The sequence below is a fragment of the Alosa alosa genome, chromosome 1, assembly GCF_017589495.1.
Source record: "Alosa alosa isolate M-15738 ecotype Scorff River chromosome 1, AALO_Geno_1.1, whole genome shotgun sequence".
Taxonomy (NCBI): Eukaryota; Metazoa; Chordata; class Actinopteri; order Clupeiformes; family Clupeidae; genus Alosa; species Alosa alosa.
The window spans coordinates 33,257,144-33,324,166 of NC_063189.1; the positions used below are offsets into that span (position 1 = coordinate 33,257,144).

Here is a 67,023-nt window from a genome sequence, read left to right on the forward strand (position 1 = left end):
GATTAACATGGCAAATGTCAATATTTCCCTCGACCGGCCCAAAAGTGAAGCGGCCCACCGGGAATTCTCCCGATTCTCCCGATTACCCACTCCGGGCCTGGCTATGTCTGAGAGGCAATCCAAGATCCGTGCTGAAACCAAGGGGTCATCAGGTGGAAAGGACATATAGAGCTGTGTGTCGTCTGCATAGTGGTATGAGAAGCCATGCAAACGGATAATCTGTCCGACTCTGACTCTTCTGGTGTTAGCACCAGCAGCAGAGTGGGCTCTCTCTGCTGGAGGACCACTCTGTCGTCACACTGCACCTTGCTATGACATGCCCTCTGGCTTGCAACAACCTAGGCAGGAAGTCCTTTGAGGATGGCAGATAGCCCAAGAGAGTTCCCAGAATGTTGCCAGTGGCTGCTCTCCCTTCTGTTGCAGTTACTGTAAATGATTGAGTGCTTGACGTCAATCAGGCACTGCCATCTTCCTGTTGGGTCTTCTTATCTGCTAGGTAGGTGACATTATTCCACTTCTGATACCAACAGAGGCCGAGCTTAGCTTTGAAGAACATTGCCACATAGTTGGAGGATTGATACAGATGGGGAAAAGGCTCATGGATCCCGAACACAGGCAGGCTACACAACAAGGGTTGACACAAACATTACACACCGAGGACAGTCACACCATGGCATTGAAATTACACACAGACCCACAATCATTAACACAAGATGCATTAACTATACAAATACACTTAAAACCAAATTCACACACAAAATGTAGGCTACTATTCATTCAAACAATACATAGCCTAACATCCACATTTTCTGCCTGACAGTATGCTTGTCTGTAAGCAGGATTAAACACACACTACCTGCCTGATTTCCCTGAGAGTTGGAGGAAATATGTGGCATGAGTCAAAGAAGAACACCTTCAATTACACAGCAGATCCAAATCACAGGGCAGCTGGAACTGTTTAGTTTGCTAAAGTTGCAAATTACGACACATTACGACATGACTACCAAGGTCTTTGCTAAATATTATGTGATTAGCAAAATAAACATACATACTGGTATTACAAGTGTACTGCTAGTGAAACATATAATACATAGACTATTGTTTCTGAGATGGTTTAGATGTTGGATGATGCTTATTCAAAGGATCACTTAGCCAGAGCCATAAATATGCATTGTGACATTTGCGACAAAGCCGCTCATCTTGCTTTGGTGATGAGTTTGTCCTCTCTCCTGTAGCATGTAGCCATACTATCACACCTGCCTCGGCATTATTCAGCTCCCTTTCAGCTCACCTGATGAGGAAGATAACACAAAGCATGTGTTCTTGTTCTTCTCTTCTGTGTCTTGAAGGGAACACTTCCTCCAGAAAAAATGTATGATTAAGGTTGATAATAGAATTCATGTCTTTGTTTTTTTATTCACCAAAAAAAATATTCATGATATTAAAGGTGCTCTAAGCAATGTTATACAGTTTCTAAGCTAAACCATTTTTTGTCACATACAGCAAACATCTCCTCACCATCCGCTAGCTGCCCGTCTCCTAAATACACTGTAAAAAACCATGGTCTCTGTAGACAGCCCAGGCTCCAAAAATGGCAACACAAATAGCCTGGTGCAGCCTGGACCATGAAACATAACAAACTTTTCCAGCCATTCACCGACGAGATGTGCGTTCAGGAAAGTTTCAATTGCACGGGAGGGAGGGTATAGGGAGGGGCAAACTAGAACTCTGTTTTGTTTGAACGTCAACAGAAGTGATGTTACCAAACATCGCTTGGAGCACCTTTAATGTGGGCTACAGAAGTGCAGTCAAAATCACTTCAAAGTGATAAAGTTATAATATTCTGGGATCAAAGATGTTGGCATTTTTGTCCAACGTGCAAATTAAACTGCATGATCAGAACACCTCATCATTTGTGTAAGAATTATTTTAAAATAAGGCTTATCTGTCTATTATAGATGCCCCCTCTCTCTCTCTTTCTTTCTCTTTCTCTGTCAACAGCATTCCTGAGGTGAGCTCTGTATGCCTGCCTTACGCCACCCCCTTCCTATTTATCCATCTATCTATCAATTTCTCTCTCTCTCTCTCTCTTTGTGAGTGTGTGTGTGCGTGTGTGTATGTGTGTGTGTGTATCTCACTAGAATGTCAGCTGGCAAAAACCCAGCAAACTCAAACTTGCCTTTCAGTGCATGCCAATCTCATAAGGGCTCAATATTAGCACTTCAGATACAACAGTCAGACCAAATGCCCACCCCAATAGAGAACCCTGTCTGCTTTATGCCAGGGGTCATGCTTCACCAGGCCTCTGATGACCAAATCATTTGACCTCTTATTAACCCGACCGTCAGTGTGACAGCGGAAAGCTGATGTCACCAAAGGGATCCGTGGTGAGGCTGTGAGTGCAGTGATGACATGCACAAACACTCACGTGATGCTTCCGTTTCCAGCACCACTATATCAAAAACAGGGACGTTGTACTATTGCCCTCACCATGCCTATTTCATTATCGTGCTCACATTTGCTGACTCCATCATATGCCTTTCATTGAACCCCATTCAGATTCTTGAATAAGCCCTTTTCTGCTCTTCATGTTGTAAGTTACAACCAACTTAATGTTTATACATTGATGGGTCAACATGGATGTGAGGCAGCTTTGGTTTGACGTCATACATATTGAAAGGTCCCTGCTTTACATAGACGGCTACAATTTGCTCAGATTTACAATATTGAGGCCAAGCAGGAAGTGCACCTTGAATAGATAGATGGCAGTCATTTGGTCCATTTGAAACACAAGCATCCCATTCAGCTGACACTGTTACATTAAATTATACTTTAAATTCACTTATTTGCTTCATTGTGTATCCATAAAAAACATTCTCAAGAGTAAATTGGCAAACAATTTGACTTATGTCAAAATATCAGGTTCCTCTGTTATGCGCTGCAAGCTAAATTATATATTTAAAATGTCCTTCAATAGGTTTTATTTTTTTGCATTCATTGCAGTTGTTCACAGAGACATACACATTACATGCTGCAATAGGTGATGTAGAAAGGTCACGTTTTGCATGATGGTTGGCACATCTGGAAAATAGTGAACTGTAGACTTGAGCTTCAGTTTTAATATTTTAATGCGTTTCATTACAACAGCATGAGAGCGATAACCTTCTGTGACGTCCAGGCAATTGTCTGCAAATGAATGAGATTACATGACAACCGCTGAATGACAGAACAACCCAGCAGCCAGGCTTCCCGCCACTTATCTGATGGTAACCTAGCAACAGATCCCTGACCTGGCATTGACCTCCACCCGATAAGGTCAACACCTGAAGACTCTCCCATTGGAGGGTTGGCTGGGGGAGGGGAGGAGCTGGTGTAGACAGGGAGAGAAACAAAGGAAGACAGAGCAGGGGCTGAAATCCCATCAAAGCACAGAAACAGGGTTGCACAAAGGTACTGTCGACTTGTGTTACAGGGGACATTCAAATGGTCTGACTCTGACCCCCCGAATTTATTCAGCCATAACTGGGACATTTTAAAAACAGTGTGTGGACAGACTTAAATAAAACTATTCCATCAAACTGACAAGAATCATATTTTTTTTAAACTCATATATGTTTCATGTTTCCCATTCTGTTGAAATTGTAAAAACAATATTTTTGTTCAATTCTCTAGAATGTTTATTTTTTCTCTTACATTCAAGTGGTCCAGCAAAACAGTTGTTATTCATTGTCTGGCCAATTAAATCAACCTGAACTGAAAACATACTCAATTAATATTGGGATACTCAGCTCTATTTCATGAATAAGTAGTATTTTCTCTAAACCCTGTGTTAACAAATACAAACTTGACACATAATTGTACATGTAGAAGCCCATTACATAACTTATCAGAATACATAAGACAGAATACATACAGAATATCGTTCATCAATATGCTCCAATGACTTATGTTATTACCTTGCTCTACCAATTGAGCTACAGGTGATCTGGACTGTGATTTAACATAACAGGTCTAGCTTCCGTACATGGATTAAGCCTAGTTCTAGACTAAAAGATCCTGTTAGTGAAAATCTACATTGCAAAAAAGGCTTTTCCATGCTTAATCCATGTATGGGAGTCTGGCCAATGGTGAATATAATTTTAACTATCAATACAAATTTCCGAGATCCAACCCAACGCTTTACTGTGTAATTAAATGCAACCCAGAAAACACCTAATAATTCTCTGCCTGGAGTTGTTTGAATTCCAGAATTTTCAAGGGCAGACACCATCTTTACAACTAAGGGCCCTAAAAAGTGTAGATAGCCTTTCATTCAGTTCCTGATTCAGCTCCTGAAAGCATATCTAAATTACCAGATTATTATCAATCTTTTTGACTGTGACAATTAGTATTCACAGACTTGTAGGTTTGCCATGTGTTGTAATGTATATAAAGTAGGCCTACGCTTTGTCACCATAAACACACACACACTCTCTCTCTCTCTCACACACACACACACACAAAACACGACAGCAAACACAACTTTGATGGCCAGGAGCAGTCCATTCTCTAGATAAGTAGCTATGACACCACACTCTAATGCCTCTCTAGAACTAAAGGTCAAAGGGCAGTGAAGGGACCACCTGTTTCTGTCAGACTCACAGCAAAGAGAGTGAGAACTCTCTCTCTCTCCCTCTCTCTGTCAGACTCACAGCAAAGAGAGTGCAAACTCTCTCTCTCTCTCTGTGTCTCTCTCCCTCTCTCTGTATGTGTCTGAATGGCGGGTGTGTGTGAATGCATGTTTCAGTGAAAGCACCAGAGAGGTAGAAGTGTTACAGTAAGAAAATATATATAAAACTGTATTGTCAGGGAAATGTTTAACACAAGTGATTCAACCAAGGGTCACTTGCACAAGTCCACATCCTTATTCCCCAAGAAATGTTCTTGCGACTGTAGAAGGTTAAAGGTTGAGGGGTTTGGGGTCTCCAGCTGCTTTCGTTACCCTATTTGGGAGAGAATGTGGAGGATAGGAAAGGCAAAAAGAGTAACTGGGACAGGTGGCATACTGTATGCAACACTGCCACTACTCAGCCACTGGGTACATCACACAGACTTACAGCCAGAGAAGGGACAGATGTTGCACAGCCCGAGTCACTCTAACTCCAAATTACATAGCAAGAGCCAGTGAACACCGGTGTAGTGTGACATGCTGTCATAGAAGGGGTAAGAGGCTCCAAGAATTGACAGTACGTGGCTTTGTTTGGAGAGGTTGTGGATGTAGGACACTGACTTAAGAAGTCTTTGTTTCAGAGTACAGTGACTGTGGTCTAGTGGCTTAGGGAAGAGGAGGTGATTGAGCAAGGTAAGTAAGGCCTACTCAAGGAGCCTGTGGCTCTTGAGGACAGGAGCAAGATGAATATGCTTATCTGCAAGTACATTCTGAATTGATTACTGAGTACTAATACAGAGATCTGTCTTAAGCAGTGTATATTGTTGTGTTAGAGTAATGTTTGAAAATAAACGCTAAATACAGAAACAGATTGCCCATAAACCACAAGCTTCACTTGTAAGTATTTGCCAGCTGATAGAACCCTTCAAAAACTGATGCCTGTATGATGACCTTTAGGTGCCACCAAGTGTGAGGTCATGCTGCTGTTACCATAGCAACTATCAGTAGATTGTCTCTTTGGCTGCATTACCTCAGCAGCCTGGCATCACTGGGGTCACGGAACAGACTGTGACCTCGCCATGGTGACTGAGCTAAACTTGAACAAAAACAAGAATGCTACACACACACACACATACACACATGCTGGTAAAAAATATGTTGGAATTAATGTACATAAACAGGCTATTTCAAAAACATTAGAATTGTATAATATAGAATTGTATTAGACTGTCTACATGTAATTTTCCTTGTTTTTTTTTTCCAGCTGTATAGCAGCCTTCCCAGACACATTGCATAGCAGTCATCCTTTTCCCATCCCTGGACTTTACAGCAAAATCAGCACAGATATTCATTGTGATATAGCATATTGTAATGAGAAAGAAGTACAGTAGGCTAGGTGTCAGTCACCTCTAGGCTACATCAGCCCACCAAGAGAGCTAATCTGGGCTCCCACTAATTGCCACGGTAACACACATGCCAGTGGCTGCTAAGGAAGCATAGCAAGATGACAAGGGATTCCACAGTTGTTTTAACACCAGAAAGAGCTAGAGAGAGATAGGTGGAGATGGTTGTGTGTGTATGTACAAATTGCGCCACAACTATTAGATATTAGAGGGGGGCAGCATGCATGCTCTGCTGATAGCAACCTGTTCAGGGTCCAGCTCTGACACTGCAAAACAAAGGCTTTTGTTGATCACACAAGGATGATGTCCTTTTGACATTGATGGAATAAGGAGATGATAACATTCATGTTCTACTGTGTTGAGACTTGAAGCTTTTGCATCCTGTTTTATTTTGTCAGACGAAGATGGAACAGCAGTTTTAATATCAGCCTATATATTAATTTAGGCTACTAAAGATGATTAAAATGCAGCCTGTAGGTAACCACTATATGTTCACGCACCACACAGGTAAATGTGCATATTGAATTATTCTTCATATTAGCATTTTATATTAGTCTACTAATCAGCCCTATTATAAAAATAAGTGTACATGATTTACATCACGTTTCACAATTTTAACGCATCTTTCTACCTGCAAGTTATAATGCAAAGATAGCCAATGTACAATGGCTCCCTAGGTTTTCATTTAATGTAGCCTAAGCTATGCATTATAAATTGTTTTTCACGGTCATCAAAAATTAAGCACCTGTAGATTTTTGTTTTTATATAAAAGAAGGCTACCAACTTTACAGTATTTATATATATATATATATATATATATATATTTTTTTTTTGCATTTTAATTTCATTTGGTTGGATATAGCCTACCTTAGAACCATATAGGGGCAGCTTGCCCTTCTCTCTGGCGCTAGCTGTAGCTAGCGGGCGAGTTCTAATGTGAGTGTGTATGTGTGAGACAGAGGGAGAGAGAGAGAGCGCGCGAGAGAGGGAGTGTGTGTGTGTGCTCTGCTGTTGCTGCCCTTTGATCCCTGCATTAGTGTTAGTTAGGGGCTCAGAGACACACACTTACACAGAGAGCAGCCATAGTCAAGACACGGCAACAACAACAGCACCTCCTCCACTATTCCCTATTCCCAACAATACTTTGAAACCGAGGACAGCCAGGTGCACGATAAGTCCCTGCCACCACGCTCTCTCGCAAAAATTTCAATGGAAAAATACCTTTTTTCTTCTTACCCCTAAAAAGAAGGAGAATGTGATAAAACGGGGGAAAATGCCAAGGAGGAAGCAGGAGCAACCTAAGCGCCTGCCTTCACGTAAGTCGATTTCTTGATTAGTGCGATTTTGACGGTTCTCCGTGTGTTTTGCGCAGTAGTTTAGGGTTAAAGAGGTGAAGCAGACAAAGGCACGGCGTAGGTTATTTCTCCTTTTTTAGGTCTGTGCTAGGCAGCCATGTTGGCGATGAGAGGCTAGTCAGCGAGTGCAGTAGCGGTGGCTTTAATAGTAGATAATCGATAAAGGTCCTGTTCCGCCAAAAGGTTGCGGTCAGTTTGCTTGTGTACTGGTTGTATACGCCTTTATAGCGGAGCGTTTTCGTGTATCTGTCCGTCTGACGGAGTCTCTCGCCCGCGAAAGAGAAAGGGGAGGTTCTGAGATTCTGGCCGCAATAAAATGAAGGGTCAGGCGGATCAGACAAGGCAGACTCGGGCTTCCATGCCCCTGCCTCGCTAGCTTCAGTGCTATTAGCTTGTCAACTTAATTCTTTATTAAACGCATTCATACAACTTTCTAACGTGTTGTGTTAAAGGACTGCTTGATTTGTTCACGCATTGGTTTCTTAAATATGTCGAGTTATTTTGCGTGTCAAAAGATTTTTTTAAGCTGAGGTATTTTCTTCCACCCCTCCCAGTTCAGTGGGGTTCATGTCTGCAGGCTGCCTGTGTCAAAGCCATGGTCGGTCACCTGAAGTTCATGGTTTTTCCTTCCCTTTGCAGCCATTCATTGCAGACAGACTACGATCAATAACGCGGGCACAGAGGCGAATTGCACTTATCCTCGTTGTGAACGTGAAGTGCGACACACACCTCACGGTTCTCGTCGCTTGAAACTACACCCAGTGGAACCAGAAATCACCATTTGTGTTCAGTTGACCCGGTGTAGCTAGGATGAGGATTGTGCTTTTATCAGCTCAGCAATAAGAAGGCGCAATTGCTAATGTTGGCCACTAGAGGATCCCTGAGGTAGACTCGTCAACTAAGAAATTGACCAGACATAATATGTAATTTTGTCACAAAACAATGTGCAAGTGGCCGTTTCCCTTAGTGTTGAATCTTTTGATTATTGCGTATTTGTCCATGGCTAATTTGACACATTTTGAAGAACTAAGTTCTAACTGACTCACACATTTTGAGAGTCACACCAGGGTTTTGTTTAGTAAACCTTATAAGGTCTAGGCTACTGGAAAACAGTGGTGTTAAGTTTGCTCTAGCCTTGAGGTCTACATACCTAATTATATTGGGGTGAGCGCTTAACCTCTCCAAGTCAATCTGGCGGTAGGTGACCCTGGATTCTGTTCCGAAAGGTGTGGGTTTGTATTTTGTTTCCTCTCTCCATGTGTTAGGTCTCTGGAGGTGGGTTTGTGGAAGTGTGACATCACACCTGTCTTACCAACTGCTTTTCATGCTGTAGGACACCTGTAAGACATGTAGTTGATGGGCAATTTTAGTTGTGGCAATTTTTTTTTTCCGTTCAGAAAGTGTACAGAATGCTAAATTGATAATTGGCTCCCCACTGGTGTTGAATAATTTGTTTGCACATTGTAAAGATATTATGGCCATACATTCACGTATTTTCTGTACATTTTTCATTTGGCTCTAATATATCCTGTCATCTACATAAAACATGTCACATGTCATCTGCAGAAAATAATTTTCTGTTGAAAAAAACAGTCAAAGAATCCTAGCAGCTGTTGACTGAATAGAATCTGAACAGAATCTCCCCTATTTACTTGTTGTTTTATACTCTATAGCCCACTGCAGACTAGGGGTGTAAAGGTACACTTATTCGTACCGAACCGTTTAGGTACAGGATGTTTGGTTCAATACAGATGTCACAAAGACATACAGTCTTTAACAGTAATCAACAGTAGGCTTTTTTGTTTGCGGACCATGTTTCATATTTGAGTTTCCACACAAACAAGTGTAGTGGACCATATGTCAGTTTAGTCAATTAACATCAAAAACATTTGACACCTTTTCAAAATACTATTCCCACCGTGCAACAAAATTATTGTCAGTGAATTTTAGATTAGCAGTACCTACAGGCATACTGTACCGAAAATTAACCGAACTGTGACTTCAAAACCGAGGTACACACCGAACCGTGATTTTTGTGTACCGTTACACCCCTACTGCTGACATACACCCAAAATGATTTGATATACCCATATACCCAAAATGATTTGATAATTTGGTTGTTCGTTTCCAATTGAACTATTAAAAAAAATCCCAGTTCTGTGCTGCAGTAAAAGTTTAGACATTCATCTGGCACAGGTGTTCAGGAAGTGGTTGAATTTGGAAGCTGAACGTCATGGAGGTGTTTGTGTAGGTTTTTCTCTCGTCCTTGAGGTGATTCGAGGTTAGGGTCTTGCCACATTTTTCTCCAGTCCCCTGCCTCACCAATTTCCCACCCATCGCATTCTTTGTTTTTGTGGACAGTCGCCATTTTGAGGAGCCACAGAGTCTTTTATTACAGTGAAGGTTAAGCTCTGACCTTTGCCATCAGCTAAAATGTCCTCCTCTGGGAGAGAAGACATTTTCTTTCAGACGGATGTGAGGTTATCTGCATTTGAAATGGAGGGATGCATTTTCAAACTGTATATGGATACTGCATCTGCCCCCCACACTCCACCTCTAAACACTAGTGGGGCTGAATGGAGAAGCTCTCTCCCTCTCCCCTCTCCCTCCCTCCCTTTCTTTCTCTTCCCGTACCTTACCGTAATGGTAGGTCACTGGCATCCTTCCACTCCACTATGATTATAATGACCTTGGCTGGGCCAGGGCTTGAAAACATTGGATTAAGGGGAAAGGAAAATGAGGGGAGGTTTCCATTTCGCCCTTGGCATCCCGTAGTGTTGGGAATAAGTGCCAAAAAGCAAACCTCTTCCCAACAGGACCCCCTCCATGCCCCAACCGGCCTGATCAGACATGGGGTCTGCTCACTGGAGGTCAAGCGTATAATGATGCTGAATGTCATACTTATGAAGAACACCGTGGAAGCTCAGGTGTTCGACAACTGTCAGATGTCAGAGTTGGGCCTGTTAAGTCAACCACACAGAGTTTCTTCTTTTCAGGTTTCGACTCTTACACATGGTCATAGAACTGAAAGATGTTTAAGTTTTATGTGGTACCAGAGTTGGACCTGTTGTGCAGAGTGGGTGGTCTTGTGATCCCCAGTCTCACGCTGACAGCATGGCTTCACTGTTGGCAGTAATTACAAAACGCTAATCTAACAAAAAGGTTGACCTGTCAAAAGCCAGTAGGCCTACACACTGAAGCTCTTTGCATATATGAGGGTCAAATTAGGTTTTCCTAAGACACACATGTATAACATATTTTCTCTTTAAATGGAATCAACTTTCAATTCTTTGCCATATCTGGGTGACGGTACATTGTATTTGTTTTCTTGGCTTTCTCTCATTAACTAATCAACTAAAACCACAGTATACCTGATTTTTTTTTTTTTATCAGTTTGAAAAGATGCCAGGGAATTACTGATTGCCAGTGGATGCACACCTACAGTCAAGGAAAGGCTAAAAACATCTCCAAAAAGAAATCTAAACACAGCCCTTCAACCAGCCCATCTCAGTCAATGCCCATGTGGAATAGTGCCTGGGCGCAGTAACGATTTTCCGCATGTTGACAAGTCACAACATGGAGATCTACAGCACAGAGAGCAGCCCTTTGGCTACAGCCGAGCCCCTACACTGAGTAATAACCCTCTCGCAGGAGTAGCAGGCATTCTGCTGGCAGCCGTTCACAAGGAACAGCTCGCTGGTTCAGCTGGGGAGACTGGTGGAGTGCAGTAGGATGGGGGAATGGCGGGGGTTAGTAGCAGCTCGAGAGCTTGAGGCGCTTTCTCTGTTGTTGTACCACACAAGTGCATCCAGCCCCTCCAGGACAGGCCTTTCACACGCCCGCGGATGCAATGGCAACGGCGCTCATAGGGGGACTGAGCTGCGGAGTCAGAGGGAGTCGGAGCCATCAGGCTGTGCCAGAGCCAGACGGGCCTCACTAAACACGGGTGTGATTTATTAGCCAGCTCTCTCTCTCTCTCTCTCTCACTCACACACTCTCTCTCTCTCTCACTCACACTCTCTCTCTCTCTCACTCACATTCTGTGTGTGTGTGTGTGTGTGTGTGTGTGCACGCGCTTGCCTCACAGACTTCAAAGGGAAGATGGAAATGACTGAGGAGAGACTTGAAGCAGCCCCACTTACTCCACTGTGAGGATGGAGGCTTGTCTTTGGGGCAGTTGTTCTTGAGTAACAGCGCACTACAGCTCATGCCTATCTGTAGCATGAAATTAAGGGTCTCTTTGAAACTGCTGAGAAAGTGTGTGGAGAAGAAGAGGCATACGATTAAAACCTGTCTTTTGGATTTTCTGTGGACCAGGATGTGCATGAATTTACTGCAGAGTGCCAAATTGGGCACCATTTCTAAGAGCCTGTTATCTTCATGGATATACAGTCATTACTGCTCACATCCTAGCTCGCTCCCTTGTGCAGATCAACAAAGATGCCCTGGATTGCCAGACCATCTAGCGCTTTTGAGCGCTCACTTATCCAAGCTTAACTTAACCCCTGGTCAAGAAAGTACCCACAGTGTTTATGAACATAGAAGGGCAACAAGCAGGGACACTAATGAGGTAACACTAATGACTGGCAGAATATGTTATGTTTATATTAAGACATAAGGCATTCATATAGAGTAGCATTTTATTAAGCTATTGGCAGCTTTCAGGGGAACGGATGTATAACCAGAGGAGGGTTTGGCTGGTCTACAAGGGCCAAGTTGTATTTGTGACATCTTTGTGAAAGCGATTTCTCAGTGGTGCAGTGGGCTGACATACAGGCTTCAAATGTAGGTGAGTGTAGGCAGCTTAGCTACTAGTGTTTGGGGGAGGTGAGGGGCTCTTCACAGGCTCCTCTTCACTGATGGACATTTTCCATGCTTATGGGAACATTGTAGGGATGCATTGAATTCTTTGGGTACATACTGTAGCAGCATCTATCTGGTTGTTTATGTATTCAGTGGTGATTTCAAAGGTTGTGATATGTATTATTGTTTGAATGTTGATGTTCAGCTCAGTGATTGACGTGTCTGTTTTGGTTTGCTCTGGAAGAGACCATTTGTAGAGGGGACCATGTTGGCTCAGGTTGTTGTGTCATTATTTCTGCACGTTCCAGGATTTGGTCAGTGGCAGATGTATTTGCACTTCTTCCATAAGGTTTTTCAGATTAGTGCAAATCCTTTCTGAAAAACCATTTAAAAGCCCCATTTGGCATGCAAACCAGACTAGAGTGTAGTAAGGGTCTGCTGCAGTCAGCCCATCCTCCTCTGGCTGCCTCCCTCGCCCTCGTAAGTCATTTTGACGTGGACTTTTCGGTTCAGTGAGTGGGCTCTGGCCGCCTTAACTCAGAGCTGCTGTGTGAGGGGCAGGCCTTGGTGACCCCTCAAAACCCTAAGATGAGGTCATCACAAAATGTCTGACTGCTCCAAACTGCCCCCTCACCCAGCAAGTCACAGAGATGGTTGTCATAGTAATCATTTCTCTTCCAGTGAACAGTGAAATCTCGCGGGAGTGTCTCTGAATGAGACAAACCTAATTGTGATAAATGAAAATGACTGGCTGGCTGAATGTAAAAAAGAAATATGATGAATGCCACGGAAAAACAACAAGGTTGACCAACATAAGCCCACTGTACCAAATGACAGTCTTTTTTAGGTGTGTGCGTAGATAAGGTCATCATTATCTGGCGGTGTTGTCTCTTCTTTTACTTTTTGAAAGCTGAGATGGGTATCGTGGTGACACAGAGCAGCGTGGCTGAACAATGGCTGGCTGAGCGTGGGCTGCCCTGGCCAGCGTTTAACATGGAGATTGGAAAAGGAATCAGCTCTTGGCCTCTCATGGCCCTGCATGTAAATGAGGGCAGCCTCCCCTGCCGGGCTTACAATTCTCTCTCCCCCACCAACCTTTTTTTTAATGGCTGCAAGCTGCCCCCCCACCCCCACCCCCCTTCTGTTCCTGGGGAAGAAACCGGGACCAATCCTGATTAGTGTCCCTGTCTTGAGTGACAGGCTCGAATCCAAGCAGGCACTGCCGCGGGCTCCGTGGCCAAGCTGCTGTCACACCAATGCTGCTATAAAAAAGCCATCTTTTTTGTCCCTCCTCTCACACTAAGCAACAGCCCCCCCCTCCCCCCTCCACCCCCACCCCATTCTCTCTATCTCCCCCTGTCCCTGCCCGTCTTTCTCTCTCTGGGTGGCTGGGTAGTCAAGCTTGGCTGCATCTTGGGCTGCGCTAGTGGGACGAGTGTGATTTACAGTTGCAGGAGAGAGAGGAGGGGAGCCGAGAGAGAAGAGAGACAGAGTGTGCGAGGCAATGTGAGAAAATCAGAAAGAGTGAGTGAGAGAGAGAGAGAGAGAGAGAGAGAAAAAGCTCCCCTGGTGCCTCAGATTGTGGCACACCATGTACCATGTCTGGCTGAGTGGGCAGCGCTGGTGTGAACGCATGGTGGCATTAGCGTCATAGCACCCACTGTAACCCACCTCAGCATCCCGTCCCTTTGCTCTGCTTGCCTCTAGCTACACTTATATCTACTTCCTGTTGTCTTACTGTGTGCTACTGATTTCATGCCATTACCTCTTAAAACAAGCTTGTCACACAGCAATGATGATTTGTATTGTGTGGCGTTAGTGTCGTCTAATTGGAAGAGAAGGGAAGAGACTAAGGGGAATTTTGCAATGCATACATAGGTGTCGACATGAATATGTTTATGTGGATGATGTTGCTGTTGGTATTGTTGGGATAAGCATTCAGTAGACGGATCTTCACATGGTAGAATATGGAAACCGTGTGTCTCACTCATGCTGTAGTCGCTGTGCTCTTTGATGACACATCTGAGATTATGAGTGTTCTTGGTCCTGCTTTTTTTCTCTCGTTGGTCTAAAAATGGAAGGGGAAAAATAAACGCGAGAGCAGAAAAAGGTCGCTCCATCTGCGGAGAGGAATTTCAGAGGTCTGGGGGCCGAAGCCGTCTCATTCTCTTCCAAGAACACTTCTCCTTCCTGTTTCACCTCTGGCTCGCTGCCCAAAGTGCCCACAGTCTGCCGAGGCCAAGCCCAAAATACACAGATGGTAATATGTAGTACATTTCACCACGACATCTCCCGCCATTATATATAGCAAAGGGCCATGCTGAGAGGGTAGTCTCGCTGTGGGAGAAATATGGCCCATCCAAGGCCTCTGTCTGTGCTGTGAGATGGTGCCAGGGAGTTTAAAAGCTTGGGATTGATGGTCCTGTGGATTGAGATAAATATGACCATTGGGTTTTAAGGAGATTGTGAGGAGAAAAGTAATCGTAAACCCCATGGGAAAAATGGACACATCTCATTTTAGTCAAGACCTCAATGATGTTGGAGTTATAGTACTAAAAAGGTCTTAATGATTTGATATGAGGAACAATATAAAATCCACATCCATCCGTTTCCGTTGCTGTGAGAACCCTGCAGTTCCCACCTTTCCCCCGTTCCTCCACAGCCATCAGCCGGACAGGCTGGGCGATCCTGAGAGTGTCCCAATTAACGGAATTACACCCCCCCCCCCCCCCTCTGGCGCTCCGTTAGTCAACAGTGACGCCAGAGCTCACAGAGCGGCCCGAGCACCGCATCTCACCATATTGCCGTCCGCACCGCTAATAAGGCGCTCAATGACCGGCAGGCTGGCTCATTAGCATCGCCCGCGGCCATGGCAACCCCCGGCAGGGCCCAGCCGGACACTTAATTACCGCCACCGCTCCTTATCTGCCTGCGGTGCTGCGACCGCCTCGCTGACAGCGTCCGTGCAAGCCCCCCAGCGGCCAGTATCCACCTCTCCCTGCTCCGCTCCGCATCGCACTGCCTCACTCAGGAGGCTGGAGCAGGTCCGCTAGGTGCTCATGTGCAGTTATTGTTCCGTATTTTGTAATAATTTAAAAGAGGCATCGGTCGTTATACCCTGGGCTGCCATTTCATCTGTGAATGTGATTTAGTAAGTGTACTGTAATGGTGTACTGGGGAAGTCCTTTTGTATAGCATTGGGGTTGAGGCTGCAGTTGAGCTGCATTTCTGCCCGTTTCTGTGGCTGCTGTCGCTGGAGTGCCTGTCTCTGCTCCATTGGCATCAGGGGAATATTGATGGCCCCGCCCAGGCTTAATCGACTAATGGCCTGGCTGCTCTCTCTAGCACTCTGCTGAAGCAGCCAGCCCGCCAGCCAGCCCGCCCGCCCGCCTCTCTCTCTCTCTCTCTCTCTCCCCCCCTCCCTCCCTTCCTCCCTGCCTGCCTCTCCTCTCCTCTCCTCTCCTCTCCAGTGCCCTCGTCGTGACCCTGGGGTCAGCTGGGCTGATTTTTATGCCTGACTAAGTCGCAGAATAACTGCAGTGTGTTGGTGGGCAACCTCACGCAAGTCATGAGGCTGCTGACCTACCAAAGGAACCCAGCTACTCCTTATCCTCCCCCTCTGGCCATCTTCTGCGTGTCCCCTGATGGACAACTGAGAGCTGAAATTAGTGTGGAAATGCTGGCCCTGTTAGCCAAATAAAGCTGAAATTAGTGCGGATATGCTGGCCCCGTTAGTCAAATAAAGCTGAAATTAGTGTGGTTATGCTGGCACCAAATTACAAGCTATTTAACACATCCAAATCTCAACACACAAGGATCAATGCATAGTAATGTAAACTCTTAAGGCTGTTACATGCTTCTACATCAACTCCACGGCGTAGCTACGCCGTCACTCCTACGGCGTTGTGACCCTTTTATCGTTCTGTGTCGGGTTGCTTTGCATCGCGGTGCATTTCACCGCCATAACGCTAGGGGGTGTGTGGTTTCGAAGTTCGGTGTCGCCTGTGTCTGCGTCGATCACCACAGAAACCATAGACTGTATGACCAAAACAATGCTAAAATATTATTTATAGTTATGTTAGCAAGCGAACTTTAGCACAACTGCCCATAAAGTACTGCTTGCTGGAGAAAGTGCTAATTTCAAAACTGACATAGACACTTTACAAACAGATTTAACAGATATAAGCAATTTAACGCATCCAGATCTCCCAACACACAAGGATCAATGCATAGTAACGTTAGAGAACTCTTAGGAGCAGCACTATTGTTGTATAGGATGGTGTTGTAATGTGTAAGCTTATAGCATATATTTGTATTTTTTGATCAGTCAGTTGGATTTTTCTTCCTAGGCTAATCACGTCTATTCCTCTATTAAGACCATCTTAATTGTAAAACTAAATTAATCTTTATCTCTGATCTCACAGTCAGGGTCAGATGTGATTGGTTGTAGCCTGCGGGGCTACCCTCAGCTGAACACCAGCTCCGCTGTACAGTACCGCACCGCATATCAGTCATACCGTTTGAACAGCCCCTCTGTATCTCTGTAGATCTGTAACTCTGTAGATCTGTAGCTCTGTAGATCTGTAGCTCTGTAGATCTGTAGCGCAGCCTTTGGCACTGGAGGGAATGCCGAACCAGTTCAGTACAACCCTGTTAGTCACACACACACACGTACAGTATAAGCACAGTCCCATCACTTATCATTGCTCATTCAGCAGTGGACTGTTTCTACTGCGTTCCATGTTCCATTAGCCATTGTGAACCAGCTGGAGTTTCAGGTTTGTTTTTGTCATAAAGTCTGTGATTTTCTATTCACATAGAACAATATGAAAGTGAGTTATGAATGTGTCAGCGCCAGCACATTATGTATGTTTTTGTGGTGTCTGAGAAAGGCTAAAGTGTGTGTGTGTGTATGTGTGTGTGTGTGTGTGTGTGTGTGTGATAGAGAGAGAGAGAAGAGAGAGTGTGTCAGGAGCCAGGGGGGTTGTCTGTCTCAGACAAAGCCTGGCGGAAATGTGGTCGAGCCATGACCTTGGGAAATGTCAGCCCGCCCACAGAGCTTCTAGTCCAGAGTCAAGCCTCCACGCCATGGTCAGGGAGCTCAGAGTGGCAAGGCGTAGCTTAGCCTAGCCTAGCCTTGCGTGGCCAGGCACTGTGTGTGTGTGTGTGTGTGTGTGTGTGTGCGCAGTAGTTCGGGTCAACAATCCAGCCATGTTCCTGCTAACAGCATTAGAGTCATTATAGAGGCAGGGTTTACGCTTGTCACATGAGTGTAGCTCATGGCTGCTGTAGTTTGCTGTGGTGCCCAGGTGATTTGCAGTAAGTGCAAGTCTGCGTTCAATATGAAATTTAGTCGGGCTCAGATGGTTGCTGAGTTTCATCACATGGCAGTGGATCTGTCCTGCATCACAGTCACAGTCTTAGAAACTAATGTGTACCGTCAGATGTTCTTTTCTTCTTTTCTGACCAACTCTCACAAGCATCAGCAGACATAGTTTTGCACTGTGTGTGTGTGTGTGTGTGTGTGTGTGTGTGTGTGTGTGTGTGTGTGTGTGTGTGTGTGTGTGTGTGTGAGGGAGGAGGAAAGGATGATGAAGTATGTCTCTGTCAGTATCAGGGGTGTACTGTTGGATAGGGTCACTTCGGTTACAGACCCACCACCCCTTACACACACACACACACACACACAGTCAGTGCCGGCCAGATGTGCACTGACTGTAATGATCCCTGCGGGTCGCAGGGGTGGCGTTGCTGGGCAACGGCTTTTCTTTTCCCTGTAAACAGAGTGCAGCGCACCAGGCTTATGCTGGGGTCATCAGTGTAAGGCCAGCCTTGATGTGTTTGAGTGAGGGAGGGGAGCCCACCAAAATGAGTTTCAAGACATTATATTCAAGTTCCTGGACTCTGATGCCACTCTGATGTTGTTGTGTTTATGTCTCATCTGCAGATTGTCTTTGTTGGTAATGCAGTGTGAGGATAGGTGTACATATGCATGCAATTATAGATCAACTGATGTGGTCAGAAATGTGGTCTAAAGTCAGGAAGAGAAAAGAAAGAATGCTGGTTTGGCTGTGGCCCCCTTATACAGACTTGTAGCTTTCTAACATGTTTCTGTGGTGGTTTGTTAATATGTATCAGGAAGATTCACTTTTTCTTTTGTTCGCCCTTGTCTGGCAAGCTGTAATGTTTTGCTTATGAATATTGATACATGAAGTGTATATTAATGACCCTTGGTGACCTTAACCCTATCCTTATTGGCTCCCTGGTGGTATCTGTCCGCTCATGAATATTAATCTAGTTCTGTAACCTCTATTACCCTAATCTTTGCTGTCTAGCCTCCCAGAAGGACCCGTCACCATGGTAACCCCTTTACTAGACTCCTTTAGACCCTGTGAGGGGGAAAATGGTTTAAAAAAAGAATGAAAAGCAAGTTATTTTACCGTGCAGTGCCTCGCTGAAGGGAAGCCACTGATTTTCCCATAAACCCCGAAATTCATTATTTATTTGTGTCAAATTTTTCCTAAGAATATTGCTTTTACATTAAGCCATTGTACCCAATGTGAAGCCAACATTTGTAGGAAGACTAGATTAGCTTTTTATAAATAAATTGAGGCAAACAAATTTAGCTATTGCAAATGCATTTTTCTTTAGTTGGTAATGTAGGCTGACTTTGAGTGTTTTTTTTACATCAGAACATATGAACTGAATATTGAGGGTACAGAGCATGCAGAATAAGAGCTCAGCAGTCAGTCCAAACTGTTATGTGAGGAAAAAAATGAAGCAAATTGTACACTCGCAGCCTTTCCATGGTCATGTATTTGACACAACTGGCACAGTGGATGGGGCTGCTGGTGCTGCTGGAGGATGGTGCAGAGGGGTTTGTAATGCTAGTGTGTGCTAAACATGTCTCCTGTCTCCTTCCGCAGATGTGGACTCTGTCTCAGAGGGGGGGCCTGAGGGTGGTGCTGCCGAGGATGATGGCTGGTTCGGGAACGCCTCGGACACACCTTCGGATTCGTCCTATGGTGATGTGCGGCCCGATGAGCTACGCGTCTCCCCCGATGCAGGCAGTGGTCCAGCGAGGCCTGAGCTGGCGGACACCCCAGCGTCCGAGGGCTCGCTCGGCTGCTCCACGCCTATTCAGCGTGCCTCTCTGGAGCTGCTGGGGCTGGACGGGGCCGTGTTGAACGCGCAGGACTCCCTCTCCTCGGTGGTGTCCTCGCTTTACGGGGACGCCACTGCCCATGCGCTGGGCAAGCCGCTTAGCAGCAACCTGCGGCGCCTCCTGGAGTCTGGCTCCCTCAAGCTGGAGGAAGGAGCGCTGTTGGGGCGCATAGGCGCGGGAGGCGCGGCGGCCAGAGGAGCGTCCGACTCGCCTCCCGTTGGCCTGACGCTCTCGCCGTCGTCCCACCACGCCCAGCAGCTCAGCGCCCTCGCCCGTCGCCTGGCCAACAGCAGCGGAAACAGTGCCAACTCTGCCTCCGCCTCTGCTTCACCTGTGCCTGTCACCGTCAAGCAGGAGTCCACCGGTGATCCCTTCAGCCCCAGCAACGGCACCAGTGGCAACAACGTGGCCACCAACAGTGGCTTTGTCTGGGTGGGCATGGCCGACAAGTGGCCACCACCGTCCGGATGCTCTGGAGCCAGCGGCAGCAGCCTGTCTCCGGACTCGGCCATCCAGAAGCTGAAGGCAGCGGCCAACGCTGTGCTGCAAGACAAGAGCGCTGCCGTGGCTTCGGCCTCCTCCGTCTCCTCCTCCTCCTCTTCCTCTTCCTCCTCCTCCTCCTCCTCAGTGACCTCCTCCACCTCTATGCCACCGCTAGGCACGCGCGGCTCGGATGACGTGGTGCGTTTCGATGCCTTCACCTCCCCCTTTAGCCCACAGTCGGCCAGCTCCACGCTAGCGGCGCTCTCCAAGAAGGTGTCCGAGCGCAGCCAGCAGCAGCAGCAGCAGCAGCAGCAGCAGAGCAGCTTGGCGGCAGCGGAGCACCAGAGCCCTGCCAGCTCCTTCCTCTCGCTCGTGTCCATGACCTCGTCGGCTGCCCTCCTGAAGGAGGTGGCGGCACGAGCAGCAGGCAACCTACTGGCCGACAAGAAGGACACTAATCTGGGTCCGGGCTCCACAGACGACGTGAAGCCCCTGGTGGACAGGAATCAGAAAACCCCCACGTCCACTCAGAGCATGGACCTGCTGCTTCCCCCCACCCCAAAGGGCAGAACCAAGTCCAGCAGTCAAGCAGGTAACAGTGGTGTTGGTGTTCTGTGGCTTTGTGAAATTCAAGTGAAATAATGCTACTGTATACATTTGACCCAGAGAAAGCACGGTGACCATCTTTCCATTGGTTAATGTATTAAAAGGGAGACTTAAAAATGTAAAAAAATAAAAGAAAACTCTGCTTAATGATTCCCTCCTCTGAAAACACAAAAGGTCTGTGACTTTAAAGTGGTGTTCCACTTAACAAAGGCTTTTTTATGTCAGTGGCCCCATGCAGAGGACCTTGTTTCCAGGGTTGAGTAGGCAAAGGACGTTTTAAGGTTGTGCCTTTTCCAACAAAAAAAGAAAGTGAACGTCTTTTTCTTATGCTCAAGCATATATTAAATAGGGAAGTGATCTCATTCATTTTTGATCTGATAAAAACAAGATCAAATCTATCTGAAATATCCTCTCAAGAATTAAGTCCTCATTAAAACAAAACAATTAGCTGAGTCTTCCCAAAGAGCAGTGGGTCTAGAAAAAGGGACAGTAGTTTGTGTTGTACAGAATCCCCTCTGAAGGTCGCGGGCCTCTGAAGGTCGCGGGCCACACAGCTGGAGCCACACACATCCTTCAGTGGTGGGCGCCAGACACTTCACACCAAGCTGGAATCATAACAATGGGTACAAGTGAAAATAATTGCTCATTTCACACGTCGACAAACGGACAGTAATTTGAAACTGTACAGTTCATTGTCATTTTGCAGCGCTTGGCCCTCGGCCCCAGTGTGCTGCTGTAAAATGGCAGCGGAGAGGCGGAGGTGTGCCATGCCTTCCTGCAGGGCTGTGTGTGTGTGTGTGTGCTGCTGTAACAGACCTGCAGCTCTGCTCAGAGTTGGCCCTGCAGCCTGGGAAAGGTCTGGAGGCCCAGCGGGGGAGGGTCTGAGGGGCCGGCCTGCTCCCCAGACACACACGGCTGTGTGTTTCCCCTGCGGACACGCAGGCTTGGTGCGGACCATGTGCTCCTCGCTGCTGGAGCAGGAGCCCGTCTCAGCACAATCCCACAGAATTTAGGTCACACTCGGAGCCTGACGGGCCCACTAGAATTTCCACTCAGCATATATAAGGCAGCAGATGAGTACTAGACTGGTTCAGCAACTGAAGAGAGGTCAGGCCAATTTTTAAGCCACACATGGCTGCAATCCTTTCCTGCATTTATAAAACATAGCTAGGTAAGGTTTTGTAACAGCATCATCATGTCTCATATATGACTCCGTTTTCCCATCTCCTCATCTGGGCATAGTGTGTTCTTGCGCTTTCTACACCCTCATAGGGTTGAAAGGTTCTATTTAGGAGCTTTATTGAAAAGGATCACACTTGTCATTTCTAATGCCGGAGATTAATTTTGTGTTTGTGGGTTGGTTGGTGATGGTGGTAGGAAATGACCAACCGTTCCTACTCTCTCATTTATATCACTCTGTGTGCTTTCGCTAGAACGTAATCAGGAGCACACCATTGAAACCTGCTCCTACCACACACCCTCTTCCTGCCGACCAGAAAAGACCTTCAGACCCCCCCCCACCACCACCACCCCCGTTCCATTTTCACCAGCCATCCCCTCATGGAGGAGAGGTTGGGCCACAGATGGTGGTTTTATTGTTGCAAATAGGCAGTCTCGAAGTTTTACACCCCAGGTCAATGAATGCCTGAGCGTGGTAATTTCACCAAACACTGATTACCAGATGTTTTTCAGCAGACAAGACTGGAATACTTATGAAGCTATCCCTGACAGTCCCCTCGTAGAATCTGTAATGCAATCATGCCAGCTCCTAATCAGACCAATTATGCTCTAATGGACACAGGATATGGAGCCAACAACAATAATGGGCTCACTAAAACATCCTTCAGTTTGGGCTCTTTCGGCAGAGGCCATCTTTGGGCATTGATTGGGGTAATGAAGTGTTTTGACAACAGCTCCATTTCTGAAGCCAAGAGACCTAGTGATATGGAGACACTGAAAGACATGAGTCACTGAGAGATGTGGAAGGCAATAGTCAGAGACTTTTGGAGTTCAACTGGCCAAACAAGGTTCATGTTTGTGACTTTAGGGGAACACCTGCACATGGTGTATACAGTGGTTCTTAAACTTTTTGTCTGGCAACCCCCCCAAAAACATGGGTCAAGTGTCACGACCCCCTTCTCTCTAACCGGCAGAATTTGGTTTCAAAATGTTGCGAGATGGGCATTGGAAGCAAAGACAGAAAATATCTTCTCTCATAGGTAGGCTATGTCAACACCAAAGACATTATGTCAATGGCAGCCTTTGACTAAAAACCTTGAGAAAAATGTCCTTAATCCACACTGCAAATCATTTTGCGACCCCTCCATTATTTTTGGCGACCCCCCCTAGGGGTCCCGACCCCCAGTTTAACAACCACTGGTGTAAAATAGCCCCAGTGCTGAAATCTGTGGTGCTGATTTAAGAGAGAGAGAGTAAGTGTGCACTTGTGCGTCCTCAGGTAAGCCAACCTTTTCTGCCTCTTCTCAGGGTCCCCAGAGGAGGGCGGGAAGCCGTTCCAGTGCCCAGTGTGTGGCCTGGTCATCAAGCGCAAGAGCTACTGGAAGAGACACATGGTGATCCACACCGGCTTGAAGAGCCACCAGTGCCCCCTCTGTCCCTTCCGCTGCGCTCGCAAAGACAATCTCAAGTCCCACATGAAGGTGAGTAGGTCGGCCTACCTCTGGGCGCCACCTGCCCGCGGTCACCAAGGACACCCATATGCAGACTCAGTGGCTAAACGGTCAGCTCAGTCCAGTTTCCTGTAATGGTGTTTTCTGAAACCACTTTTGCCAACAGACTAGTGAGCACACAGCTGATGGTTTAAGTTATGGAATCTAAGGATGCCATTAATCACAGAAGACAGAAGCCGCTTCTAAATCATCAAAGTGACATTTACATTCATGTAGTTTTAAGATGGCATAACATGGTTGATTGACGTCTCCTAATGGTAATGGTATTTGGTTCTACTTAGAAACAATCAACATGGTGTGTGTTGCTGATTATGCCCATCTATGCTACATCTTTACAGTTTGCAGTGTATGTTCCATGCAGTTAATGACATAACGGAGCAAAGCTCTTGGATATATTGAATGAAGCAAGTGACGGTCTCACTCAAGTTCTGATAGATAGATACATACACACACACACACACACACACACACACACACACACACACACACACACACATATACATTAATTATTGATCCCCAAGGGGAAATTCAAGGTCTCAGTAGGTCTGCAGACATCACACACAACATGCACTTACAGCAGAAAAAGTAATGTAAGTATATAAATATAAAAAACTCCACTGCACAATAGACACAGTAGAAGATAAAAAAAATACTAAATATATATCCCTTTAATAATTGAATATAATATCCCTTTGACATGTGATATTGTTAATTACTGGATGAATGATGAGCTAAAAAGGGAACATGTGCTGTTGTCCATCTGCAGGTTCACCAACACCAAGACCGAGGGGAGACCTTCCAGTGTGACCTCTGTCCATTCACCTCCTCGCGTCATTTCAGCCTGAAGCTACACATGCGCTGTCACCAACACTTCCCCCGGCCAGACGTCAAGGTCAAAGAGGAGCAGGTCACCGACAACGAGGAAGGCGAGGGGTCATTGGCGGGCGATGCTAGTGGTTGTGGGGACATTGCGATGGCCACTGACACTGAGGCGTCCCCCTCTCCTCTGCCACACATGGACGGCCGTCTGAGGGCGTCACCTGGCGAGAGCTCCAACCACATCCAAATCAAAGAGGAGCCCCAGGAGCGCGACGTGTCTGTGCTGTCGCCGTTCAGCCTGGGCCGGGAGCGGCCCGCCAGCAGCACCAGCTCCCTGGAGCTGCCCGGACTCAAGGCCAGCCCCGCCGCCTCCCTCTTCAGCCCCGACATCACCACTAAGACGGCCACTGACCTGCTCATGAAGCTCTCAGGTAGGACACTGGCTCTCGGGCGCTTAGCCCTTTCCTCTCCTAAAACATGAACAAAAGCCCATCTCCAGCATGTGGTTGTAAGCTTTAGCCAGCTAGCACTTGCATGACCACAGAACTGATGCCAAGATGGCAAGGGCACGTGCCACGGGGCACATTCTTGAGGTATGGATGGGATGTTGTCAAGTGATGTCCCTCACACTTAACTTTACCCAGCGTGTGCCCATGTCTCGCGTCGGTGCCGCACTGAAGCGGAGATTGATGTGAAGAGGTCAGCTGAGGGGTCGGCCCATAAGGTCTTAGCTGGGGCCGCCTGCTCCCCTTCACTTAATGCAGAGTAATTAGATTGAGATCTCTGAGCGCTTAAAAAAAGAGCTGGGAACATTAGATTAATTAAAAATTCATGCATAATTCATAATTAAAAAGGAATCTGTAATTGGGAATGATTAGCGCCCTCAGCTCCAGCCCCGTGACCCCGGCAGAGCTGGCAGCACCGGGAGGGCCCCTGCTCCGGTGAACTCCCCTCAGGCACAGCTCGGCTCCGCGTGGAGGGGTGTGGGGTGGCTGCTCCTCTGCTCTCCAGGGCTGAGCGCCACGCCGCTCCCAGACTTCCAATCAAGTCGCCCAACTCCCAGCAGACTGCAGAGGATCCTCTACAATGTCAGCTCAGTGTCGACAGACATGTGGCACAGTCTGCAAGGAAGAGTGTCATTACACAGCGTGTCATTCTAAAGGAGAAGGAAGAGCGGTTTGACTAGTCACTTGGAACCATGGGACTGGGGCTTTTAAAGGAAGCCTTGTGGTTTATCAGACCAGGGAGCAGAATTCTTTTGATCCATATAACTGTACTGCGTAGTTGCTCATTGTTGGATTCAAAGCTGGGCTGGAGCTAAAATATAGACTAGGATACTGAGAAGTAGGAGCACGTAATGGGGTTTTGAGAACAAGAGAATGTGTATGTATGAGGAGATGGGAAGAGGAAATTACATTTGGAAAGGAACGGGAGGAATGGCTAGTATGCGTAAAAGAATAGAGGAAGACAACACCTCAAAATCAGTGTCTGTCTGTTGCTTTAAAAAGGTTTTCTGTCTAGATCACAGTGTGTTCTAAAGCGTGGTCTGTAGAACAATAGAGTGTGAGAGAAGCGTATGTGTGTGTGTGTGTGTGAGAGCGTGCGGTGTTGGTGCGTAGAGGTATGGTGAGGGGAGGAGCCTCTGGGGACGGTGTGTTTTGAGAATGCTGTGCCACACGCTGAAGAGGAGCTGGAGCACTCCTGTGGTGTCACTGCTGCCTCTCGCCCCAAGAGAGACGGATGAAGAGAGAGAGAGAGAGAGAGGCTGTGTGAGGAGAGGAAGAGAGAGATGGAGGCCGTGTGAGGATAGGAAGAGGGAGTGCTGCATCCAGCACCAGCTCCACACGGCCTACAAAGAGATAAACAACAAAAAAGATCTAGCCAGTGAACTTTCCCTGAACTCTGATACAGTAGGCCATAACAGATATTTTTTTTTTCTGGGCTGTGAGTGGAGGGTTGTGGATGTGTCTGTCTTGCTTTGATTGAGCTGCTTGCTGACATAAGCCTGAGCCCTGTCCGGTTTGATCCTGCGTGCTGATTTGGGAAGATGAAAGCGGCTGACCAGAGCGGCTTTGAAAAGTGCAGCGCAGTGGCATGCGTGCCCACTGGAGCAGATTTCATAACGATAGCCTGCACTCTCGGAGCGGGCCGCCGTGGCACCGGCGGGTTCACTGCTGTGCCCGACCCCCGCTGGCCACACCGGAATAGCCAAGCGGGAGCTTGCAGGCGGTGTGGCCGCTCTCGGCCGTTGCGTGATGTGAATGTGCGTGCCACTCCGCTGTATGGCTGAAAGAGCTGAGTGCGTCTCCAGTGTAATGCTCCAAGAACGCGTAATGTTTCAGAATCAGATTGGCTATGCGGAGCCCCCTGGCTGCTAGCGTGTGCAGGCATGGCATGGGCTAAACAGCTGTTGGACGAGGATGTGAGGCCTGGCAGGGCTGATTGGCTGTGTGGCGGCGGCCTCGGGGCCTGGAGCACCGCGCTGGGTCCCTGGTCAGCAGAGAGAGCAGGCAGAGCTGACAGAGGCGACAGGGCTAATGAAGCTGTCTGATGGAGCCTCAGCCAGAGGTGAGCTCAGGAGCAGACAAGCAGCCTCCTGGCACTCACACCAGAGAGAGAGAGAGAGAGAGAGAGAGAGAGAGAGAGAATAAAAGAGTCAAAGCTGGGTGACAGCAGCAGCCCCTCAGGGGAAATGAAGGTGGGCAGTGCACAATTGATGTGGTAGTGACCAGCCACACTACTGTCCCTCACACCGGCCAAGCTGTATACAGCTGGATAGCTCTGTCAATGAGTTAATAATAAAGGCCTAGGCAACCAGTCAGCGCCCCATTTCCCGTCGCATCACTGTAGGTGATCTACAGATCGCAAGCTCTCAGTCTGACTGGTGAGATGCACGGTTGACCGCCTCAAAGTCATGGAAAAATGGTCATTTAATAATTACAGTAAAGTGAAATAAAATCGCATTGGACATAATGTACAAGTGTGGAGTTTCCTTCAGGAGCTATGTTCAGACGTTATCATGTCAATACCATGTCTGCATTTGGATGCTTTGAAGTCTTTCCTGCTTAATACACAGCCTCCAGAAAACAAGCCAGGCTGCTGGAATGGGATGATAAATAATTCATTGCTCACTGTAACATGAATTCGGATGGAAATTCACACTATTTTTAGCCACCATCAGAAAGGTCACAGGAGCACTGTGACTTTGTGTCTGTACGCTTGCTTGTCCCGCTAAGAAATGTTCTCTAGCGTGTCTTTAAAGAGAGGTGAGGCAGAGAAATGAGTGTATGTGTGTGTGTGTTTGTGTTTGTGTGTGTGTGTTGTGTGTGTTGTGTGTGTCCCTGTCTGCCCATGTAGCAGTCTGGACACTGTCCTTAATTAGTGGCCAGCTCAGGTGCTGACCGCCGGTGTACTTAGCACGGCCGCTGGCACCTGACAGCGTGGCATTTCCACCGGTGCCACCCCGTTCGCCACTCTACAGCCTGTGCCCACCTGAAGGTCACCAGTCAGCAGCTCATGGGCATCCCCCCTCCGCCTGTGGCGCGCGGTGGGCAGCAGCCAGCGGCCATCCCAGCGCTCCCTGCGCCCCTGCTCCGGGCAGCCATCATCATTAATCAGAGCTGAGCCACCGAGCGCAGGCTGATGACATGCAGTGGGGCTGCTGGGTAATGGCTGAGGGGAAACATGGCCACTGAGATCTCTGGCCTGGCCGAAGCGGCGGAGCCATCGGTCAGTGCTGCGGAGGCATCAGGCCTGATGCTGTGTGTTTAGGGGGGAGATGGATGGGCCGTGCGCGTGAGCGATAGAAAGGAGGAAGAAGCTGGCGCCTGCACTCGCCTTCTCCTGGCATGGCTGGGATGAGGCTCCTTGTATTGCTCACTATTAATTATTCAGAGAAGCCTGATTAGATATGGCCCACTTCTACGGCAGATTACATGAGGGAGGAGGCCTGCCTCGATCTCACACTCACCCAGCCTCGGAGAGGGCGCACGCACGCACGCACGCACGCACGCACACACACACAGGGTTCATGCACCATGTAAAACTGAATATTAGTATATGTACAGCATGCAATTCTTTTTGTTTTGAAACTCACTCCAGTTGGCCATCCTGATTCAAGTGTTACTGGTACTGCTGTGGCTTCCGTGTGTGTGTGTGTGTGTGTTTTTGTGTGTGTTCTGATGTGAAATGCCCTGCAGACCTGGAAGCACTTGTCTCTCTCTGCGTCCATCTGTTGTGCTGGCCGGCAGCTCTGCCCACTCCCCCAGCCAGCTCTGCCGAGTGCAGGACGGCCAGGCCCTCTTCCGGCCCCATAACATGATCTCAGTGAAGCCACCCCCACCCTCGTCTCCGCGCCAGACGCACTCAGACGGCCTCCAGTGTTAGGAGGAGTGTTTTGCTCAACTCTTAAGATGTTTGCACTCACAGAATGCACCTCTGCCATCTGTGCCAGGCGCACTGTTATTGAAATGAACGAGGTGGCTGTGGGTGTATTATGGCCTGTGCAGATTACACGGTTTCAGCCCGATTTTGCCACGATTTTGTTGTGGCCAACAAATTTCCAGTGTCGTGCCCGAATATGAATAGTTGGGAGCGACGCCGAAGGAGAAAGTGCCTTGTAATGTGACATACTGTATTCAACGACCCACAATTTATTGTCTGCAACGTTCTACGACTCCACGACCAAAAGTCTAGCATGTCAGAATTTTGGGGGAATCTCCTACGACTTCCATGTTGACACTGACATTGTGACGAGAAGGCTACGGTAAATAGGCTACATGATCTTGTAATGTGGCCAGTCTTACGACCAAGACCTGGCAAGATTTTATGCTTCTCTGATCGCCTAGTCTGACATGGTCAATTGTAAAAGATAATCGTGAAAGACAAAAAAATCGTGTAAACTGCACAGGCCATAAGATGCACTGAAAACTGATTTCTGTGACTACACTCCATCCAATATCAATCCTACCCCATTCCACTGTGTCTCTGGCTACCATGCGTTGGTCATGGGCAAGGAAATGCTGTAATTGAAATAGCCATGCCCGTACGTTTAACACAGGAAATGTCAATAATTGTATTCATCAATTGTTCAACTTGTAAAGGAAAGCACATGAACAGTCTTGTTCTAATGGAGATCTGTCTGTGTCCCCCTGAAGCGGCCAACCAGAAGGAGGGCCTTAAGGGCACACTCTGCGTGAAGGAGGAGCCAGGGGCCGAACCCTCCCAGAGCCCCCGGGCCCCTGGCTTCAGCTTCTGCCATGAGGGGCCGGTGGGGGGGCCGAAGCCCCGGGAGGAGGGGAGCCCCATGCTGGCCAAGAGCAGCAGTCTGCTGAGCCAGGACATCAACATCAAAGTGGCCTCGGAACTCCTCATGAAGCTCTCAGGTAAGGAATCAATGTGATGAAGGAAGACTAACTGCAATTAAATAATGTTTGTGTGTGTGTGTGTGTGTGTGTGTGTGTGTGTGTGTGAATAAGAGGACGGGAACACTCTTGTTGCCCTGTTGGTGTGAGTGTCCGAGTTGCCAGTTGTGTCTATAAACTGGAGTGGTTGATGCGCACAACTGCTGGAGTGTCATCTGATTGCCCCAGGACCTTCAGGCAGACCACCTGCCTCTCTAATCTCACCGTCGTCAACTTCCTTGTCTGTCCCTTTTCATAAAACTACAGAAGGAACTGATGATCTGTCCATTCTCTTCCTCCATCTCTCCACTCTCTTCTTCCCTCGCTTTCTGACCCTCCTCCCTCTTTCTTTTCCCCCCTCTTTCTCCATCAGTCACTCCCAAGTTTTCGGGCCGACAGTTAAGGGTCAATTCCTTTTCATGTTGCTCAGTCGATATCTCTTTCATCCTGTGCGGTCCCCTGCCAAAACAAACCGATCGATTAGCTTTTGGGTCCACTGGCCAGCCACAGATTGAGCCACTGGTGCGATCTTTATGTGAACTCTGTGGAGACTGAGCTGTTTTAAAAGAGCTGCAGCCAGGCAAGAACATCGCACAGCTCTCCCTGCTGTTCCTTGCTCACCACTGCAGTCAATATGCATCAACTGTAGCTCACATAAGTATGTGCACACACACACACACACACACACACACACACACACACACACACACACACACACACACACACACACACACACGCGCACATTTGAAAAAGCTTGTGGAACTTGGCCTGTTCTCTGTGCTTGTGTGTAATGGAGGGGGGGAGAGATGTCACCGGTCACTCAGTAGCAGTACACAGAGGATTGGGAGTATGATGTAGTGGACAGGAGAGCCAACCCCCCCATTAGCCGTGTGTGTGCACATGTGTTTGAAACACACCTCACACCAGCTGCTATTGTTTCTGTTAGCTGTTGGTGTACAAGATGAGTCACATACAAACTCTCTCTCTCACACTCTATCTCTCTCTCTCTCTCTCTCTCTCTCTCCCTCTCTGTATTCAGTATGAGTCACAATCGGCCTGCTCTACTTTTAACACATGTGCTACCCAACTGCCTAGCCTGTGGGTCATATTTCCTCAGGGGGTGTGCGTGTGTTGTCACATGTGCATCTTCATGCTTACAGATGCACAGAAAGGAAACAGGACGAGGGCGTGCGTGCGTGTGCGCGTGTGGTGCGCATGTGTACACATTTGCTGGTAAGAAAATGTTGTGAGATAAGTGGAGTCACAACAACCCCCCCCCCTTCATCTCACACTTGGCCCAACCCTCCACTCCTCCAGGCTGGCCATTCACAGCCTGTTGACAGTGTAGTCACCACCGCTTACCCTGTGCCGTTCTTCTGCTTGGGGCTGGTTCACACCACACCTCTGCAGATCACACTCTCTCACAGTGCAGCCCCCTACACCTCTACTGATCACACTCTCTCACAGTACAGTATCCTACACCTCTACTGATCACACTTTCTCACAGTACAGTATCCTACACCTCTACTGCTCACACTCTCACAGTACAGTATCCTACACCTCTGCAGATCACACTCTCTCACAGTACATTATCCTACACCTCTACTGATCACACTCTCTCACAGTACAGTATCCTACATTGTACTGATCACACTCTCTCACAGTACAGTATCCCACACCTCTATTGATCACACTCTCTCACAGTACAGTATCCCACACCTCTGCTGATCACACTCTCACAGTACAGCCCTACTGATCACACTCTCACAGTACAGTCTCCCACACCTCTGCTGATCACACTCTCACAATACAGCCCTACTGATCACACTCTCTCACAGTACAGTATCTCCTACAGTTGTACTGATCACACTCTCTCACAGTAACAGCCCCCACCACCATCAGCTCCCCAAGGGCCAGCTGTGCAGGTCATACCCAATCGTCATGGAAACACGTTGTCAAATATGGTTGTGTGTATGTGAGTGTGTGTTGGTGTGTGCAACTGTATACAACTGTGCAGGTGTTTGCATGTGCCATGTGGAGAAGCAGCATAGCAATCTTCAGTTGCCCCCATTTTTTTTTTTGAAAGGTAAATGACACTCTATAATATTTATACACATACCCCGAAGTGAAGATCTCCATAAATAATTATCAACTAGTGGCATGGCAGTTCACATATCTACTTTGTACTGCTGATTTTGTGCAATATGATGTACTGTTTTTAAAGCATTCTGTTGCCCTAGGTGTCAGTCCTGCTGTGAAGTTCACTGGTTGTTCTAGTCCCACATCTTGTCCAACAACAGGACGGCCATCTCTGCCACTGCAAACCGTAATCAGCCACCGCTGACCTCCGTCTCTCGACATAACCAAACAGTTGAAATGTTACATCAGGATCTTAAACTAGGTCATCCTTATTTTTGGTCAATTGAGACTATTTATATCTGCGCTGGCGTTTCCGTGAGAGGCAGCAGGCGTGTGTCATCTCTACATCTGTCTGCTGGGTGCGTCCTGGAGCTAATGACTGAGACAGAGGGGCCTACCATGCACCTTCACCAGAGGGCCCATATGGGCATGGAGACGGTTAACTTAGTAGTCCTCCTTGAATCAGTTGCGTATATAGGCCTTCAGACATTTTTTTGTGTTGATGTTGCATAAAGTGTGTGTGTGTGGTGCCAGAATTGCTGTGCTCTCATTCTGCCTGTAGCTCTGCTGCTGTTCTCGGCTGGGCTGTTGTTAGCGTTGCATCATGATGTGCTGAATTATTGAAATGCCCATGGCTGGCTGGTCTGGGATCAGTGCAGTCAGGTCGCTGCGGTGCTCAAACCCTTTGAAGCATATGAACTCTTCACCCGGTGTCTAACCAGGCCATCTTTCCCAGCCTGCTGCAGGGAGACGTGCACTGTGAAATGACAACTTCCCTGTTCTCTCTCCCCTCCCCCCCTCTCTGTCTGTCTTGCCTGCGATCTCACTAGCTCTTCCTTTTCACTTGACTGCAGTCTCTCTCCTTCTTCAGCTTGTCTCTCTTCCTATATTTTCCCTTTGGCCCTCCATTCTTTCAGCCATTCCTCTCCTCTCTTTCTCTGCATAAACCCCCCCCCCCCTTCCAGCCTGCACCCTGTGTGTCGTTGGCCCCTCTTCTTCGTCTCTGTTCTAGATTCCTGCTTTGCTGCTACTGTACTTCAAAGCGTGCTTGTGACGGAAGGGTTTTGCATGTGCTGAATGGCTGATGATGTGTAGCTTTAGGCGCTTGTGCAAGCAGCATGGCTGCTGAATTGTCTTGTAATCCTGGTGCTGTCCGTCTGTATGAGCATTTTGGCCCACTTGTTTGTTGGTCAGAAAAGTCCCAAGTATAAAATGTCATCTTAGTAAGACAACTGTCTGTATTGTCTATATGAGTGTGAATGAACAGACATGGATATTTAATTACTTTCTTTGCACTTCAGCCTGAGAGGAAAGAGCAAAAGATAATTTGCAAGTAACTGCTGTATTTCCCCTTTACTGATTTAACTTTAACATTAACCCGTCCTCTTAACATTAATCAGTACATTAAAATGATTTAAATTCATGTTTAAATCAAGAATAAATCAAGTGTTATTTTAAAGCTTGTGATGCTCTCCTGGTGGTAGTGGTAGAAGTGGTAGTGTTGGTAGTGTAGTGTAGTGGTGGTAGTGATAGAAGTGGTAGTGTTGGTAGTGTAGTGTAGTGGTGGTAGTGGTTCCTGTTGTAGTTGTATTGGTTGCATTAAACAAAACCCAGCTTGAGAACAGGGAAACAAACAGTGACTTCTAGATCATCACTACAACCCACTGAGCCTTCCATAATGGACAGAGGAGGACACCTTTTCCAAATGATTGGAGGTCAGAAACCAAGTGAAGGATCTCTCTCAGTTTAATGTTCTTCCCATGGAATGCCTCTGGCACAAATGTAAATACTTTCCACTTGGTACTGTCTGAATTATGTGGAGAACCTGGTAGTAAACAAATAGAATGCCTGCACTCTCCAGTCAGTTTAACATTTAAGAAGAACACAATAAGTGTTTATAGGAAAATCACTGAAATCTCAAACAAAAATATAATATTAATGGATCCAGTGCCATGTATAATACATTGTTTTTACACTAGTCAGTCCAGGAAGACGTTTGTTTTTGTGTGATGTGTCTACTATGTGTGACATGAAGCTGCTCCTGAAATGCATAAGAGACTTGATGGTTGGAAAAAAAACGGAAAGGAGCACCAGGGTATGTCACACTTCTGCTCTGGTGAGAAATGTGGATGTGTAAAGGAGTTCAGAATCCAGTCGAGATCGAAAGAGCATGCTGCACACTAGTAGTAGGTGTGTGTGAGTGAGTGAGAGAGTGCATGTGTGTGATCATTTGTGTATGCACTTTTAACACACCACTCAAATTGTCACACTGACCGCAGACGGTGTAGGTCAAGCGTAGATTGTGTACGTGAGAATGAGGCCAGTGACAAGGCAGATATCGTGGCATTTGACAGCTCACGTGACGTATGCCATCAGAACGACAGCCATCTTGGCAGCCTAACAAAGGAAGGTTCATGCCACACAAAGCTCTGGCACTTGGTGTGTGTGTGTTCAAATCTTTCCTGCCTATGTCAGAAGTAATAGACCCTGGGCAATTGTGTAGATAGGTAGGTAGGTGTGTGTGTGTGAGAGAGAGCGAGAGAGAGAGAGAGAGAGAGAGAGACGCCGTGTCCCCTTCTTGACCTCGGTCTGCTCTCGAGCTCCAGGCACCTTATTAAGGGATTAGAGAACTGCTAGTTGTAAGCGTGTTCCTGCCTGGCATTGCCTCCACCAACCCACGACACCTTAGTGTACACACACACACACACACACACACACACACACACACACACACACACACACACACACACACACACACACACACACCCACATACAGTACATGTGCACACACACACACACACACACACACACACATACAGTCACAATGTAGGTCAGATCCAGTCAACAGCAATATGACAGACTCCGCCCAGTAACACCAGGCATAGTTCAGGGGGGGTTGGGGTCATCATCAGGCTAACCACTCCTGTGCGCTAGAAACTGCACTCACACACACACACACACACACACACACACACAGACTCACAGACACAGATCTGCGCTGTATGTCTGCAGCATTGTGCGGGTTGGTGTGAGTGTGGCTGCCCCCCTCCTCCTGCGAGTGACAGACAGATGCCACCCCCCCGCTGGCAGCCCATCTCTGCCTCCTGTAACCTCCTAAACCAATCGTAGGGAGGAGAGGCCGGGCCAGAGGCTCTCTGCCAACGCTAAAGAATTCACAAAGGCTTTTTTCCGTCTCCAGAAAGAGACTTTTTCCCCTAAATGAGGAGCTGAATGGAAGAGTGACTTTATAAGCCCTGGCCCTGACGGAGACCAGCATGAGATCACTTCTGCTGTCCTTTTCATGTTTTCATGCTGATGGCATCTCTCCCTCCTTCTACCCCCTACCTCTCTCTTTCTCCATCTCTCTCTCTCTCGCTTGCAAATGTTCCCTCTCATTTTCTCTCGCAGCCCTAAAGTGGCTTTCTTTGTTACATGTGGAGGTTGCATGGTCAAAATGGTGATATGAACAGAAGAGTGTAGCCATAGTCAAAGTCCTGTACATACAGTATGCTTACAACTACGCTCACATAAACATAAGAGATTTGAATAGGAAATTAATAGACAATTGCATTATCATGTGGTCACTCTGCCTTAATATTTCCATACAGTGTGTTGTTTTCATTATCACTTCTATGTGTTGTTATTTTCGGTGTATATATTGTTGTACCTAACTTGAAATAGTGTTGGTGTAAGACTAGGTATACAGTACAGTTCTTTTCAGATAGATTTTTAGCGCAATGAAAAACTTCAGTCCCAATCCTACCTGTTTCTACAAATTTCTACACATTACATATAGCCTAGGCAAGTGTATGTCAGTTGCAGCACTGACATACACTTGCCTGCTACAGTCTTTTCCCAAATGCTTTCTATATTGATGAAAGAGCAATACATGATATGGAGATGAAAAAGAACTATCATGCATCTACATCTTGATGTAGAGATAAATACGCATCTTTGAGATAAATAAGGCATCTTTGCAATGATATCTTTTCAGAGAACAACAAGGAGACCTGTTCTCAAACGGTGACCGTCAAGGCCGAGCCTATGGAGGTGGACCCCCCTTCTGACCCAGCCCCTCTCCCATCTCACCTATTGGGATTCAGCACTTTAGGAGCATGTGAGAAGAGGGAACCAATGGCAAATCTCCCAGAGGCGTTGCCCCGCCCCCAGAAGGATCTTTTTTCCCAGGACATATCTGTGAAGATGGCCTCTGAGCTCCTCTTCAAACTGTCAGGTATCTTTTACCAACAGCATGGCAGGAAACCGAAAGGAACGCACAAGCCTTTCTTCCTGTGTCTCCCACACAAGATCCCCTGTGTTCAGGCATTCTCCTCAAATTGCTGTGGGAGTGTGTGTTTGTATGTGTGTGTGTATGTGTGTGTAGTCACGTTTTGGTAATGATGGTGAGGTTGTTGCCATGGGCTCAGTATAGCAGGAAGAGGATTAGCAGACCTGAGCTTGCCCTCGAGCACTCCTCTGTCCCCCACTGTTACAGCTTCCTTTAAATGGCATCCAGCACCTCTGAAACACACACACACACACACACACACACACAAAGAAGTGTGTGTGTGTGAGTGTGTGTGTGTGATCATATGTGTGTGCCTCCTTGCTCTGAATCTCGGCGGCTCAAGCACACTTGGCTGCACACACCTCCTCCTCAGCTCTCCCGTGCTGCATCGCCATGGAAACACAGAGAGCCCTTCCGTCCTCGGCGCGGTGACAGTGGAGGGGCTTCACTGAGTGCCATGTAGAGTGATGAGAGGTCATCACAGTGCGTTTGGGGGATGGGGACGGGGCACCTTGCCTACTGCTTGACACTGCTCAACATTGCTCAAGACTTCTTGGAAACCTGAGTTTTACCTGCTTTCAACCGTTTGTTTTTTTTTCAATCCATTACTTGCTGTTTTTGATATCTTGATGTAAATTCACACCAAGGACCAATTCATCAATACATTCAGTTGAGTGAGGAGCTAGTGTACATCAGATTAGTCCCCTTACTATCAGCATGTGTAATGATTGCTGTATTTATTTGTATTGACACACAGACCTCCCTCTAATTCATGCTTCTTACCTGTCTGCTCTGTTTTCCAGAAAAAGTCAGCAAAGCTAACAGCAACAAGGACAATACCACACTGGGCATGAACAGGTGAGACACACACACACACACACACACACACACACACATTTAGAGCAATCATTAGCCGTTTTTAGATTGAGATTTAGATAGAGAACATTCGCAGGAAGAGGAAACGTCTTTATCTCTGTCTTTATCTACTCATGTATTTAAAAATGAGGCGAAACATTGCCATCCTGGTACTTCATACCGCAAGTGTTTACATATAAGCCGGCATATTGAGGAGCCAGGAGACAGGACTAAATAGCAAAATGAAGCGTGACGTGCAACATTGGCCGTGAGGAGTAACACAACGAACTATGCATGATTTTCAAAACACATAGCTTTGACATGCATAGCTGGGGATTTTCTCATCAATAATTTTACACCCATAACTTATGACAACTGAAAATTAAAATGTGATACAAGGAACAGAAAGCCTCTTCAATGTGCTTAATCGCCATGAAGGCTAGCCTGTTAATCAAATCATGCTTTGTTTTATCGCTTGATTTTAGGATGGCCTAAATGGCAACCGATTGCATTCCGACCTACAGTCAAGTTTAGCAGGCGTTAAATGACTGGAAGCGTTGTGGATTTCAAGATTGTCGTAATGTGCTGCTATTGCTGCTTTTAATCAGGCAGATTTTAAATGTCCTGTGGTGTGTTGGACACATGTAGTGTCATCAAAACGCCCGCCCAGATTCCCCCATTATGCCTTGACACAATTACAGTGGTGACGGGACAAAAATTGGTGGGCCACATCGACCCCTTTATGTGTACCCCTCCTGGTGGTCAAATTGGTGGGCCACGTTGACCCGCCGTTCCGCCTCGGTGTGTCTAAAAACGTCCAGCGTTCCGCCATAAATGTGCACAAAAAGGCATCATATTACTCAGTGAAAAAACGACTTGTGTGTGTGCTGGTTCTCTCCTTTATTTTTGAATGTACATTAGTTAATTACTATTTTATACATTTGTAACAAATCATGTTTAAGGATAAATAATAAAGTGTGTGTGTGTGTGTGTGTGTGTGTGTGTGTGTTCTGACCTTGCAGTCCCTTCCTGGATGACCGCTTCAGACAATCACCTTTCAATACTCGCTCCAAGAGCTCATCACCTGCAGAAGCTAGTTCTTCAGCACAGGCCCTACAAGGTGAGTACCAACACACACACACACACACACACACACACACACACACACACACAGGTATTCCATTTAAATACATTTACACATTTACATATATATAGATACAAATTCAGACACACATTCTTCTTGTACGCTAGTTAGGAATCAAAAGATTCTCCTTCTGCATCACATGTGCCCTGAAATATCTTTATCCAACTTTTGATATCGGCTTCATGGTATTTGACTTGAATTGTAGTGTCTGTGTTATATGAATTAATTCATGCATGGGCAACATACGGCCCGCGGGCCACATCCGGCCCGTGGGCTTTCCCTGACCGGCCCGCGTAAGGTCCGTGAAAGAACAATAGTCAAGAGCCTAGCATAGAGATAATGCATGCAAATCAATATCGTTGTTTTTATTTTGAAAGCGACTGCTATTTGTACGCCCATACATTTGTGCCAAAGTCAGCTTTATTGTCAATTTCTTCACATGTTCCAGACATACAAAGAGATCGAAATTACGTTTCTCACTATCCCACGGTGAAGACAAGACATATTTTACCAATTTAAGTCCACAGACAAACATAACATTCAAGTAAACAAAAAAGTAAGTAAATAAGAGGGCACATATAATAATGAAAAAAAATAAGAGCAGCAAAATTTGGTTGAAATTGTGCATAGACAGTCAATAAAATACTAGTGCAAAGTCAGGCCAATAAAAGGCTTGGGTAGTTCTGTTTGACCTAAGTAAGAAAGAAAGTGGCATAGTGGTGCAAGTTATGTAAGAGCAGCAGAAGTGTTGTGTTTTCAGGACAACAACAACAAGTTGTAAAGTGTACAAGTGTGCAAGTGGAGTAGTGCAGGCGGCCATTGTGGGTCCAATGTCCAGGATGTTATGTAGCTGAGGGTGGAGGGGGGAGAGGAGGGAGAGAGTTCAGCATCCTTACAGCTTGGTGTATGAAGCTGTTGGTGAGTCTGGTAGTCTTGGGGCGCAGGCTTCTGTACCTCTTCCCAGAGGGCAGTAGATCAAACAGATTGTGGCGGGGTGACTTGCATCACTCACAATTTTGGTCGCCTTGGGGGTGAGGTGGGTGGTGTAAATGTCCTTCAGGGAGGGGAGTGAAGCACCAATAATCCTTCCAGCTGTGTTCACTATGCGCTGCAGGGCTTTCCTGTTGTATTCAGTGCAGCTTCCGCCCCACACAGCGATACAGCTGGAGAGGATGCTGCGTGGATGCATACGACGTAAACACCCTCACTGATGTGCTGGTAAATAGAATTTATGCTTCTTCGTCGACACAATGCAGTTGCCTTCACGCCGGCGAAACCTTTCAAAGTTTTGTGTCTCTTATGTCTGGGTCGCTCACCACCGCCAAAGTTTGTTAGAACGAACTCCTACTGCTGCTTTCGTTGGCGTAATGGGTGTTCATTTCAAAACGTTACTGGCAGATAGACAGTTTACAATCGGATAACCCCCTAATTGTAACCAAAATATGTCTGAGTTTATTTGCAAAGCTTATGTTAGCGAACTAGTATGATGCTACTACCCACAGGTTGCTTGAAGCAGCCGGCTCAACTCACAGAGCGAGTTGACCAATCACAGTTATGTGCATAAAGTTAAAGCAAAAACATAGCCTACATTTTTTAAATAGTTTTCTTTGTGCATGTTGATTAACTAATGACAGCCTATTATTGTCTTGCGGAATTCTGCAAAGAGTTAATTTAATGATGGTAATGATTTAATGATGAAATATTGCTGAGTGTTGATGAAATGGTGGCACAGGCCTATCGGTTGTACTGACTCCTTCACATTTTCATGACCTAGCCTAATTATATAGATATTGTAGTACTTTTTTATATCAGTCTTTGAAAACTGAAAAAAAAAAATGTCATGTCAAAAAATAATTTTCGAGAATGAGGATTAAATACTGGACATAGATTAAAAATTGTCTCCCTCACATTTTCATCTGTTCTTACGACTAGTAAACAAAACCATATGATTTACTTAATGTTATAGGCTACAAGAACAGAATAGAATTGAACAGAATTGAGTTCAGACTTGAGTTCGGTATTTTGGGTCTGGCCCTCCTCAACAATCCCAGTTTGTCATGTGGCCCCTTGGGGAAATTAGTTGCCCACCCCTGAGTTAATTCAACCAGGGTTTTGAGTTTGCTATGGCCTTTACAAAAAATGATGGTGGTTATTATTTGTGATCTGTGTGTAAGCTGTTAGCATGGTGGTTACTATTTGTGATTTGTGTGGTAAGCTGTTAGCATTGGTTTGTGTGGATGCCTTGGTCTGTGCACAGGAATGTGCATTTAGGAGTAAATCCACAAGTATCTCTCCATCCTCTGTGTATACTGTGCCTGCTCATTAGTGTGTGTGTGTGTGTGTGTGTGTGTGTGCGTACATGTTGGTGTGTGTGTGTGTGTGTACGTGTTGGTGTGTGTGTGTGTGTGTGTGTGTGTGTGTGTGTGTGTGTGTGTGTGTGTGTGTGTGCGCACTTGTGTCTGCTCCTCCATCTTCTTCTCTTGCCCTGGGTCAGCCTGTGTACCACACGGTCAGTGCTTCTTCGGCTGCCTCTAATAACACCAATTAAGCCATTAACCACTTCAAGGCCTCGGCCGCCTCCTCTCCAGAGCCTCAATTACCCAGCCCACCCAGACTCCCCTGTTGAGGTCGTGACCTCTGGCTTGTGCGACCCTGCATGACCCCCTCTGGTGCTAAGCTAACTCTGTTATCTGCTGAACACCAAGGCCCACACAAACCCCACAGACCAGCAGAGCTAGGAGTAGAGAAAAACAGATGGAGAGAAAGACAGAAGGGGATGAGAGAGAGAGAGAGAGAGAGAGAGAGAGAGAGAGAGAGAGAGAGAGAGAGAGAGAGAGAGAGAGAGAGAGAGAGAGAGAGAGAGAGAGAGAGAGAGAGAGAGAGAGAGAGAGAGAGAGAGAGAGAGAGAGAGCAGATGGACGGAGGGGAAGAAGGAAAGAAATGGACAGAACTCCTGTCAAGAGAGAAAGAGATTAGGATTGAAGAGAGACAGAGACAGGTAGCAAACGGAGAGAAGTAAAGGGGGAATAAAGCACAAAGGGCACTACGCTGTGATGTGATAAAGAGTACCTCTCCTGCAGACCACTACTGTGGCTCTGTGCTGTGAGGCCACCCTCTCTTTGGCATAATGTCCTCCCTCTGATCACGCACGCACACACACACACACACACACACACACACAGAAGCTAAATGCCACAGCATAGGAATGGTCATTTGCTGAAGTGTGTGAGTCACAGGCAGATGTTTTGCCTGATGACTGAATGACTCACGGACTTGTGTGTGTGTTTGCATGTGTGCGTGTGTGTGTGTGGTTGAAAGGGTGGGCGTTGTGAGTGGCCAGGCAGTATTTTGATTGCATCCTCTGACAGCAGCCTAGATGTGAGTGTGGAGGGCGAACTCCCACTACCACTCATTTCATTAGAGCTTCCTCTGTGGACATCCAGTCCATCTAATGCCACCCGCTACCTCATGAGCCTGCTGAGCATGCCAGTGGCCAGCAGACCTGTCACAGATGCTTCTGGTCACTCTTACCGGGGTAATGACCACAGCACCACTGGACATAAGAGCCTTGTTCAGGGGTTCCAGACCATTCATGCATGTGTCAAATGAAATTTGAGGATAAGGATTTTCTAGGGTGCTATGTATTGATGCATCTTCCCTTGAAGTTCAAAGTAATTCACCATCTGCAAAACACAGACCAAGTGCAATGATACTATTTTAACAGGGGGACAAGAAGTTCCTGTTAAACAGATTAATGTTGGCAAAGTTCTTGAGTGCTAAACATTGGACCCAATTCCTTAACTTGGTGCAACCACTAGTCCACCAGGAACACCTGGGGGTTTTAGAAGGAGTTTTTATTGCGATGTGTTTTTTGTTTTGTATGTATTTTGATTATAATGCCACAATATTTATGAGCCAACTATGGGCATCGCCATGACACTTCAGTATTCAGAAATACGTTTTTCTATTTCTGGCCGAAGCTGCGTTGTATTGATTTTAATGTGATGGTAGACAGTGCCTGAAGCATCCTAAGCCATGTAAAAGTAAACTTATATGTTTTTTCTGTCGGTCATATATTATATAGAATATCCATATTGAGTGTAGAATTGTCAACATTTCGAAATAAATATTTGTTGTAGTCCACAACTTGATTAATATCAGAGCTGTTCAGCTGTAAAACCAGCAGCATAGTAGCCACCTTTCTGTATAATAAGGATAAAAAAATGTCATATTGTAATCTTTCATCTGACCGAAAGCTCTAGACCTCATGTGTTTGTGAACAGGAAGAGGCCATTAAATGTTGAATAGCCTCAGGTCCCATCCCCACTCCTCAGGACCACTCCTCAGGTCCCATCCCCACTCCTCAGGACCCATCCCCACTCCTCAGGACCCATCCCCACTCCTCAGGTCCCATCCCCACTCCTCAGGTCCCATCCCCACTCCTCCCCATCCCCACTCCTCAGGTCCCATCCCCACTCCTCCCCATCCCCACTCCTCAGGACCCATCCCCACTCCTCAGGACCCATCCCCACTCCCCTCAGGTCCCATCCCCACTCCCTCCCCATCCCCACCCTCAGGACCCATCCCCACTCCTCAGGACCCATCCCCACTCCTCAGGTCCCATCCCCACTCCTCAGGTCCCATCCCCACTCCTCCCCATCCCCACTCCTCCCCATCCCCACTCCTCAGGACCCATCCCCACTCCTCAGGTCCCATCCCCACTCCTCCCCATCCCCACTCCTCAGGACCCATCCCCACTCCTCAGGACCCATCCCCACTCCTCCCCATCCCCACTCCTCAGGACCCATCCCCACTCCTCCCCATCCTCACTCCTCCCCATCCCCACTCCTCAGGACCCATCCCCACTCCTCCCCATCCCCACTCCTCCCCATCCCCACTCCTCAGGACCCATCCCAGGACCCATCCCCACTCCTCAGGACCCATCCCCATCCCCACTCCTCCCCATCCCCACTCCTCAGGACCCATCCCCACTCCTCAGGACCCATCCCCACTCCTCCCCATCCCCACTCCTCAGGACCCATCCCCACTCCTCAGGACCCATCCCCACTCCTCAGGACCCATCCCCACTCCTCCCCATCCCCCCACTCCTCAGGTCCCATCCCCACTCCTCAGGACCCATCCCCACTCCTCCCCATCCCCACCTCAGGACCCATCCCCACCTCCCCCATCCCCACTCCTCCCCATCCCCACTCCTCCCCATCCCCACTCCTCAGGACCCATCCCCACTCCTCAGGACCCATCCCCACTCCTCAGGCACCCGCAGCACAGTGAGAAACAGATCTGTAATTCCCCAGCAGTTCTAGTTCCCATCCCCCATGTGTGTCCAAGGCTGCAGCAGACACTGACAGCCTGCGCTGTCTGGGGTCCCGTCCAGAGTTTGGGTCTTGTCCCAGACAAGTGAGTGCACTCCAGTGTTGTCCTTCATGTTCTCCTCTCCAAGGCCAATACATCTGTTCTTTAATGGCCCCTATTAAATCTTCTCCAAAATGCCAAAAATGTCCCTCTCTTCCACCCACTTCTCTCTCTTTTTATTCTTTGCTCCTCTCTCTATCTGTCTCTCTTTTCCCCACATGTTCTCCCTCCCTCCCTCCCTCCCTCCTTCCTCTGGCTCTGGTTCCTCCTCCCCCCCTCTTGCTCTCTCTTCCTCAGCGTGGCCCCATCAATCGTGCACTACTGTATCGCTTATGACAGCATTTGCTAAAAATGTGCCTATTTATGAGCTGGCCGTGACTCCAAAGGGAAGGTGAACAACTTTCAGCCACACAACTGGAAAAAAGAAGACAACAGATGTCTACTGTACTAGAACTAGCGCTTGCTAGGATGTTCTGAATTGCTGCTTGTATCCCTGCTGATCAGGCGTTTGACACCGCACAAACTGTGTGTTGATGGTAATTTTGAAACCATAGATTTAATAGAGACCCAGTCAGACCAATAGTATGAAAAATCAGGAACAGAGTTTATTTACAATGATGCGCATCAAGGGAGAGACAGCATGACTTCACCTAAAGATCCATCAGCTGCTCTAGACAAGGAAATAGTTAGGGTTTAAGTATCCTTCCAGGCTGACAGGAGATTGCGTTGGTCATCCCATCTCACGTGGACTACACTGAATCAGACTCTGATTAGTGGCAACCTCGCAATCCGGAGCAGATAGCTACTGACGCAGCCATGCAGAACAGTAAAACACTGCAAGGTAGGGGTGGGCGATATGGACAAAAAATAATAGCTCAATATTTTTTGTGATTTTGACGATAACGATAATTAGTCGATATCCTTTAAAAAATTGTTTTTGTTAAAGTCGGAGTTACTTTACAGCTCATTATTTATGAATAGCATCATTACAATAATAACCAATAACCTACCTGTGACTTTTTAACCAAATCAACCAATGCATTGTCACTCTGACACATTTCCAATTCTGCCCCCACTTGTGTGTGTGGCAATGACATGGTCTAGCCAGCTACATTAGAGAAGATGAATAGGCCTAACAGTTTCCCAAGAGAAAGTCTGAAGCTGAAGTTCCTTTCAAACCTTTACATAGGATTCATTGTAAAACCAAGAGCAGACCAACAGAGTAGCCTACATCTCAGTTATTTCCTTCTATGTTTTGTTTTAGAGCAATCACGTAGGCTAGCATTCCAAGTTACAGAATAGAAACTAATGCGTCATCTTATGGCTAATGTAAATGAGAAATCCCATAGAGATGCTAACGGTTAGCATAATCGGTAAACGAAGACATTTAGAGCGAACTTCAGTCTATTTACAAAAGAGTTACATGAGAATAGTTATTTGTTTACAACTGACTATTGAAATACTCAAAGGCTAATGTTTTCTCTACATATAATACCGTGTAGGAAAAAACGTGACTGTCTCATCAATGCTACTTGAACAGAAGTAGCCGCATAAAATCCCAAGTAGGCTACTCTTGCTGCACAAAATAAACATTAGGCTGCGTGGGACAACGTTGTGACCCACTAGTGATCACGTGACACTTGCTCTGCTGCACTTCTCCCGCATAGCCTACCTCCTGGGAATGTATGAGTCTTCAGTGCGTGATTTCGAGTGTTTTTTCCCCATAAGTAATTTAAATACTCGATAATGTCAATTTGCACACCGTTAAAACCACAATCACGATATTATCGCAGACGATATATATCGCCCACCCCTACTGCAAAGTCATAATATTCCCACTTATCTTTAAATACAGTCACACTCAGATATACACAGGGACAGTACAGATATCATACAGTCATTATAGAATCATAGTTTTATCAAAGTGACCCACTAATGAGAAATGCAGAACATTAAACCACATATTGGAATATTGGGCATAATGCAGAACGTTAAACCACATATTGTAATATTGGACGTTCTATTCCACTTTCTCTCAGTGTACAGTGTGTGTGTGTGTGTGTGTGTGTGTGTGTGTGTCAGAGGACTGGCTGAGGTTTGGTTTAGCTCCCTCTCAGACAGCTCCTTGCTTGTTTATAGATGGATAGAAGAATGGCACATGTATGGATTGCAGGAAGCCACACTGACCTGATGAAACTTGAAAGTCTTTTTGCTCTGTAGTGTCGGAGCTGGGCTGGTTTTGCAGGCGTGTGTAGAGAGAGATGTCATTAAAAGGTGACCGTGGCGCACGTTACCTGTTGGATACTGTATGCTTTATATTTATATTTATGTGTTCATTTACTCGTCTCCCTCACCTCCCTCTATCCTTGGGGTATGCTGCTGTGGGAAGGAGTGGTCCTGCATCTTAATAGACCAGGCTTCCACCTTCATCAGAAGGTTAATTCTGGCACTCTCCTTGTAGTAAAGCACTCGCTCACTCATCCCCCCCTCTCTCTCTCTCTCTCTCTCTCTCTCTCTCTCTCTCTCTCTCTCTCTCTCTCTCTCTCTCTCTCTCTCTCTCTCTCTGTCTGTCTGTAGTGCTTTCTAAGAGTTGGGTACAACACTAGGATCAGTCCCCTACTGTAGGCCAATCTCAGTGCTGCAGTGGTTTCAGGATTTAAAACAAGCGTAGTGGAGATGCCACATGGACCAACAAAACAGAAATAACCTGTCCCCAAAGCTTTTGCACACACCTACATGTGTGTATGCCTGTGTCTGTTTGTGTATGAATATGTATGTATGTATGTATGTATGGCTGGATGGATGGATGTCATTTACACCTGATCTGTATGCCTCTGCCACAGACTCTGAGAAGGCAGGTGGAGAGCCGGGGAACGGTCTGGCCCAGTGGAGGTTGAACGAGCAGCTCTACCCGTGCCCAGTGTGTGGGAAAGTGTTTGGCCGACAGCAAACTCTATCCAGACACCTGTCCCTACACACAGGTAAGCGGACACACCAGAGGCCCAGTGCCAACGCCTGCATAGGGAATAGTCTCTCACACACACACACACACAGTCAGTCAGTAAATCCCAGGCGGGTGCTGTTTGTGGTGGTGAGTAAATAAGGTTGAGTAGACAGGATTACCCTCCCTTTAAAGAGATTAGACCTCTGATTAGTCTCTATGGGAAAAGAATCACAGTAATTACAGCCACCCCACAGCACTGGCCACACTGATCCCAGAACAGCAACATCATGGCCTCCATGTGTTGTCACAGAGTGGACTGGGCTGCATTATTTAGCCTCAGGTTACTCTACCAAAACTGTATTACCACATCAGTAGGTTTCATAACTTGGTTATGTTGTAACATTACAACCTTTTGTCTTTTTTTTTTTTTTGTCTCATTAGATATCTGCCTCAACCTTTTGTCCACTGATTTTGAGGCTTCTCTTTCTTTTTTTCCTCTTTGTGTGTTTCTGTCTCTCTAACTTCTCTCTGTTTTTGTGTCCGTGTGGCATTGCAGATGAGAGGAAGTACAAGTGTCATTTGTGTCCCTATGCCGCTAAGTGTCGTGCCAACCTCAACCAGCACCTGACTATTCACTCGGTCAAGCTGGTGAGCACCGACGCTGAACACATTGTTAATGCCGTGACTGGCGAGAGCAATGAACGCAAGAACTGCTCATTCTATTACAGGTACAGTAGGTGTTGGCACGTTCCCACATACACACACACACACACACACACACACACACACACACACGCGCACGCACGCATGGCACATCGCCTCAGCCACATTCCACTTTTCCCTCTCAGACTCTGAAAGGCTGAAAGGCTCTGTTCATCTCCTTCGTGTGTGGATTTATTTCCCTGTTGTCTGTTTGTGTGTCCCTGCTGTAGCTGCCACGTGTGTGGTTTCCAGACCGAGCTGAATGCCCAGTTTGTGAGTCACATGTCTCTGCATGTAGACAAGGAGCAGTGGATGTTCTCCCTGTGCTGCACCTCCTGCGACTATGTCACTGTGGACGAGAGTGACATCAAGTCACATGTAGCTGCAGAGCACTTGGGTAAGAGCCTCTCATCAGTCACGCACACACAACACAAATTAGCATCATTTCAAACCGTCTCGGAGGTAACCAACGACTATTTGAAGGTAATGATTATTTAACTGATTTATTTTCTAGACTCCATAGAGTTGATGTACTGTAGGTTGTTCTGCAATTCAACCAATTTACTTCCTTTGCATGGTAATATTGTAATATGACATGGTCAAATTTACTGTTTATTGTTGCTGATTGCAAAGCCATTTAAAAAAATAGATTACAACAAATATTTCAACGAGCGATTTTCTGTGACAGATTTTATCTTTTCATTCACTCTCATTCACATCCTTTGACAAAGTTGTAGGGCCCTGACGGTTTCTCATACCTGCATTTAGGGACAAAATGGATTAAATTGATTTTAATCTATTGTAGATCCTTCTGAATTCGGTATGTTGGTATGGCCTTTATTGGGTCCTTGATGGCATTGTAGAGATGTTGCAGATGAAATGTGTTTGTGTATTATCATTCCATGAGGGTTGAGTAAGAGCTGCTGTGCTGTGGGCACACCGGGGAGTCTTCCTTTCCACTCGTGCTTCTTAGCAGGACCGGTGCTCCCTGCCCAGGAGTGATTAGTCATTTAATCAGTTCATAACATCGTCTGGATCACCTCAGTTGAGTCCCATTCCTCTTATTGATGGCATTATTGTCAGGGACAGAGAGAGAGAGCCTGGTGTGTGTATTTATGTCTGTTTTTAGAGAGAAGAGAGGTGGGGGGGGTTGAGAAAGTGAGGGATTGATATAACATTGACCATTACAGAAGAACAATGCATGTGTATGTGGTTGAGCTGGCATCAGCCATTTTGCGAGCTTCAACAGCCCTTGGGAGCATTGTCCTGAGATGCTCCATCTTGCTTGTGTTCACCCCCCATTTCCCCTTCTCCCACACACATACACACACATGCAGACACTGGGGGACGGATCAATACCGACACTCACTCTTGATTGGTCTCTCCGCTTAACTACAGGCGCCATGGCAATGCAGCAAATGCTGTAACCTTCAGAATGATCCGCTACAGAGGAAGACAACCAGTGCTTTAGGAATTCTTCTCAGGACATATTTCTATTAGTGTATAATTGCCTCTTTCCCAAGTATATAAAAATGCAAGCCCACATGGCAGAATGATTCAATCAAGACGGAGACAAAGACATTGTTCCTGATACTGTGTGCCAGTATGTCATTGATGATGGTACTTTTTAAGGGGACTTTAGAGGTGTGTTTCCCTGGGTTGACAGGTCTGTCTCGAAGTCCGCTCAGTGAGACGAAGAGCACATCCTCCTCTCTGTCCGCCCTCAGCGACTCTCTCAACAGCTCCGAGGGCGGCGATGCCACTCCCAGCAGTGAGGAGCTCAAGAGTCTCCTGGCCCCGCCCTCCACCGGCAGCCAATCAAGCTCTGGCTCAGGGTCAGACGAGAAGTCCGAGAAAGGTGAGAGGTCGTCGGGGACACCCTTTGGACGCTGCATTCAAGCCACTAAGTATTCAAATACAGAAAGGCTGCAGTAGGAAACCTCATTCACTGACAATATATGAAATCAAAAATTACGACAATTTTGAAAAATATGAACTCTGTTTTAGTCTTTTTTGGGTCATCTTTTCATGCAGTGATTATAAAGGCTTTTCATGAACAACTCCAGAAGGTCAAAGATAATGGCACATTTTCAGAAGCATTGCTATGGCAGAGCCTTGAGACTGGGTATTATATTAAGAGAAAGCTGCTGCTGCTGCTGTTTTATCAGCAGCGGTTCATGCCAGCAGCCGTTCGCTGCCAGTTGTACCCCCACAGCAGAGCGTGGCGCTGTGCACCTTTGGGGCTGGAAGGCTGTAATGGCCAGTTTGACACTGGCCCGACCTGCTGGAGGATCCAATGCTGTCCAGTCAGTCCTGAGTGCCAGGAGAGCCGCGGCTGTCAGACGCTGCTGCACCGAGAGGCAGACCATCACCTCCTTAAGTGGCTTTGGCTGCTGGCACTCTGGGCCCCTCTATCCTGTTAGCAGCTTGCACCAGTGTACGGAGGGCCAGCTGGTTGTTAATGTGGACACAGTTAGGAAATACAAGCCTGAGGCCCAGTGCTGGCTTAAGTGTGCAGCCCTCAATAGTCATAAATGCAAATGAGTCTGAGGCAAAACATTTACGTGTCCACTTCAATCAAGCTAATCGCTGTAATATTGCGCTGTTAGGCCTTGTATCAGTGGCAAAAATTCTGAAATCCCTTCCAAATGACTTGCTGTGTCTTTTTAAATATGGTGACTTCATGCTCAGGGTCTTTTGACGCCATTTTATTGTGCTGCTTAGATGTTTGGAGCAAACACAAGAGCAGCAGAACTGTAGTGTGTTAATCAACAGCGTATGTATAACAGGGTCCCTGCATTCAGATGAGCCTCAACATCACATGGAAGCAGCCCAGTGCCAGGTGCTCTGAGTGGGTCGCGTTAGTGTGATTATAGCCCTGCTCTGGATACTGGTCAGGACTGGGCATGGATCTCATGCAAACACTGTCCACTGAATGGGTAGTGGATAGGGGTGTTTCTGAAAATCTAAAACTGTCTCCGAATATCTTTTCAAAGCTGCATCCTGCTTTATTGGAAAAGACTACTAAATTTATGAGGGTCAAAAGAGAGCTGTTTTGCATTCCAAGATAATTGTGCTGTGCTAAACGTATCAGGTGAACAGGGCGTCCGTACTAATCAGAGGCCCCTTTCTCCCTCTCTCCCGCTGACAGGCTTTGAATGTGTGTTCTGTAACTTTGTGTGTAAGACACGGGCCATGTACGAGCGGCACCTGCAGATCCACCTCATCACGCGCATGTTTGAGTGCGACGTCTGCCACAAGTTCATGAAGACGCCGCAGCAGCTGCTGGAGCACAAGAAGTGCCACTCCGTGCCCACTGGAGGACTCAAGTAAGGAAAGCAAGTACCAGCTGCAGCTTCCCTCTCTCTCTCCTCTCCTGTTCCACCCCACACACACACACACACACACACACACATTGTGTGCTTACTCACTCGCTCACACAGTAACATCTTTACACATACACACACATGCACACACACACACACAAATTTACATCCATCCAATATAAAAATATGAACATTGCCATCCACTGCATAAATACAGTTATACTCCCATAGACTGCACATTATGGGTCTCATTTATGACAATAGATCACAAGCTTCAGCAATATTGCCATTGTAGTTCCACTGAACTACTGTTTAAATCACCTTTTGTATTTGCATTGAATAATATATTCCTTAGCATTCATTTTTTCAGAATATTTTTTTATTTTTAAAAAGAATCCACCCTGTAATGAATTGGCTCTGACTTTATATGCCCAGTTATTGCAGTGGGGCAGTAGCTGAATGACAATAAGGATGTCTGTCTCAGCTGTAATGTCCATTTCTGTATCTGTAATTTGATTTTGGCTTTGGACCATTTTCACAGCATCTCCATGGGTTGCATAAAATTAGTTATATGGTGGGTGTGGATTTATGTTAATTGTTTGAACATAACTCTGTTTGTGAATCATAAGTAATGTAGGTAGATATGGACCCAATCTGGGTTGCCATTATGTTCATGAATGAGGCCTTAACAGTTAAAGACACACACACACAATAATACTAACTAAAATAACCTAATTACTGCTGAAAGTCAAGAACACATAGAAAACCAGTCTAAATGTACAGTATACGTTGGTATTTGAATTGTTCAGTTCCAGTAACTGGGGGAATGTGAGTGCTCTTGTGACGACTGTGGGAGTGCTGGTTTGCTGCTGAGGGGCTGGTGGGCGTCCGATAGGCTGCATGATATGTGTGTGTAACAGACGCCCGGACCAGCAGTAACACCCCATCTGCTGAGAGAGAGGTCTGCCAGCAGCACCGAGCTCCAGATCACACTGTTCATTCCCAGCCAGTCCGTCACACACACACACACACACATACAGACACACATACAGACAGACAGACAGACAGACTGGTTTTCATGCAAACACATTATCACAGAAAAATCCCTCACTCTCCAATACTGACTGAACAAAATTCTAGGTCCCCTCCACACACAAACATCAACATACACATGGGATGCTACACATGGGATGCTACACATGGGATGCTACACATGGGATGCTTGTCAGAATGAGGGATGCCCATAGTAATGCATCTTTTGTTTGTTCCATTGTCAGGGTGTCTATTTTGGCTTCCAAAATCTGTCATTGACATGTCTGTTTTGTCAAGTTCTCTCACACACACATGCACACACAGTGGATCATGTTAAGTCATGTGTCTCTGATGTCATTGCATCATCTATCATTTGCAGCCCGGTGTCATGCCCTCCACCTGTACAGACAGTATTAGTGGTGCTAGTGCTAGACAGAGGGTTAGTGTAGCACGGACTGAGAGAGACGAACAGCATCACATTTAAACAGAAATCCAGCTCGGATCATTTGGAATCATGTGCGTGTCACTGCTACTGTCGCTTTGTCAAATAATTATCAACACCTTATTAACTAAACTGCAGGTTCTGTGTGGTTATTTATATCAACACCTTATTAATTAAACTGCAGGTTCTGTGTGGTTATTTATTTACAAAGCGCAGCGCCTGGTCAGAATCTCTGTTTAAAGCTAAGCGGTGGTGGTTTGGTACATGGATTGTGGAGAACCTTGAGAGGACACTGGTCGCATGGCTGGTCGCACAAATGAGGCAGAATTCACCCGAATGCATGCTGAATAAGAACACGGACACAGCTTCAGCTTCTTAGCACAAACACACACACACACACACACACACACACTATACATACACATACACACTAGAGTGTGCCTGTGCTCTTTGTTGCCTTGCTGTTGAGTGTGAGTGAGGGTGCAAGGAGTGAGGAGGCAGGAGAGAGGGTGTTAGTGGAGAGAGGACAGGGCCTCTGTTGAGTGCTGGTTTCTCAGGTGATTCTGTTCTGCAGGGTGTGTGAGGCGATTTGGGGGCCAGAGCAGATGAAAGGGGCAATTTAAATGTAAGTGCCACTCATTTCTTCATTTGCCTTCATTTGCCTAAAACATCAATCCCCTTCCTCACCTGTCCAATGTCTCACAAATACACACACACGTGTACACACACAGACTTGCACACAACACACATACACATGATCACACATCATATGTTGAGCAACACACGTGCAGGCATCCATACAGCCATAGAAACATATTCTCATTTCATCTCCACTATGTCTTGCTAAATTGTGTGACTCAATCATTTGTCATGTCTCTGATCACCAGATTGAGTTGGTCCAGTCCCTCTGCCTGTCTTCTGTCTCCCTGCTGCTGTCACCTATCTCTTCTTCTCAGTGTGTCTCCCCCTTTTATCTTCTCTTCTTCTCAGTGTGTCTCCCCCTTTTCTCTTCTCAGTGTCTCTCCCTTTTTTCTTCTTCTCAGTGTCTCTCCCTTTACTCTTCTCTTCTTCTCAGTGTCTCTCCCTTTACTCTTCTCTTCTTCTCAGTGTCTCTCCCTTTTCTCTTCTTCTTCTCAATGTCTCTTCCTTTTCTCTTCTCTTCTCTTTTCTTGTCACCTCTCTGCGTCCTCCTCACATCTTTAGCCTTTATCCCTCCCACTCCTCCTCTCTCTCAGTATACACGTGCAGTCTCTCTTGCTCCTGTGCTCCAGGTGTTGGCGTAGTATTGCCTTAAACAAATGTCCCGTGTGTGTCTCTGTGTGTGCATCTCTCACTCAGGTGCCCATTCTGTGTGTACTCCACCAGCAGGCCCGCGGCCCTGGAGTGCCACCTGAAGACCCACTGCAAGCCGGAGTACCGCTGCCGCATCTGCCAATCGGTGTGGGCAGACCAGGCCGAGCTGGAGGGGCACGCGCGTGCCCACCGGCTGGGCAACCACTACCGCTGCGAGCAGTGCGGCTACCTCTCCAAGACGGCCAACAAGCTGATCGAGCACGTGCGCGTGCACACAGGCGAGCGGCCCTTCCGCTGCGACCGCTGCAGCTACAGCTGCAAGCGCAAGGACAACCTCAACCTGCACAAGCGCCTGAAGCACGCCCCGCGCCAGAGCTACAGCTGCAGCCTCTGCCCCTTCACCACCACGCACCCCTTCGTCTTCAGCCGACACCTCAAGAAGCACCAGGGGGGAGGAGGGGGAGGGGAAGGGAGCGCCGAGGAAGGCGAGGCCCAGCAGGGCAGCTCTTGCCTGGGCCTGGGCGGAGGGCGGGAGGCCCTGCTGCTGCTGGAGGAGGAGGCGGGCCTGGGCGGCAGCAGCAGTGGGAGCGGCGGCAGTAACAGCAGCAGCCCCCTCATGAGCCTGTCGGCCTCGCAGGCCCTGCAGTCGGTGGCGCTGTCCATCAGGTGCAAGCAGCAGCAGCGCCAGGGCGCCTCGCCTCTCCAGCACTACCTCTCCGCCAACGGCTTGGCAGCGCCCACACCTCCGCTCCCGGCCCTGGCGTCTGCGTGGTCGCCGCGTGCCGGCTCGCTGGCGTCCAGCTACTACGAGCAGTACAGGAACTGTGAGCTGGCTCACCTCATCCCGCTCACCACACTCTTCACCATGCGCCGCTACGCGCCCCACGGCTTGCCCTCCTCCTCCTCTTCCTCCCCCTCTCCCTTCTCCTCTTCTCCCTGCCTCTCCAGACAGGGGCGCATCACATCCCTTCCTTCACCCAAAACTCCCAGCTCTCTCAAACACTCCTTCCTGGCTTACCTGGGACTGACCGAGCGCGCTAAAACTGTCTGACCTGTTGTCCTCCTTCCACCTTTTTCCTTTCATATTTTCCTGCATCCCTCGACTCCCTCGGCCCTCTTCATGCCTGAACTATTAGGTTAAATAAGACAGTCATCTGTACCACTTAAAAGTGGCTTCTTTCCAATCAAGGGCAACAAATGCCCAAATGCTGGCCAGAAGGCTAGCCACGGTAGAGACAATGAACCATTTATCAAAAAGAGAAGGAAAAAGGCTACATACTGAATGCATTTATATCAAAGCTGCTTTGTCCTCTTGCTTATATCAATCCAATTATTACTCCCTTTTGGTTTGTTTTTCTTTCTTTCTTCTCAAAGGTTTTTCAGAGACCAGGAAAAAACAAAACAAATAGTATGGCGTAATCCTTTTCTTTTTGACTAGGATAAAAAAAAGTAAGAAGAGTTAAAAGAAAAAAAAGAGAATTGCAAGCGCTATTTTTTTGTGCATTTATGTCTTTTTGCCAAGCATCAGATAGCATGCCTATGTGTTAGAATGGGGTTTGATTTGACATCATGTATGGGCTTTTTGTATGATATAATCTCCCAGGGTGTTTATAGGCCCTGTTCCCCAGCCAGTCCATGAAAGAGACTGCTTTCTATATTTAACAAAAAAAATGTCCTTTCTCCAAAGCCACGCCTCAAATCACGCACTTGATTATTTATCAGATTGTACATAGTTTGGCATTTGTTTGTTAGGTGGGTTATTTTTGGTCACTTGGCTTGGGTTGTTTTTGTAGATTTGGTGAAACCAAACACATTAACACTAATCTCACCTGTCTTATGGGCTGCCCCTTCTTTCGTAACTGCACGGTGGAGGAGCTGCTTTTCTCCCCTGATGGTGCCATGCTGGTGCCAGACCCATAGAGATCTCTGCCACGTGTGAAGCCTCCGGGGTGGTTGGCGGTACGCTGTAGCTAGTGATGTTCCCGCCATCCCTGAAACCCACCAGTGGCTGGTATCAGCAGTGGCATGACTAAGGCAGTGCAGAGACCATCGACGTGACCTTAAAGATGAGATGTGGGTCAGGAAAGCTCCTTGCAAATAGGTCATGTATTTAACAGAAAGCAAAGCTATGTCTACATTTCATCAGATATGGACTTTTTTTTTTCCGTGGAGGTGACTGGCAAGTCAGGGGAAACTCTGCAGACCCAGTCACCAAAGGCCGATTTAATGGTGCTTTTTGGAGGTTTTTTGTAATTTTGTGTAAAAAGAACTGTTCCAAAATGACTTGAATGAATGTATTTTATTTTCCTTTGGGTTCAATGTTAAAGTGATACAGAGGTAACTGGACTGAGTGTAACGTGAATTTGAGGATTGGAGTATATTATTGGTGGCCTTCTGTGTCTGGTTCTGTTCATCTTTTTGCATATTCAGTTTTTGTGTTATTTTTGGAATTTGTACTGAGCCTTTTAAAAATGTAGAATATGAAAATAATGATTACCTGTACTAACAAAAATTGAGGAATCATTGAAAAATGGCTCCAAGTGCAATGTGGATGCTGCCATTTAATGAGTTAATGATGATGTATGTAGAAGCTGGGCAGACATGGTACTGTTTTGACATCCCCCTCTTATATTTGAGTTGTGAATGTACTTCATCACATTTCAGAGACAGAAAGCACTTAGGCCCTCAAAAGTCTGACGTTTTGATGCCACCCATACATAAGCATGGTGACAATGTGTGGTCCTGATGATGAAACAAGCTGATCAATATGCCTTTCACCTGCTTTCTGTTGTCATTTTACTTTTGTGAAATGGAAGCTAAATTGAGACGTGATTTAATTGTTCTTGTTGAAGGGCAAAACCCATAGGAGGAAGACTCTCCTGCCCCTGACTCCTGTCTTTAAACTTGGAACACAACAGAGCCCAAATTAAACATCAGAGGTTAAACCCCCACCCACCACCACATCCCTGGTCCATAAAAGTTGCCAGGCTAAATTGAGATACGCCTTTTTTGCACAGTGCCGAAAATGTTGCACGTTTGAAAAAAGAGGAATCTATTTCTCAGAGCAAATAAAGAACATTTGACAACAAAAAACACAAATAATTGGAGCTCTCAGTACTGGACACTCCAAATGAAAGCAAAACATTTAACTTGGGTCATCTTTAAAAGTAATCCTCCATATCCCCACCCACCTATCTATCTATCCTCACAATGTTTGGAAAGTTTCTCAGCAATTAGCTATAAATTACCTCATTAATTAATGGTCAGGAATTCAGTGTCTAGAAATGGAGGGTTGTCATTCTATGCTATTAGTCACTGCTAGTTTTATATTTCCGAAATGCTGTAAGGTAAAGGAATAATCACTGGCAAAGTGCCAATTTTAGTTGCAATTTTGCCTCCTCTTGGGTGAGAATAGGAGTGTTATTGGATGACCCTTGTATTATCATTTTCCCCATGTATATATTCTTTCTGTTGATTATAAAAATGGTGGCGATATTCTTGGTGATTGAGTTGAGTTACTGAATCAGTTAACAAGTGAGGATATGATGGACATAAATAGTCACTCAGTGACGACTTGACCCTTTTGTCATTTTTTAACCTTTAAACTTGTGTCTATGTTCAGCATGCAGTTCTGGTGCTATGTTGTAACAAAATAAGGAGTTCCACTGCTTGATACAAACGGCTCCTTCTCTACTCATATGTTCTACCCCAGTGCCACTTGGTGGAAAGAAGTGGCCTGAGGCCCCAGAGGACACAAGTCAAACTTGGCTCTCTGCGGTCCATTCTGTGGACACATGCATATAAATCCTGTGTGTCCTTTTTTGGAAAAGCCTACCTTTTGGTTCTTATTCTTTTAGTCAGTCTGCCTTCAACAACTACCATGTCATGGTCAAGCCAACAGAAAAATCATGTCATGTTTCTTTTTGCCCTCACTCTGTTCCAGCACGTGCAGAACATGAGAATGGCTGTGGTCTAGGACGGCGCGTCCCAAACTTTGTTCTCGGCGTACCACCACCTACATCCTGACTCGGCCCTCGTACCCCCACCATCAGACACATAGAAACGTAACACATTCTATTGACGCATTCCAGGCATCATGTTTAATTAGCCGCCCTACATGATAACAAATAACAAAATCAAAATGTGCAACTGGTCTATGAGCTCTCACACTAAAAAAACAGTGTGGAGAACAACATTATGAAACACAAAGAACAAAGGAACATAGGCTTAAGATTTTTTTTTTTTATTATTATTTTAAACACCTTTCCGACATTGCCCTTTTCATCTCGCGTACCCCTAGTGGAAGCTCGTGTACCACTGGTGATGCACGTACCACAGCTTGGGAATCCCTGGCCTAGGATATTCTTAAGCTAATCTAATTTTAAGTACTTCTTTTAAATATTTTGCCTGATCATAAGCAGCATCATTCGGCTACTATTTTTTATATGGTTGTTTTCCATTACAAGACTTACAAACTGCATGATATTGCTCTCTTGGTCTCTTTTTGTTCTAGTTCTTTGCACTTATGTTGTATCCTCTCAGTACTAACTTACTGTAAACATGGTTTGCAGTTGACTGCGTAAACAATACTGCATTTTCAACAGTCCGTTCGCTTAGCATTTTTCGCTATATTTTATGACAAGGCTCAACTTTTTTTTCTATTTTGTTCTACTTTTGGCACTTGGTGATACAAATAATTGGTATATGCTGTAAAAAAGCTTTTTTATGACTTCATTCTTAAGGCTGTACAGGGTTGTTTGTGACAGTAACTGGTAATTAGACCATTTGTACTTTTTATTTGGTTTTGTATTTGGTTTGGTTCTATGTTTTGGCATCCTTTTATGTTCCGATTGCCAGTTCTAAATGTAACAGAATTTGAAAGTAAAGCTCACATCAGATATTACACTGAATGTCTCGTGTCTGCTCTCTTCCTATGATGATTCTAACTAAATGTCAAGAGTGATAAAACCAAACATGAATGAAAAACTATTTTAGCTATCAGTTAACCTAGAAGCATTTCTAAAAGGTGTACTTTAGTTCTTTATAAAGCCAAACAGTCATAAATTACTGAAAACATTCACTAAGACAGTTTGTATCTTTTTGTGCTTCAAGTTCTTCTGCTTTACAAAATACATACATAGTGCCACATTCTTGTCCTAAAATTCAATACCCTCGTTAAAGACTGTCACAAGCCACCATAACTGCATTGGTGTGTGTGTGTGTATGTGAGTTCAGGCTTTCAGAACAAGTCAGAGGTGGGTCCCACCTCCTAATGAGAACAGATGAAGCAGAGACAAAGCGTTTGCCAGCATTACGCCATCCATTCATCTCCATTAGGCCTGTGAAGCTGCACTGCACCTTCAACCTGAGCCTCACTAGAGCTGCCACACTCCTACAGACAGGGAAATACACTGCACACAACAGTCTGGTACAGGCAGTGGACATAAACGTACCCTACAGACAGGCAAATACACTGCACAAAACAGTCTGGCACACAGTGAAACGTACAGAAGAAACCTACAGACAGGCAAATGCACTACACAAAACAGGCTGCTACACACAGTGGACATAAACGTACCCTACAGATAGGCAAATACACTGCACAAAACAGTCTGGTACACACAGTGGACATAAACATGCAGAAATCACTAGAAAAAATGTATGTACAGTATATATACAAAATCACACATCAGTAGATAGGATGTTATGTGATGTCTGGGCCAGTCATTCATTCCGCAATATTATACATCCATTTTTTTACTGATGCAATACTGGGAAATAAACCGGTAACCCTAATCCTAACCTCTAACACTAACTCTAACCCTAATCCTAAACCTAACTTGTTATGACAAAAACTGTCACTTAATAACAGAAGCGTTATATCATAATAGTTTATGACTTGTTTATGACATGTTCATCACAGTGTTGTCACTCTTATGTCGATACTGTCAAGTAAAGTGTAACCAATAAACCTCTAGTTACTGTGGTACTGTGTACTGTCCACTAAAGTCTGTGACATGTCATGGTTTGCCTTTAATGAGACCCTCTCTTGCAGGTTCTAAAACATCTTAATCACTTCAAAGCAGAACCATAGGGACCACAGAGCTTAATGCACTTCGGCCAGAGCAGTTGTGCTGATTAGCCAGTATGTATCTTGGGAAGGACACACACACACACAAACACACAAAAAAACGATTTTTTTTAGCCATGAGTAACTGGTTTTGAAGGCACTATCTCACCCATGTTCATACCAACTTATACTAATAAGACAAAATCATCTGAAATCTGTGCTGACAGAGTTCTGCATTAACTTCAGTGTAACATTTTCAGCTCATGATCTGTATGAAGATGCATTTCTGGATAACTGATACAACATAAACAATGGTTTGTGGATGTTGCTTAATTTAAATGAAAAAGCCTAACTAAAGCTTATTTAACCATGAGTACAATTCTAAACACAAAAATCATTGGGTCAGTTCAACACTCCCGCATGTCACATGACTGCTTAGGTCAAGACACGTTGCTCATTCACTGACTTTGCCCTTTAAATTAGGGCCCAATGTATTATTTTGGATACATGTTTTTGTTGATATCTATATTAATCACTCGCCATTCAGTAAATATCAACACAGGTAAGTATTGAAACATGGTGAAGTAAAGTCAGTAGCATTGCAGTATTTTGTAAACGTCAATTGGAAGTACCCATCCTCACATTCATTCAATCAAATGAATTATTTTGGTTTGAATGTATATCAACCACCTACTTAATTACAAATAAAAAACATTTTAATACAATAGTTAATAGAAGTTATTTTGTCATCTTATCACACTACTCATAAATACATTATCATAAAAAGCCATTACATAGACAATACACTACCAGACATATTTCAATTGGACACACACATAGAGGAGGTCTTACGAAGTTACACTGGGACAACTTTGGACATGTTTGTTTGTTTTATTTGTTCCACTAAAATGTTGTGTGGGCACATGCCCAGCCAAGGTCAATGAGCAGGATACCAACAGGTCAGTTATTTTTAGCTGTGAGGGGGAAGTGTTGACATAGCTAAATACCTCTTGTGTAAAGGTCATATAGTAAATCACACTTACAATGGCTTTTTGGGATGGCTCACTGCATCACTACTGGAGCCTTATTGTTCTTAGAAGATGGAGATATGACACCTCAAGCATCATAGCGGTGAAGACACACACACACACAGGCACACGCGATTATTAGTAGTAGTAGTAGTAGTAGTAGTAGTAGTAGTAGTAGTAGTAGTAGTAGTAGTAGTATGTCACAGGCAATAACTGGATAACTGTTGGCAGGGAAAATGCTCTGGACTGATTTTGAACTGAAGCAAACATTGTGATCAGATTCTGAGGGGAGCTGGTAACTGCAAGACTAGGGAAAAAATAAATGTATACATGTAAATACATTTACATCATATATGAATGAAGTGGTTGAACCAAGATATAACACTAAAATGTATCATGTTGACGGACAACAAGAATTATACAATACACAACAATAATACTGTAATAATTTCCACTGAGGTCAGCACTCAGGCTTTTCTGAGCCCTTGCCTTTGTGTGTGCGCTTGTCTGTGGTTGGACAGCGAGGTGAGTTTTTCTCGGCATCGCTGTGGCTGCAGCTGTCTGCTCAGCACAGACCTCTGACACCAGCGCATGAAAGTTGGCAGCAGACGATCGATCGGCCGTTGGCTTTTTTGTTTGTAGGGTTGAGGCTGGCCCTGGCTTCATTACACACCAAGTCCAGCCACAGGGGAGTCTCTCTCTCTCTCTTTTCCTTCCTCTCTCTCTCTCATTCATGTCTCCTGTGTTTTCTTCATTTTCACTGTCTCAGTACCTATTTCTCTCTCTTTCTCTCGTTCCCTCTCTTTCCCTCTCTTTCTCTCATGCTGCAGTGGGCATTTCCAGACCAGAGGAGCTTCCTACTGTTTGCCAAAAGTGTAATCCCGCCATGACCCTGAATGACCCCACCTCAAGAGGAAAGCTGCTTAGAGGAGGGGTTTGAAGGGAGGGCTGCATGTCTGCAGGAAACCCCCAGCTGCCTGGCTGCTTCTGCCTGCTCTCCCCGCCACCCCCACCCCTCCCCCTCCGAGTCCCTCTCTTTCTCTCTTTCTTTCTCTCTCCCTTTATAGCTCTCTCGTTCTTGGTCTCCTGTGTTGGCCTGCAGCATCAATATTTCCCAGGCTCTCTCGCTTCACCTCCATGCGGCCAGGCCAGGCTTGAGTGTGTGAGGAGGCACTGCGTGCTAAGTGAAGACAGATCCCCTGCTCTTGTCTTGGAAGAGGAAAACAAATGGAGCAGGGCATGGAAAAAGACGGCACACAGTGAAAATTAGAGCTGGTTGGAATACTCCAGGAGGAATTTCAACAAAAAAAAAGAGAAAGAAATACCAAGCTCTGGAATCGATTATCTCCTCACAAATATCACAGACATAGAACATTTGGTGGATTTTGTTTCTAACTGAAATTCCTATCAGACATTGGGGTTCACCCTCTGAGGAGGGTAGCTGTTGGCTCTATCCTCTTATGGGGGCAGTGTTTTCTGTACATTTACCAGTGAGCAAGTATCAATCAATGAGCATTCCTGAATGGGTATTTCTACTGTGTGTGTGTGTGTGTGTGTGTGTGTGTGTGTGTTAGAAGAGGCGAGAAAAGCAAACAACATGGCACATTGTGGCCAAAAAACCCCAGAAAGCAGAAAGATTGAAGATATTATGTGACACAAACAGCAGTGAGTAATCGTTATACAAAGGGGGGCAGTTGGACAGATAATCTGCACCATATCTAACTCACAGACGGGGCATAAACAAGACAAGTAGGAACATGCATTTCCTGTCAGCCCTGACCCAGCTAACCTCAACCTCGTCAAACCCCCCCGTGGCGCGATCCTCCACTGTAGATGAGGCTAGGATTATACCACCATGGCACAGCAGGGGGGTTGACAATTTGGAGGTGCAACAGAGGAGAGGGGCATGGGGCAGACGGAGACGGAAAGGAGGTGTGTTTTGATGTTAACACACTGCTTAACATTAGAAACATATTGTAGCACACACAACCCTGGACTGCACAAATGATATTAAATGTGGTGTGGATACATATGTGTGTGGGTATACCTACACTCACAATTTAAAGCCCAACCGTGCCTAAGATTGAAAAAAAAAAAATCAATTGAGACACTGACAGTGAACCTCAGCATACTCGAGGGTTACCATGGCACCAAAGCCCACAAAGCAATCGCGGGGTCACTAGGTCTCCATGGATACGTAATCATCAGCTGAAGCATAATAACATCAATACCCCATTGCACTGCAAAGCCACTGACAGGCAAACAAACCATTTATTTTCCTCTCAATCTTCTTTTTTTTGGTAGTGTGTATTTAAGAGATTTTTGGTAGTGTGTATTTATGAGTATGATTGGCTACAGGAGGGAATTTAAATGAGAGCATGAAGGTTATTTTGATCAGGCATCTCATGGTCTCTTGATATCTCACACAGCAGCATATGCTTCTTGTCCACCTTTGATCGACTACCCTGACACTGCCCTCTGTATCACAAGGGGTATGGGGGTCAGATGACATAAAGGGTATGGCTGGGGTATCGCAGAGCCTCCAGGTGGCAGCATTGCACCTCTTTAAGTTATTCTGCAAGGCTGACCGTGAAGAGGAGATGGCTATCTGGGTCAGGACTCAATGTTCTCAGTCACAGAGTCTTTGTATTGCTGATCTTCAGATATGAAAGAAAGAATGATATGGTGCGGGTGTTTCATAACAACTCATACATTCACCAATATTTTTTTCATTTATGTTGAACAGAGAGATTTGTATAGGTTTGTTCCACCTATTGTCTCTCCAGAGAAGATGAAATGGCCTTGAAAGAAAGAACGAAAAAGAGCTAAAAATATAGACTGTTTTTAAAAGGCCTTGTGATTGCAGTTATTGGAAGCCCTTCCAAAATCACTTAAAGCCCTCTTATAGCCTCTCGTCTCCAATTAAGATTCTGGGAATTCAGCCATTAATGCTGATTTTAAGGGAGCACAGGTCAAACAAATGAGGACCTATCTATCCAGGAGTTCATTTTATCCCCTACCTCTCTCTGAAGTAAAGCTGAGATATCTGCCATGTACGTGAACAATTCTGAACTTTAATTTGACATATTAGAGAGTCTTTGCACAGCATTTTCTTCTACATCTTTTACACCTCATATTTGTATGATTACACCTCATATTTGTATGATTACACCTCATATATGTATGATTACACCTCATATTTGTATGATTACACCTCATATTTGTATGATTACACCTCATATATGTATGATTACACCTGTATGATTACACCTCATATTTGTATGATTACACCTCATATATGTATGATTACACCTCATATTTGTATGATTACACCTCATATTTGTATGATTACACCTCATATTTGTATGATTACACCTCATATATGTATGATTACACCTCATATTTGTATGATTATTGTGGCCCTTTACATACATGCTCTTCAAAAACTATTTTAGAATGAAAGGTATTGTAGTTATCTATCTATATGTTTTTTGAACACAGTCTATGGCTATGTAGCATTTTTGTAAAATATGAATTACAATACCACTATGAATTACAATACCTTTCATTCTAAAATAGTTTTGAAGAGCATGTATGTAAAGGGCCACAATAATTTGGTCATAATGGTACTGATGTTATAGGGTAACATTGTAGATTGTGATGTCCAAATACAGTAAACAGTACTGTAAGCCTGTTTGCATAGTGAAATCAATTTTTATTCTAAATGCTCTATGTTAATGCTGATGGTTCCCTGCAATGTGTATGTTTACAAGGAGATAATTGCTTGAAAATTCTTTAACTAAGGATACCCGAGTCCTGCCTAATTTATTTTAATTCATCTGAAAATTCCTGAGAAGCAAAAGATAAATAAACATGTAATGACACCAACATACAATGAAATCTGACACCACTATTCACTAACAGATCCAACATAGCAAGAACCTTCATTTCAGACTTTAGACAGATAGACAGGACACTGTTGGACAACACAAGATAGACAAGAAAATCTAGGACAACTGAAACAGGCATTCTGAAATGTACAAGCAATGCTGAAAGAAAAGTCTCCTGTGATTTTTTATTCACATAAATAAAGGCACTATTCTCACCTTGGAAAAAAAAAAGTAATTTTGTTTATTGTACAGAGCCCTGGAAATATTCCCACAGGTCAGGAGTCATATCAAAGGTAGCTCCAAGTGCTTTATCTAAATATTCACAAAACTGTGAGAACGCTCTAACATACATGCACACAGCAAACACAGAGAGTACATTTGAAAAGCCTGAATGGGGAAATGGAAAACACCTGTCTCCGTCCCAGCTTGCCAGACGCAGTGTGTTCGCTTGTTGGCACCTGTGCCAGACCAGTGGTGCCGTGTGGTCAGCAAAAGTTTACCCATCTGCCCGTACCAGTAAGAGTGCCCTCTCTCCACATGTCCAGCAACAAACCAATGGGCACTCCGGCTGAGCCCTGGCATTTCTCCCAGACATGTCAGCCTGGCGCGACAACACTGCCCTCTCCACGGCACTTACACTCGCCAGCCCACTTCTCTAGTCATGACCTGCATGCACACACACACACACACCTGTCAAAGAGATAAGTCAGGCCATGTGGTTTCCGCCCAGGTAGGCCTACTACTGCAATCCAGCAGGCTTGGCCTGATGATAATTTCAAGTTTAGATTCCTATCTCAGATAGGAAATGATATTGGCATTGGCAACAAACAACATCACTTCTCAAATGGTAAAATTCTGGACATAATACTTGAAGTATTAACTTCTACCAAATACAAAACTAATACATAAACTAAAGTATTAACACTGGCCACACAATGTCAGTAAAGTCTGAAATATTTCAAGTGCAAGTACTGTGGTGTCTTCTGTAGTGATGTTTGGTGAGTCTAGAGAGCTGTTATGTCCAGAAGGGAAATTTCCTTTTCATGTTGATATTCTATATCATGTTGAAATCCTTTGTTTAAATAACCCTTAGGTTTCAACATAAAATGTGAGCTTTTGAAATCTATCCTAGTATCATCATCCTGTATATCTTGTAGTGTATGTTGTGTGTGATGTCTTAAGAATGACCTTGAATTTCCCCTTGTGGATCAATAAAGTATCTATCTATCTATCTATCTATCTATCTATCTATCTATCTATCTAGTAATCTTTCAAACTTAACTAAGTGAAAACACGTCAGGAAAGAGCATCAGTCATTAACCAACCACATTTACAACCTCTCAAAATTTCAAATCAAACTAATTACCCTTCAGATTTTTCAATCAAATCAAAGATTGATTTGAATCAATTTACCACACTGCATAAATACTTAATTGGATTAGAGCTGGTGTCGGTGTTAAAATCACACACACAAATCACAAAAGCTAGAAAAGCCAAACAACCAAAAAACATTTCACTTGGTCCAGCATATTGCGACCATAACATTGATTACAAGAGATGTGAGAGACTGACAATGAACAGTACAGTACATGCACCCTGATGGCAACTCGATGAAGAATTTATGATTGGAGGTGATTGGAACAGCATGAGTTACATCAGCTAGTCATGGCAGAAAACCTCTCATCACTTGAGATTTTTTTTTAGATGAGGGAAATGTGATCAAGAGTCAAATTAAGAGAGAGACACCATAATGCTTGCCCTGACCTGATCTGTAGTATCTGGCATATAACAACTTAGCACTCTAACTTTTGATTTCAAGCTACTTCAACTTTTATCTGTCAACAGGATGTTGTTACAAACCTCATAGGAAAGAATACTGGCCTGCAGACGTTGTGCAGCTGAACTCAGTTAAGTAGGCCTAGCCATGGCAATTAGGATTATAAGTGGACGCCTTTCATGGCCTCGAGGGGGGCTCGCTGCCATCTTTGGCTGTGTTTTCTTTTTTAAACCATGGGCAGCAGAAGTTTGACGTGGCAAGACATCATGTACTTGTCTCTATCTATGATTGAGCAAAACAGGCTTAATTGTTATTGCACACGTTGATTGGACAATGGTTATCAAGTGCCCAAAATAGCAACTTGGACTGATCAAATCCCACTCTGAGACCAGATGGAATTCACTAAGAGAATGCTGTCAGCGTTCCCTCAGATGCCAATAAATCACTTGGTGGGATTCATCCTGCTCTGATATCATCTTCAAACCATAACTACAAATAATTATTCACACAAATACATTACCAGAGACCACTGAAGCTCCCCTGGTCTCCTCCACCCCCCACCCCCCCTTAATACCACTGAGATTATCATTTTTACAGGAACCTCTACACTGGCCCTCTAAAGAAGAAAATGAATCCATTTCAAAGATTCTGTTTGAGTTTGCTTTCCCATTTTTACATGTATTATTATTAGAGACTGCAGTACAACTCACAGGCAATGAACAATAATTACCCACCTTTGCACTGGCCAGAGTCAGCTACCTCCACCGTATTTATTTGTAAGGCATCTAGAGGTGACATCTCCAGCTGCATGAATAGGAAAGAGTCTGCTCTCTGTCCACTCTACCCACTCCAACATGTCACTTGCTGGATTACTGCTGTGGTGCCAGTCTTGAAAAAGAGGCCTAGAGGAAATGCTTTGCACACTGATCTGTCAGCAAGACAGAGAGAGGCGAGCCATCACAGATATAAACTCTCTCTCTCTCTGTGCGTATGTGTGTGTGTGTGTGTGTGTGTGTGTGTGTGTGTGTGTGTGTGTGGAGAACAAACACGGCAGGGAGAGGGGGCTTGGTCAGGCCGCAGAGCGTGACCAGCAACCTCCTTCTGAACACAGCTCACTGGCAAGGTGGGAGGGTGACACTTCACTCAACACACATGCAAAAACACTTCACACTCAGGGGTACATTTCCCAAAAGTTAAGTTGAACAACCACCTTCATATACTAGCTAAATGCGTCCTAAAATGAGTCCTAAAAATAAAAGCATTTGGAACACTCTCCACAGTCCTGATCAATACATTCTTTTGCCACTCTGTTTTTATGATTCCCGTAGAAACGAAGCCATTCCATT

The 67,023-nt window shown here is 45.7% G+C and overlaps 1 protein-coding gene across 7 annotated transcripts; it reads left to right on the top strand.

Moving 5' to 3' along the window:
* Window positions 1-7,021: 7,021 nt before the first annotated feature.
* znf827 (zinc finger protein 827) lies at window positions 7,022-55,687 on the top strand. 7 transcript variants are annotated; one of them, XM_048243524.1, is made up of 15 exons: window positions 7,022-7,367; window positions 19,136-20,449; window positions 22,951-23,123; window positions 23,920-24,403; window positions 29,129-29,356; window positions 35,508-35,747; window positions 36,605-36,659; window positions 37,679-37,776; window positions 46,017-46,154; window positions 46,674-46,845; window positions 47,050-47,216; window positions 48,486-48,677; window positions 49,971-50,148; window positions 52,194-52,244; window positions 52,988-53,112. In XM_048243524.1, the coding sequence occupies exons 1-14, from the start codon at window positions 7,325-7,327 to the stop codon at window positions 52,240-52,242; spliced, it is 3,531 nt and encodes a 1,176-aa protein (XP_048099481.1). In that variant the 5' UTR covers window positions 7,022-7,324; the 3' UTR covers window positions 52,243-52,244; window positions 52,988-53,112. The 7 variants fall into 7 exon arrangements, with proteins under 7 accessions (XP_048099481.1, XP_048099471.1, XP_048099463.1 ...); XM_048243514.1 differs by having other exon boundaries at window positions 52,985-53,096; XM_048243506.1 differs by having other exon boundaries at window positions 52,958-53,077.
* The last annotated feature ends 11,336 nt before the right edge of the window (window positions 55,688-67,023 follow it).

What these genes read in the sequence shown, in the direction of transcription:
- znf827 (XM_048243476.1), top strand. Translation starts at nt 7,325, where the DNA reads ATGCCAAGGAGGAAGCAGGAGCAACCTAAGCGCCTGCCTTCAC. An exon ending in ATCTCAAGTCCCACATGAAG is followed by an intron (nt 23,124 to 23,919) that starts GTGAGTAGGTCG and finishes GTCCATCTGCAG; the next exon opens with GTTCACCAACACCAAGACCG. An exon ending in CCTGCTCATGAAGCTCTCAG is followed by an intron (nt 24,404 to 29,128) that starts GTAGGACACTGG and finishes GTCCCCCTGAAG; the next exon opens with CGGCCAACCAGAAGGAGGGC.